The following is a 72,089-nucleotide window of genomic DNA, read 5'->3' on the forward strand; positions in this document are numbered from 1 at the left end:
TCGCAGCAGTGTATCTTAAGGAGGTAGTTGCTAGGCACGGAGTGCCAACTTCTATCATCTCGGATCGAGATCCGCGTTTTACTTCTGAACTATGGCAGTCTATGCATAAATTGTTCGGTTCGAAACTCGACATGAGCACTGCTTACCACCCACAGACGGATGGTCAGAGTGAGCGCACCATTCAGACGCTTGAAGACATGTTGCGGGCATGTGTGATCGATTTTGGGAAAGGGTGGGAGAAACACTTGCCGTTAATAGAGTTCTCCTACAACAACAGCTACCACACAAGTATTCAGGCAGCCCCGTTCGAGGCGTTGTATGGGCGGAAATGTCGTTCTCCTCTCTGTTGGGCAGAAGTAGGTGACAGTCAACTCACAGGTCCTGAATTCATTCTGGAAGCTTCACAAAATATAGCTCGGATAAGGGATCGAATGGCAGCAGCGCGTGATCGCCAGAAGAGTTATGCTAACAAGCGTAGAAAGCCTTTGGAGTTCGAAGTTAATGATCGGGTTATGTTGAAAGTTTCACCGTGGAAGGGCGTTGTACGCTTCGGGAAGCGTGGCAAGCTTAATCCACGTTACGTTGGGCCATTCAAAATTCTAGAGCGAATCGGTAAGGTCGCTTACAGACTCGAGTTACCTGCGGAATTAGGTAATGTTCACGATGTGTTTCACGTTTCTCAACTAAAGAAGTGTCTGGTTGATGAGACGCTAGTTGTGCCATTCCAAGAGCTCAAGTTCGATGACAAGCTCCAATTTGTTGAAGAGCCTATTGAAATCATGGATCAGGAAGTCAAGGTGCGTAAACACAGTCGAATTCCGATTGTTAGGGTCCGTTGGAATTCAAGGCGTGGACCGGAGTTCACGTGGGAACGCGAGGATCAGATGAAACTAAAGTACCCTCACCTCTTTCCCAAAGACAAGGCAGAGTCAAGCAAAACTAGTGAATCTCGGGACGAGATTCCTCTTCAAGTTGGGGATGATGTGACACCTGAGCAAAATCTGCAACAATCTTGATTTCTCGCTTCACTCCCCTGTGGTTACTTGTCAAATTTCGGGACGAAATTTCTTTCAAGTTGGGGATGATGTGACAACTTGAAGTTTCAAGGTTAGTATATCTTCGGTTTTGTAACTTCTCCGTTCTTGTTCTGATTTATCTATTCGATCCGTGACTTTGTTAAACGTGCTAACATATTTAGTAGTTGTGCATTGTGTGTGTGTTTGTTTGATTAAGAAACGGCACGCGTAGCATACTTGAGCGAACTCGACCCAAGCATAACGTGTAACGCCAATCAATAACTGTTGGACTAGGCCCAAATACTAATCCATATTTCTGTGTCAACCGGCCCAAATCATTGTTTTATTTAGTAAGCATGACCGGCCCACTTAGCTAGATTTTGGCCTTATAATGCAATTGTACGTATCTATTCTTTTGTCTCACGATTGCAACACAACAACCCTAATCCCCTACGTACGACGACAGTGAGATAACCCCCCCCCCCCTCTTCGAAGCAGTTGGCTATCGGATCAGAATTTGTGTAAAACGTTTGTGTTTTTGCTAAATGGTTACTCATTGATCCTGTTGTTATGATTCGGCTTAGTGTGCATGATTACTATTTGTGGCCATAGGTAATTTATGATAACTAGCTTATGGAATATGGTAAACTGTTAGTGTGCACGTTGTTAGATGTGATGCGATAGACGATTTGTTGATTGAATGGTGTGTGATAATCCTGTTACGATGTGCATGTTAAGGGTATTAAATCCTAATTTCTTGTGTGAACTATACGTATATTAAGATTGATGTAAATAAAGAGTGATTCTTTATGATACTTGATTGGTGGGAAACAGAGGGTAAGAAAATCAATAAACGTGGGCGGTATGTATTGGTCTTGCTTAGAATGTGAACTAGGAATAAAAAAAAAAAAAAAGAAAAGCGAGTAGATGTTGCAGGTAAGGTTGTGATTTGGTAGGATTAACAGGTGTTGGGTTGGGCCGCACAAAATGAAATTCCCACATGTCAATTAGTCTATTAATTTGGGCCACACACATTATTATTATGTAAATTGGGCTGCTTCACATAAGAAGGAAATGATCTAACTGTTGGGGTTCGGAAAGAACATAACTGGGCCGAGAACGAAAGCAGTGAACACACCTGGGTCACGGGCCAGGATAGGTTGGGCTGAATGTGATAGACCGAACATGTGCATAGGTACGGGTTACACATGTTATACGCTTGGGTTTGGGTAATTGTAACAGATCGAACATGTGGTGTTGAGAACCACTTGATGTTGGGCCGGCATGGCAGTGGGCCGCCCCACAAGAAGGATGGATCCAATTAAGAGTGGACCGAATTGCCTTGTGAGCTCACAATAGTAATATGATGGTTATAGGGTGAAAGGTGAACTAAATCATGTATGCTATGAAAATGGTTATATGAGTTGGATGTGAGTAGTTGAAATGTGTTGAGGAATGTTTGTGATATAATGTGTGTAGCAGTATAATGACATGAATTGATGAATGTTTTTCGCGAGACATGAACACTATTGATTGACTGATATCACTTGCACAATCTGTTTAATACTGATGCACCGTTTGTTGAATATACGTGAAACAATACGCACTAAGCTTGTATGCGAACTGACTGTTATGTGCAACTATCAATAGGATCCGATTGATCATTTCTGTTAAACGAGTACTTAACCTACCGAGCAAATCTAAGGTGAGTTCACTACATTCGAGCATGCGTCCCAGTGGTTGGGGACAGTCAGTGGGTATCCCATGGGGGGGATAAGTCTTTGGGTAAAAACGGGTATATTGGTTAATATTCTCACCTATCATCTTTTGTAAGTCCCTCATCGGGTATTAGTTAGTAGCGCTACTTAGGTTTGGCACCCTCACCCCGTGCCTGTAGAGGACGGAGGTGAACTAATGACCCAGTCTGGCCCAGTACTAGATAGGAGTACGTGGGAAGGGCAGTCCGTGAGCCGTCCGTGTTTGGAAATGAGATATTAACAATATTACTTGCATTGGGTATTAAACTGTTTTACATACACCGGGTAACAAACGTTTTCTAAAACTGTGAACTCGCCAGCTTTGTGTGATACGTGTGTTACATGCTCGCAGGTCCTTAGGTACTTTGAAAGCAGGAACTTGCTGGCTGGAGGGCGCGAGTGGTCATGGTTGCTCGAGGGATATATTATCAGACTTTTATTTACTATGTTTGTTTGGATAACGTTTATATTACGCTACATTAACGCTTCCGCTAAACGTATGGTTTTGAATAACGTATGTTGGGATTTTAGTATCTTTAAATAACGAAGTTTTATTTCAAACTTGTGATTCAATGTAATTGGTGGCTCATTGCTAGTCGTCACACGCCTAACAGGGACACTCCCTAGGTGGTAATTTTGGGGGTGTGACACAGTCGTTGGAGTTCTGTCTCGGGGGGAGGGTATAGCTAATGTAAATTTGGGTTATTATACTAACGCGTGTGCATTGTTTAAATTAATAGATTATAACCAGGAAGTCACAAGGAAATACCTAAATTAGCAATGTGAGTAATTCCTCTTTTCACAAAATGTTTTCACAAAACCTCAAATGTTTTAAATCACAATTCAGTGATTGGGTATTTGTATTCTACAATTATCGTCGGTATCTTGGGGTTTTGTATACATAACCTGTTACTACACTGTGAGTAGTAACAATACCACAAGTCAGGATTGACAGTACCGTGGGTGGTAATTAAAGTAGATATAAACAAATGTAATTGTTGGATTGCCCTCAATGCTATAAAATGATAAAACCTCTTTTGATTAACCTGGGATTTACTCGCCAGTATTTCTTACTGATAAAATGTTTTTAAACGCGTTTCAGGTAACAAAATGTGAGCGCCAAATAGAAGCCAGCTGGAGAGCACTGAAGGCTTGGAAAAGTGGCTATAAAAGTTACCGAAATAAAGAAGAAGTTTTATTTAAATAAATTAGGGTTTATCCCTAAAAACATGTTTGTAATGGAAACTTGGGTTTTTTTCCCATGTATTTATTATTATAAAAATGTAGTGTTTTACTCTGATAAAATATTTCCTAACTACGGTCCTGATGAAATTTCCGCTGCTAAATAAATACCGATACCACCAGCTCTGCGAGCTCGCGGCCGCTCACCTCCTGGGGCAGGGGTCGGCGGTTGCGACCACCTTGGTGTTGTGCGATGAAGAAGGAAGAAGAGGATGGGACAATTATATGGCAAAAGAACAGATTGAACAGATTAATTAAACATCGCTATTGTTGAATCGTTGGGGATGCGTCGATGATATGCAAAAACAAAAAACGAAACTTCATTAACAAAAATCCTAAAGAACGCAATAACATATAATAGATTAACAATATCGTTTCAAATAGTTTAGCACTATGTGATGGATAAAATCAAATCAATGAAAACATTTGATAAAAACAAACCTTAGTCTGAACAAATCAATGTAATAAATATGAGGGTCAAAAGCCCTAACTGAAAGTAATTTGTAAAAAAAATGAAATCTAAATAAAAATAAATCCTAATCAAATTGATGTTGAGCAGTTCATAGTCTAGGATGTTATTTACGGGTCAAAAAGATTAGTAATAGGTTTAGAATGAGATATTTATAAGTGAAACGGGTCTGCAAAGTGATATACAGAAACTTACTTGCTACAAACATCCCATTTTCCGTACTCCAACCAAACGCGCATGCAGCGCTCTAGGACATCGTGTCGGTTAAGATAGTTAACGGTTTCATCTTCCACACAAACATCGACCCTCTCGGTTACTTGCTGCAAACACAACATAACATCAAGACTTTTATAATGCTCTATATGGGTGTCTACATTTTTTAAGAATCAAGTGGCCATTTTTCTATGAAAAAAAAAACATTTTTTTAATTGTGTTATTGATATTTGTTAGTAAACAATATGTACCTGAGGAACAATGATCTTGGACTGTGAGAGCACCGACAGAATACAAACATCAAGAGTGACATCATATTTGTCCACGAATCTACTGGTTTCGCGGCTTACTTCACTACAAACTTTTGCGCATATTGGAGAGACCGAATCTCTATAATATTCACTCACATAGCGCAAATAATTACATGCAGAAGTGAGCAATTTGTATGTCGAATCCGATATAAGACCATGAGACCAAAAAAACTTGGCCCGCGAGTTTAAATCAGTTGCATACTCCAAAATTGGATTTCCTAACTGCATTTTGACATTAAGAAAGAAAAATATAACATGCATTAGAATTAGGGCCAACCCAAGCCCAAGTATTTTGAGGCTTGGGCTTTAGGCCTCCAACTTGAAAAAAAATTATATATGACATTTGGGTTGGGCTGAACTTATCTTTACACATATAAAAAATATATAAAATTACAAAAAATTAAGTTAAATTCGCCAACAATAAACCTTTTAGTTTATTTTGCCGGTCCCAAGCCCGGGTAAAAGAGGTTTTTTTCTCAAATAGTGTTTTTTTTTTTTTTTGGAAAAAGACCTTGAGTTTTTGAATTTGCTTTACGCCACCAAAATGGTTGAGCCGGCCGAATGAGTAGACTTTGTAAAGTCAACCTCAGTACATTGTGGTTGTATAATTAACATGAGTATCCTGATCATACTCCAAAACTGGATTTCTTAGCTGCATTTTGACATTAACACAGAAAAACAAAGTGAATTTGACTTTATAAAGTCAAATATTGTACTTTAAGTTGTAACACAATTTAATTAGGCTGATTAATTCTATAAAGTTTGAAGTACAAATTGAGCAATATTTATAAATTAAAAAGGCCAAACCTTTCATTTTAATGGAATAAAGAAAATTGCGGCCTTTTTGTTCTTCCTATTATTACTCAACAATAATTTATTTTTTATAAAAGGAATTAGTAGGTTGTATGCTTAAAAACATTCTACACGAGACTTTCAACCCATAGAATCAACATACATGTCTACAAGTAAATGATATCCAACCTTTTACCCAACCTGACCCCAAACCCTTTGTGCCAACTGCTAATGGTTCTAATAAACAAACATGTTGCCTGGCCATGGTAAAATAAGGCTACCTACCAGATTATTTATTGTATATTTGAAATTTATATAAGATAACACGAAGCAGTTCACTAACGATGAAGATGCGTTCTTGTAAAATTTTAAAGAAATTAATTAATAAATTAATAGAAAAAAGCACATATGTTGCATCAACCATCAGATTACTTCCAACTACTTACATGAAAATAAAATTAAATAATCATAAAGCCGTAAAATTTGATGGTCATTTGCGATTTAATTCAGTCAATAGAGATTCACATCAAAACCAGTGCCGAATATTCCATAAATATAGTAAATTATACATTAACACATCCTTAAACATAACAAACCATGGGTCAACAAACCTGTTCTCTTGAAAATCTATTTGTTTAAAAACCACTAACTAAAATCAACTGAATAGAAATAAAGCCATATTAGTGATTTTGATTACAAGTCAATCTGTGAAACCAGTTAAAAGCAAGAATAGATTTCAGTAATTTGACCTTCCAAAAACCAAAAAATTCGTCATTTGGAAAGACTGCTCGTTTTGCCAGCAACATGAAACAATTTGAATACATTGTTGGTTTCAGAAGCGTTATGAGCACTCTCACTTTTCACACTCACAAGAACAAAAGTATCAAACACAAAGAAACTGGCAGAACTCTCATCATTCTCATTCATCACCAAAGACACTATTTAAAAGGGAAATACAGACATACGACTCGAACATGCGGAGAAACTGAAAACAACTAACAGTAAACAAACAAATGAAAAACAAGACTCACTCACGTGCATAAACCCATGCAAACATCCCCATGTATACCATATTTGAATTATCTCAACATACATACATACAAGTTACGACCGTATAATGGCATCAAAATTACCTTTATTTGTGCCTTTTGTTTTCCCTTCTTTCTTGTGGATCCGATCAAGAACCGACATCACGAAAGATTTTCTGAAAGCCGCCACCAACTGCAACAAAAACATTGATTCGATTAATTAACATATTAATAGATACAATTAGTACCAAAACGACAATCCAAACATCCTCACAGTAGAAGCAAAGAACATATCTATATTAACATTAATCAATAAAATACATAAATCGAAACAATATAGCAATATTGGTGTATTATATTCGTAAACGAAAGTCATATTAAGCTAATCCATTTAATCTCGAAAGTCAAATTATCTCATGTTGACTTTTAACGACTGAAGCAACATCAAAATTCATTCAAAGTCACACAATACAACCACCTGGTACCTCCTTTAATGGGTGTGATTGTTGGGAGACTAACCCACAACCGTCGAAGATAAGGACATCAACTTGAAACGTAAATGTTTTATAATAAATTCTCAGGTCTTACCATATACCAACCAGTGGCGGACCCAGGAATTTTTTCATGGAGGTGCGGAAATTTTTTTAAAATTTTAGGCGTCTAGATATATACATAAAAATACCGGTTCGGGTCGGGTCATGTAAAAAAAGAACATCAAACTTAAATTTATATAATCATCAAAAACACGTCAAACATTGTTACAAACATATTTAAAAAGTCGCCCTACGGGTTTTCATTTTTTAAAATCTATCCAAAACATTATCTAGAGGTACTTTCTTAAAGATTTTATTTAATCAACAATCGGAAGATGATCCAAAATAAACATTTTATTATTAAATATTAAATTTAACATTTAATAATGAAATCAAGTTGAACATATAAATCAACAGCAACCTTTTTCTAATATTTAATCAACAATCCAGTAACTTCTTTATAATATTTAATAATAAAATGAACCCTATAAATCTATTTTCCTAATTTCCTACAATTGCCATTTGCCGTAACTTTACAACAGCAACCTTATCAACATTCAACAACCCTATCAAAAACCTTATCAAAACTCTTCAAAAATAAAATCAAGGAGTGGTACCTGGTCAGTTAGTTGCACTCTGTCTACGGCGACTCGGCGAGATTTGTGGCTGATCGATCGAAGCCTGTCTGCAGGTTGATCCTTCTTCTATTTCTTGGTCGCTGCAGCAGAGAGGGGAGGGCGGGAGAGATGAAAGGTCGATTGGCCGATTGGGTTTATTTGGGTAATTGGGTTATGTTTTGTTAATTGATTTTGTTATTTGGGTTGGGTTTTACCATAAACTTATTCAATTGGACTTGATGTTGGGTTATAGGAATACAAGTTTTATTTAAAGAGATTAGTGGGCTAACTTGTTTACATAATTGGGTCGGGTTTAAATCCGTGTTCACAATTTTTTTATATAAATTCCTAACATTTTTTCTGAGGGGTGCGGTCAGAATTTTCCAAGGGGTGCGGTCGAAATTTTCCAAGGGGTGCAGTCGGGATTTTTTCGCGAAAAATAACACTAAATTTTTTTCCCAGGGGTGCGGCCGCCCACCCACGGGCTAAGGTAGGTCCGCCCCTGATACCAACACATGTCTTTATTTATAAGTAACTTACTGTGGGTTCTTTCTTTTGGGATTTATTCTCCTCATCTTCAACAACTGCTGGTGTTTTTGTTTCACCATCAACTGCTGGTGTGCTGGTGTTGGTGAAGAAGAGAGGTTGGGTTTCTTGAAGGAACCATCTTTTTGCACCAGTTGAAAGAATTGCTTCAAACCTTAAAATCAGATCTCATGAATCTAACTCTAGAATAATGAAGATCATAAAACCTTAAAACACATATGTAGGGTTTGGATTTACCTTTATCAGATCCTCAGAAAACCGATTAGAGTTTTCGACAAACCTACGAGTATCATACTATAACCAATTGAAAGAAGTTGAAGGTTACCTAAAATCGAGTTCGATTGCAAGTTACCTTGAAGCCGTCTTCAATTGATAATAGGATTTATCTTTATCAATCGTGTTTAATGTTGTTTCATCATCAATCAGCAGCAAGATTGTTTCATCAGAGGCGTCTCTATTAGGGTTTCAAAGAGAATATGGAAATGTGAAGAAAGAATGTGTGAATAAAACAAATAAACAGGTCTGATCTGGGGAAATATTGAATTTGAATTTTGAATGAGAAAAGTTGTTTGAGGAAAGGTGGAATGACAAAGAGAGGTTCTGAGTTTGAATCAGATGAGCTGAATTGAGAAGGGTTTGACTTTAGGTTTTCTAAAAAAAATAAAAATCTGAGAAAATGACAAACAGGATTAAAAAAAAGAAAAAATATGAGAAAATGACACATAGGAGAGCGATAAGGGGGTGGCTTGTGGTGTTGACAACTCAGCACATTCACATTTGATTTATTATATTAGAAAGATTAAGAACCGAAATTAAAGTTGCACCATTACTCCCAATTGAGCGATAATGTCTTTGCTCGATTCTTAAACCATAAATATCCACGGGATCTCACCCCATCCAAAATGTCTCCAATAGTCAACCTCTTAGATTTGAATACAACTTCGTTCCTATTTTTCCAGATTATCGAGCAAGATAACAGAATTATCGACTTGACAACATCTCTTTTAACCTCTGATCCGCCTAAGGTTCTGTGAACATTGAGCAGGTCTTGCAAGGCAAAAGCGTATATTTGGGGAATATGACACTAGATGGAGATCATTTGCCATAGAACACTCGTTACATAACAAGAAATCATAAGGTGTTCTAATGACTCGTCTGCCTCACCACATAATGGACATGTCAGTGAATTAACCTGAATGGACCGTTTTATCAGTTCTATTTTGGTTGGGAGTCTGTTACGAGGGAGGCGCTAGCAAAAAAATATTTATTTTCTTTGGCAGCCACTTATTCCAAGAGAAAAGATAATCATCTGGAGGTTCACTCGGGGGAGCCCTGAGATGTCTGAGCAATTTCACTGAGTAGGGGCCATCTTTACTCGCCTGCCAAGTCCAAACATCCATGTTTCCATTAAGACTAAAGGAACCGATTAAACTAATGCAATCTTACAATTCAGACAATTCGCTTTGCGTGGAGGGCAACCTGCTCCAAGACCAACGAATGGACCCAGAACTGTTGAAAGCTGACAACCGATCACTCACCAGACATAGTTTTGATTGTTCCATCGTAGGAAATAAATCTTTTAGACATGCTGAACCAGTCCAAAAATAAACCTAGAATCAAACTGAAGTGCTGTCTCCTGGCACACCTTTTATTATATTACTGAGAAAAATATTCCGGATTTTAGCTCGCATTGAATTATGTTAATATTGTTCCATACTCCAGTTCGACCAACTTTCTGGGCTTAGTAACCTTAAGCATGCCCCTGCTCCATCCTCGTTGGATGCGCCGTCTGTGTACAACAGCCACGACTCTTCAGGATATTGCTTTTCTGCTTTCTCCATTGTTTTGCATTCTCGATCCTTGTCGTCAGGTACTTCTGTAAGAAAGTCGGCTAGTACCTGTCCTTTAATTGTCGGTCTTGGTTTGAAAACCACATTAGGACCTCCTAGTTCGATGGCCCACTTCGCCAGCCTGCCTGAAATTTCTGGTCTAGCTAGGATATTGCCAATATTGTAGTTCGTCAAAACGTGGATGACATGATTGGCAAAATATCTACGTAGTCTTCTGGATGCATGGATAAGTGCTAGAACTAGCTTTTCCATGATAGAATATCTGGTTTCTGGATCGTTCAAAGTGCGATTGACGTAGTATACTGGTGTCTGCACACCTTGTCGATCAACCAAAACAATTGCCCCAACCGCCTCCTCTGATGCTGACAAATACATGACCAACGGCTCATCTTTTATTGGGGCTGTTAATGTGGGCAAGCGTATCAAGCAGTCCTTCATTTCTCTGAATGCAAGTTCTGCTTCCGGAGTCCACAAGAATTGATTTTTCTTCACACAGTTACGGAGAGTTTTGGTAAACGGGAATTGTTTCTTCTCTGACCCCCTTGAATCATATGTGTTTCCAGCTTTCGAAGTTTCTTGTTATCTGGACCCTCCTCTCTTCTTTGGATCTGACAATTATCTCTTTTCCCCTTTGATCAGATGGGTGAGTTTGCCACTTTTCAACGCCCGTTCTATCTCTTGTCTTAAACTAATATAGTCATCTGTCAGATGACCTGTATCTTTGTGAAATTCACAGAAAAGGATTGGGTCTTGCCCACTTTTGTTGCGCATCTGTAACGGGGCTTTGAATTGATGGTTTTCAGTTAACAAGACTTCAGAAGGGGTTTTGTGAGAGGTGTCCATTGTTTTTCTTTGTTTTCTTTCTTAACCTCTTTGCGATAGCTGATTTGGTTGATAGTCGCGCGCTCGTCTTCAGCTGGTGGGCTTCCACCTCGTACTACCGGGAAAACAACTTTCCTCTCGCGCCAGGAGTCATCCTGGGCGTGCTTGTTATATTTTTTTCTGGGTCTTCTCTAACCCCCTTGAATCATATGTGTTTCCAGCATTCGAAGTTTCTTATTGTTTGGACCCTCCTCTCTTCTTTGGATCTGACGATTATCTCTTTTCCCCCTTTTATCAGATGTGTGAGTTTGCCACTTTTCAACGCCCGTTCTATCTCTTGTCTTAAACTAATACAGTCATCTGTCAGATGACCTATATCTTTGTGAAATTCACAGAAAAGGTTTGGGTCTTGCCCACTTTTGTTGCGCATCTGTAACGGGGCTTTGAATTGATGGTTTTCAGTTAACAAGACTTCAGAAGGGGTTTTTGTGAGAGGTGTCCATTGTTTTTTTTTTGTTTTTTTTTTCTTTCTTAACCTCTTTGCGATAGCTGATTTGGTTGATAGTCGCGCGCTCGTCTTCAGCTGGTGGGCTTCCACCTCGTACTACCGGGAAAATGACTTGCCTCTCACGCCGGGAGTCATCCTGGGCGTGCTTGTTGTAATTTTTTCTGGGTCTTCTCTGATCCCCTTGAATCATATGTGTTTACAGCTTTCGAAGTTTGTTGTTATCTGGACCCTCCTCTCTTCTTTGGATCTGATGATTATCTCTTTCCCCCTTTGATCAGATGGGTGAGTTTACCACTTTTCAACGCCCGTTCTATCTCTTGCCTTAAACTAATACAGTCATCTGTCAGATGACCTGTATCTTTGTGAAATTCACAGAAAAGGTTTGGGTCTTGCCCACTTTTGTTGTGCATCTGTAATGGGGCTTTGAATTGATGGTTTTCAGTTAACAAGACTTCAGAAGGGGTTTTTGTGAGAGGTGTCCATTGTTTTTTTTTTCTTTCTTAACCTCTTTGCGATAGCTGATTTGGTTGATAGTCGCGCGCTCATCTTCAGCTGGTGGGCTTCTTTCCTTATAGCCAGATGCCTTCCAGGGTTGACCCTTCCCCTTCTTATTGCGTCTATAGTTGGCATGCTGGCTATAACTATACTAACGGCTGTCATCGCAGGTCAGCTGTTTGTCGGTTCTAGCAATGGTTTTCGCTGCTTCGATGAAGGTATCCCAGTCTTTGGGACCTCCATCTCTGCCCTTGACTCTCTTGATTAATTCGTCACACTTGACAACTCACATGAAATGTGCGCGCATCATTCTTTCCCCAACATCTCCTATTTCCAAACATTCTTTGTTGTATCTAGTGATAAAGTCTTCGATGCTTTCGTGATCTTTTCTCCAGATATTTAAATAATCCGCAGGGTCTCTGGTATGTCTGCACTGTTGGGAGAAGTGTGCCAGAAACTTGTTTTGAAAGTCCATCCAATACTTGATCCTTCCCTCTGGCAAGCTATCAAACCATGCGCGTGCTGCGCCGACGAAGGTTTGTACAAAAAAATGGCACTAAGTTGGCAATGACCAACCACCTACTACTCCTGCGCCCGTGAAGACTTGAAGGTGATCATCGGGATCTGTAAGGCCATTATACTTACCTACATTGTGTGGCAGCTTTGTCTTGTCTAGTGGGGCCACGACAATTTCTCTGATGAACTTCCATTTCTCAGCTATGCCCTCTAGACGATAACTTAGAGTGAAGTCATGTTCACCGCTTGGAATGTATCTCGCACGTGCACGGGGCCTGTATGCTTCGTGGTTCGGTGGTAGTCTTCTAAAAATGGAGCTTTCTTCTTGCTTATAAGTTGAGTCATCTTCTTCATTGTGACTCTCCCATTCGTTATTGATGTTGCGTGGGCCTAAGCGAGTGTGTAGCGGATGTTTCCTCTGTTGGTAAGTGTACTGCTCATAATTGCTTTCTGTCTCACCATAGGTGTCGTGTGTGTCGTGCACGCTTTGTCTCCTGATGGTGGATGATTTTTCATGTTGCTGGTTCCGCGCATGCGCCTGTTCTGGAATTTGGGTGTTTGGTGGCCTTTGAGATGGAGTAACAAAAGAGGATGGAGCAGCTTGTGCCTGGAGCAATGCTTGTTGTGCGCTCAACTGCGCATAGACCATGTTTAGTGATGTTGTCTGTTTGGCGTACCAGGAAGCCAGAGTTTCTCCTTCAGGTAGCCCTAATATAGCTGAGAAGTTTAGCTAAGCCTGAGCCGATGGTGCTGAAGGACCTGCACCATGGTTTGGCGTTTGAACTCCTGGAGTTGTTTGGTTGGTGACTCTAGGGGCTGTTTGGTTGATAGCTCCAGATGTAGCTTGGTTGATAACTCTGAAAGAACTTCCAAAGAAATCAGGAATTTCATTGTTCCCTGGTTCTTCTCTAACGGTCCCGTTCCTTTGGTGCCCTTGGACGTGAACGGTGCCCATCGGCAACACAAAAGAAGAGCTTTCTCCGTCTACGTGAAGAGAAAGGTTTTGTTCAGCCATTCAGAGAGTGTTTTTGAAAGAGAAAAGAGATGAAAATGGTTGCAAAAGATGCGGTGGGCGCCAATGATGAAACACTGGTTAACACTAGGCTAACCAGCTGAGTCGTCTTGTGAATAAGGGTTCAATCTTTTCCTCCACTCGCTAACTGCTGGATTCCTGCAAAACAGAACACCGGTGACTCGCCACAAGGAGGGGAATAGGGGGGGTTCTCCTTGTGACCACCCTCCAGCGTGAGATAAGTACTGTTCTGAGTAGAATAGTGTGTGTTGTAGGTGAAATAGGGAGAAAGAGGGAGAAGTGGATGGCGTGACGCGTCTCTATTCGTCCAGTTAGGAGAATTCTAACAGTGGTTGTCAGCCTGTCCTAGGAATATCTTGCAGGTCCAGCTGGCGTCCATCTATTGGTGACACGTGTTGTTCTTCTTGTCTGGGAGAGCATCTTTGGTGTCACCTGCGATTCCTTCCAGAAGCTTCTAGATGTGATTTGCTGATGTAGACGCCATGCTGGGTAAAAGTGGTGTGGTCCCTGCCATATGTGCATGGACTTGGGACCATACCTCTTCACCACTCAAATAAGAGCAAGTGGTTGGAGAACTAATCTACCAGTGCGCTTTGATTGAGTTGTTCACAAAGATTCCTAATTCGTGGTCGCGTTTCAATGAACCATTCGGGATATTTCCATCAAGTTTTGTTTTAATGAACCATCCGTGAAGATTTCTAGTAATCTTGTTAAGAGTTAAATCGCATCCCACTAAGCAAACTTTTTGCTTGCTCCTTATAATCATCTCATAACAACTAGAACTCTTTGTACGTGCACGGTCGATGTTGGTGTCTGCAGCCACGACCTGGTAGTTTGCCTAATGATTTAGCGTGTTGGTTCTATCTCTAGTGATAGGCTGCTTGGTGGTGAGGAGAAAGTGTTGATTATTTCACCTTCGTAATATTCTCCGCATAATTGTTTCCTTAACTTTCTATATACACGCATTCAATGCGTGGAACTTTTGAGTTCGGTAGTTAGCAATTAAGCACACATTTGTTGTATTGGAATTATTGAGAGAAAATACCTAGGATTTACCCTAAATGATTAAATAATACTTTTTTTTGAACGGCCAACAAAAATTATTTCATTCCAACTAGCAAGATGCTAGACACCACATTTACAAGTTACATCACCAAATACATCAATATAATAGCACCACCAAGACTTACAGATCTACATTACCAAGTTAAAACTACACCCCTCACCCCAAGACCAATGAGAGGACTTCGACCGATTCTTAACCCAGTGATATGACATCGATTTTGATTCTTCCACTACCTTCGATACACTCGGATTAGCTTCTCCAAATAAAACTTCATTTCTCATCTTCCATAGACTCCAAATAACAACATGAGAGATAGCACCGAATACTTTCTTTTTCTTTTTACTACCTGGAAGAAACATATGAGCATCTAGAATATCCCTAAGGCTGAAAGCAATCACAGGAGGGGATTTGCACCATTGCGCCATAACCAACCAAACCGATTGAGCGAATTGGCATGATACAAACAGGTGCTCACTGGTCTCTTCGTAATCGCCACAGAGAACGCAACTGGTGTCACCGATATTCACACTCCTAGCCGTCAACGCCACCCTTGTCGGTAGCCGCTCCAAAAGTGCTCTCCAAGGGACAATTCCAACTTTTTTAGGGACATAACTATTCCAAACGAACTGATACTCCGGGACAGCCCTTCCAATCAATTCCGCTATTCGTTTAATACTAGCCACGGTGAAGTTTTCAGAATTATCATGCCCCCAAACCCACCTATCCGGGCCATGATATGGGCTGTAATCACATAACATGAGATAAAGGGCCATTAGTTCATTCATTTCTCCTTCGGCTGAGACAGGACGCTTCCAGCTCCAATGCAGATAGACACAATCAGGCCCCCATGATACTCGATCCGAGACATGACAAAGTTTATCGATTTCAAGAGCGAAAAGAAGCAGAAACTCACAGAATTATGGCTTATTCCCAACCCAAAAATCCAGCCAGAATGACGTCTTCGAACTACATCCGATTTTACACCAAATTGAATCTGAAAGGTAAATACCGACTCGATCCAGATGTGTTTGAATGCCAACTATCTGTTTCCAAGGGCCGGCCACAGACACCTTTGCCGGGATTGATGACCAAGAACTATTATTATGATAAACCGCCCACACTACCCTCCTTCATAAACCTTCTTTATCCGTTTTAAACCTCCACCACCACTTCGACAACATAGCAAGATTAGCGTCCCGTAAAGATCCAAATCCTAGGCCGCCATATTTAGTAGGAGCGATAACTTTTTCCCATGCCAACCAACTCATGGGAGAATTGTCATCCGACCCGCCCCAAAAGAAAACTCTCCGCAACTGTTCTAAAATATCAATAACTTTTGTCGTAGCTTTATACAAGGAGAAAAAATACGTAGGTAACGCGTTCAAGACCGACTTGAGCAATGTGATTCTACCACCATATGAAAGATTTCTGGCTTTCCAAAGTGATAGCCGATTTTTAAAAACATATATGATCGGTTTCCAATTACGAATAAGGTTCATATTGGCCCCCACCACCAAACCCAAGTGCTTAAAAGGAAAAGTACCTTTTTTACAACCCATTGAGTCCGCCATTTGTTGCACCTCAAGCTCATCTATGCCAACCCCGAACAAGGAACACTTGGCGAGATTCACTTTCAAACCCGAAACCAAATGGAAACATCTCAATAATCTACGGAGATTTAGTACATTTTCACTCGACCATTCGCCTAGGAAAACCACATCGTCCGCATAAATTAGATGCGACAAAACCGGCCCATTAGACGTGCACCCCAAACCATTGAAAATACCTTCTGTCACGGCTTTCTTCATGATACCCGTAAGGGCCTCCATGGCTAAAACAAACAAGAACGGTGATAACGGGTCACCTTGGCGCAACCCACGGGAACACTCGAACTCCATGGTCGGTGACCCATTCACCGACACCGAAGCCCTAGAAGAAACAAGAGTCGCCATAATCCAACCTCTCCAACGTGCCGGAAAATTCATTTGAGACATAATCGAGTCCAAATAATTCCAATTTAGGGAATCATACGCTTTGTTTATATCTACCTTAAAGATCATTCCAGATTTCTTCGCTTTCTTCAACCAAGCTATAACTTCATTGAGGATTAAAGGTCCATCCGAAATATTTCTCCCAGCTAAGAAGGCTGATTGTCCTCTGACACAAGCCTCCCTATCACCTTTTTAAGCCGATTAACCAAAACCTTCGAGATTGCTTTATTCACTACTCCAATCAGACTAATAGGGCGAAAATTCGAAGGAGACAATGGGTCTTTAATTTTCGGGATAAGTGCAATAAATGATGACGAACAACACTTATTAATAGACCCATTAACATAAAATTCGTGGAATAACCTAATAAAATCACCATGTAAGAGATCCCAATTCTTCTTGATGAATTTAAAATTGAACCCATCCGGGCCTGGCGCCCGATCGCCTACACAACCCCAAATTGCTTCCTTAATTTCGGTTACTGAGAAAGGTTCCACTAGCATATCTGCTTCTGCTATCGAAACTGTTGCTAGATTCTGGCCAATAAAGCTAGGCCGAGAACTCATAGGCTCCACAAATTGTTTTGAGAAAAAATAAAAGAAAGCTTCTTTTATTATCACCGGGTTCGAATTCCACACACCATCAATCAGGAGACCATTGATACGATTATTACTTATATTTGAATTAATGGTATTGTGGAAGAAAGTAGAATTCTCATCACCATCAAGGGCCCACCTAGCTCTAGATTTCTGCCTTGCATCCAACTGTTTCCTTCGGTCCACATCCAAAACAATACTCATACATTCGGCTCTTTCATGAAGCTCTTCTTCCTCCAAAGCTCTTTCCTAAGCTAGCCGCTCCAGCATATTAATCCGTTTTTTGGTATCCAAATAAGCGTTGTCTGAATTCGCCCGGACGAATTTGAGCCATGCCTTGATTTGGTTTTTCAACCATCTTAGTTTAACTGATAGGGCCATATCCGCAGGCCCATTAAATACAAAGTTAGTGCACAAATGCTTTACGATCTCCATAAAATAAAACCTGGAATTTCCATCCATGAATTATAGCATCTGAACGGGATATGACCAAAGTCCGATGGAATAGTGGACAGAAGAATGGGCCTATGATCAGATACATCCCGATTAAGTGCTAAAACTGTCGCCATCGACCATCTTTCCAGGAACCCTAAACAAACCAGAAACCGATCCAACTTGCTTAATTTGTCCCCACGGTCCGAAATATACGTATATCTACCACCTCCCATTTGATACTCGCTCAGGCCCGTGGCCAAAATAAACTGATTAAAGGCCTCCGCATTAGACGCAATGAATTCAGAATTGAATCGCTCCATTTCATCTCTAACTTCATTAAAATCCCCCATGAAGACCCATAACCCTTGCAGAGAATTCTTTATAGTCACCAACCTATCCCAAATAGACCTTTTCACAGTGGCATCACTGGAAGCATAAACGTTCACCAAGTTGATACGAGTGCCAATCTGATTCAATGAGCCAGATAGAGCCAAAAAATAATGGTCCTTAATGACATTATCACAAGTAAAAATACCCGGGTTCCATAGACAAGCTAGACCCCCGGATCTGCCCTCTGCACTAACAACTTCCAGTTGATAAGCTGCTCTGCCCCGGTAACCGTTGAATATAAAATTAGACATATCGCCCAATTTTGTTTCTTGAATAGCAAGAAAATGAACTCCATAAGAAGTAATAATCCCCCTGATCCGATCGACTTTACGGGAATCCCGTACTCCCCTTAAATTTACTGATAAGATATTCATTGAAAACCAGTAAATGCACCTTCACTAATAATCAGTGATTCAGTTGCTTCTTCAAAACCTTGCAAATTAATGCCCACCTTCGACCCTATCACCGATGTTGCTTGGACTTCATCCCTAACAGAAAGGTTATCAGGATTGCTCTCCCTTGGATCCAGACAAAATTCCCCACCCGCAGTCGGGTCCCCTGTCGGTACTTCCTGATTCGAGTCATCGGATTGATGAGTTGTCTGATAATCGCCGCCAATAGGTTCACCATTCCTTGATCCAGTCTCCGATGTAGAGTGATTAAGGTCAATAGAGTTGTCTCCTGGGTTTGGATTTTGGTAAAATCCTCTAGCAGGTGGGCCCTACATTGAACCTGATGAGGGTGGGCTTCTATTAGCCCGGTTTCTCTTGCGAAGCCCAACAGTTGGAGTTGGGCCCTCCTGGTTTGAAGAATTTATATTTCCTACTCTTATATCAATCGTATGTTGGGGTCCACTATCCATCACATTAGCCGCCATATTAAATGCCTCATATCCGCCTTTATTATTATTATTATTATTATTATTATTATTATTATTATTATTATTATTATTATTATTATTATTATTATTATTATTATTATTATGGTCCATTGGGAAGTGTGAATTCCCATGCAGTACATGCACCGTCTCTTCATTGTCCAACGTACCTTTTGGCTGTGATTTTTCATTACCTGGTTCCAAGTTTGACATCGACGGTGAGCAGACAAAAACCTCCGGTACCGGAACTTCGGTGGCCGGTGATCTTATTTCACCTTCCTCTTCCTCATCAACCATATTCTGATCATCATTGGAGCAAGCGTTAGATCTAACTGGTGATGCATGACCCAAGTCCAAACCTTCCGAAGAATTATAATCATACAATTCAGGTTTCCACGCGGCTACCTCCTCAACCACCCATGCTACTAACCTTCTATTCTCCCAGTTCAATACCACAGTCTCCTCAATTCTCTTACCGAGGGGAACCAAAACCAAAACAGAACATTCTGAATTATCCGAATTCTGCCATGAAAAAGACGACTCCTGCACAACCCTGCCAAACAGTCCCCCAATTTGGTCAAAAACAGTGTTGTCCCTGAGCTGAATCGGCACACCTGAAATACGTAATGACACAATTCTTTCATTCGATATTTCCTCCCCTTTCCAAACATTGTATCGGCTGAAAACACCGGTCAAAACCTCTGTGAAATTGGTCATGACATCCTTAACCCTCCCAGGATCTCCAAGGGTTAATAACACGCTCAGGCCACCCACATAAGATAAACCGAAATTTCTCAACCCACTACTGCTGAGAATACTATTCAGATTGTTGAGGGTATAAAGATCCTTTACAACATCATAGATAGACCGATTAAAACAGTGCAAAGGATATGTGGAGCCTTTAGTGTTGATCGATAATACTTTAGCTCCAGAATAGGACTGTTGACCCTCCCTCTGAAAAAAGCTAGCATAAGATTTACCCGGCTGAACCTCTGCCCTACTGGAAGGTGCACCACCATTAACCCGGGGTTCCATATAAGATGATTCCTTAGGTTTCCAAATTTTTTCCCCTATAATTTTTGACGTGTAGATGAACTTTTTATGATTTTTATCGTATTTCGCCAAAGACACCGACACTTTTGCTTCAAATATCTTCACCTTATTCATGACTTCCAAGGTAGTTTCCACATTCTCGACACCCACATATCTAACGAACCCAAAACAGTTACCTCTTTTATCCTTTTTACGGGCTACATAAGCATCGGAAACATAACCAAACGGCTGAAAAGCCCTCCATAATATCATCTTGGTCGACCGGTCCGGCAAGTTTTGGACAATGAAAGTCATCTCTACTCCATTGCCACGGCTCTTCCTGTTCTTTTGATATTGCACCTCCGTCCAGGGACCATCACCACCATACTCTTCGCCTCCCCATCCGGTATCATATTCCATGAGACAGAAGGACCTGAGAGACCGATAGACTAGCCCCGACAGCGAATGGGAAATAGGAAAGAAGTGTTAGGGATAGGGTTCAAGCCAAAAAAGGCGACCACACACGCTAACACCGGCTTACCCACTCCGTCGAGCCAACCGGCAGTTAGAATATCAAAAGACAGTGAACGAAAAGGAGATAAACGACGGAAAGGAGAGGCAACCCCAGTTAGCGAATGGGAATGGGAGATAGGAGAGTAGAGATAGGGATAGAGGTCAAGCCAGTGAAGCGACCTTGCACTCTATCTCCGGCTGACCTACACCGTCGAGCCAACCGGCGGAATCCAAAAGGACATGGGAGGATGATTAAATAATACTAATTTAATAATTGCCGAATTACTAAGAATAACTAGATCCAATAGGAGATTAAGGTTTCTTACTCTAGTTTGGGAATACCTATAGTTTATGATCACTCTCTATAATCAAAAGTTAACTAATTACAAGACAAAATACGACACAATTAATATACATACATTACTGTGAAAACCAAACATGTTTGGTAAAATTCCTAATGGATAATGTATTAGTTTAATTATCAATTATTTATATATGAGTATCTACAAAAAGATGTTATGGGAAATAATTTGAATAGATTACAAATAAAAAATTCAGATTTTATTTAACTATTCAAATTTCATTATGCAAATTAAATAAAATGGATTTTGCAAATAATTGTTAAAGTTTTATAAAAATTTGATTAATCTAATTAAACAATTTCCATAATTTTATGTTATATTTTATAAATTAATACAAAGTTAAATATATAAAAGTTAAGAAAAGAGTTAATTACATAGTTAGTCCCTGTGTTTGCACAATATAACATACTTAGGTTACAATAGTTTAAAATAACCTTCTAGGGTATTAACTTTTCATTTGTAACATTTGGAGGTATTAACTTCTAGGGTATTAACATAGTTAGTCTCTGTGATTTGCACAAAATAACATACTTAGGTACTAATAGTTTAACAAACAATTAATGTTAATACCTCCAAACTTTACAAAATGAAAAGTTAATACCAAAAAGATGATTTTAAACTATTTGTACCTAAGACCATGCATAGTCGTTGGGGGTGAATAATGCCCCACCCTTGGGCGTTTTGCGCCATGTGGCAGCCCAGTCAGCAATGGGGCGTTTTTCTAAAATGAGTGTAATGGGGATATGGACATTATGTGAAAAGGGGTGTAAAGAATTAAAAAAAATAAAAAAAACCATGAAAAAATTGATTGGTTAAAGAAGAAAAGGGTTAGATGTGATTGGCCATCAAATGAGGCTTGGGCGTGCTTTTAAAAACGCATGGGAACCAAAAACCACAAAACACGCCAATGGGGGCGGCCTTGCCGGCGTTTTGGGGCGTGGAAGAGGGCAAAAACGCCCACAAAACTGTCCACTACGTATGGTCTAAGTATGTTACTTTGTGCAAACCATAGAGACTAACTATGTAATTAACTCTTTACAAAATGACGTATGTTTCATAAACCATAGATTAATTTATAAAAATAATTACACTTAAATAAACGATTTAATTTTATAAAAATCTGGATTTATTTTCTGACCAAATTATATTTACAAATAATATCAGAATTAAGAAAAATATTTTTTAATAAAATTTATAGACTATTTGATGGGATAAACAGAATATTAATTATATTTGACATCTAATAGGTTTTGAACCTAATTCCCAAACAGAAAACCTATGAACCCTAATTTGATGTTTGATCAAATTGAATAAATTGTGCACGTGTTAACACAATGTTGTTCCAAGACACTGGTTCAACAAGTATAACTAGGGTTTGTGTATTTGAATAATCGTATTCAGTAGTAATCATAATCATAGTTTGTCAAATTCTTGTTCTTTTACAATTATCGTTCTTGAGTACCAACAATTTAATATAGTATAAGCATTATATATGTAAAGTTTCGATCTTACTAACATGTTATTGAAATAAGGGGAATGCATAGTTTCATATTAGTGCATAGGCAATACCCAGTAGACTTATACCATCTTTTACATAAACAAAAATGCATTTATATCACTTGGTTGTGCTCATTAGGTAGTCATTCTTAGAGTTTAACTTGAGTCAACTGATGTATATCATATGGGTAAACATCCGTGGGTAAAAGGGCTTTATACGATCTTGTTGCTATGGCAATATTATTAGGTTCAGTGGGGTGGACTGAATCAAAGTAAGTAGACGATGTCCGAGTAGGGCAAGGAGTTGAGTTCGGAATGCAATGCGAATCATCTTTTACTGGACAACAAGGCCGAGCTTGATATTTCTTATAATCAGGTAATTTCTTTTTCTTAGTCGGGATTGGCAAGGAGGGAGACGTCACAGGGGCACCTACACATAAGTAAAGAGGCAAAATGAGTTTGTAGCCAAAACATAGTTGCTTTTCAATCTTGTGAGTGTCATAACTTTATTGCGATATAATGATGTTTATTATAACATAGCAATGCATTATTGAAAGGAAAACAAGAAAAAAACTAAATCATTTAATAATATTACAAATGGTTCTTTTTTAAATTTTTTTACTTTTTATGTACAACTTTGTATGCTACGTACATAAAAACCATTACACTAGTTTATTTATGTATTTTTAAATTTTAAACGTTTACCTATGTATATACATATATGTGTGTATAGTTGAGCGTTCAAGTGAGAATAAATTCTTGGTAATGTTAAAAGACGAGAAGTTTCAACCAATAAAAATGCTTCATTTTTCTTTATTTAATATTTGTGTTTAATGTTATTGTAAGAGTATATTGGTAAATTTACACAGATCATTAATCTGTAGTCTTTCCCAACACCATCTCTTAGGCGTTACCAAAGTAGTGTTGATGGAGATATTAACTGTTACACATTTTTTGGAGTTTTTTTTCAAAGTAATGTTGATGGAGAAAGTATTTACCATTTTGGTGTTCCTTAAAAACTATTTACCAAAATAGTGTTTTTTCATCTATTTTGTATTTACCTTTTCTTTTAACTAAAATATTAGACTTTTTTTTTCAATCAATCCATTTCCTTTTTGTCTTGTTTTTATTTTGTTTTTATTCGTTCAATCTAGATTTTTTATCAATCAATCCATTATAGTGTTTTTACTAACTCGTTTTAATTCTCTTTTTTAGTCAAACCCATGTCAAAGACGAACTACAAAAAACATCACAATAAGTTTAAACAAATAAGAAATATAAAATTACTAATAAACCATTAAAACTTGACTCGCTATCGGTTTCAATATCACATAAAAAAAAATGAAAAAAACAAATAAAGTTGGTCGTTATCGGTCTTAATATCATATACAAGTGAAAATAAAAATGTGAGATAAAAGTGAACCGCTATCGGTCTTAATATCAAACAAAATAAAAGTTTTAATCTGGTTCATATTATAAACATGTTTGTTGAGTGAGGACGATCCTTTTTGTCTCGTTTTGAATATAAGGTAATACTAGATATATTCATTTGGTTTCGTTATGCAAATAAAACAATCCCAATTATGAAAGTTTTAATTTATTATAAAAAAGCTATGTAATCCCATGGTATTATCTTTGAATTTGATTTGTTGATCCATCGTAAGATTATGAAATTGCAAACAAAGTCAACATTAAAACCACGTAATCTTTCTGCTCCATATATTACAGATTAATTTAAAGATGTCAAACTTTCTATTCGATAAAAAAATAAGATATAACAAACAAACACAAGGGTAAACCAAGAAAATGCAATTCTGATTCAAATAGAAACTTCAGTTTAATCCGATCTTTTTATATATTTAATTGATAAATAAAAAGTAATTTTGATAAATAGTAAATAGATTTTACTCCTTTCTTTATGCATATTATTTAATAAGTAGAAAGTAATTTTGATAAAAAGTTTTGGTAAATAATAAGTAAATACAAAATACATGAAAAACACTATTTTGATAAATAATTTTTAAGGAACACCAAAATGGTAAATATTTTCTGCACCAACATTAGTTTGGAAAAAAAAAAACTTCATTTTTTTTGAAGGGGTGTTGTAATGCTATAATGTTGATGTGGCGAAAAATGTCTCTTATGGGGCATTAACCATTACGTAAGGTCTAACAGCTAATTACATTTTGTAGTTTTCCTCTTTAATAGCTAATTACATTAAATTTGTAACTTATATTTAAAATACATTTAAAAAAAAACTAATTTAGAGTGTATGATAAATTACAATGTGTGTAATATAAATTACAAGGTGCGTAGGATAAATTTCGACATGTTTGGTATACAATTTGATAATGTGTAGGATATATGTAGAACAAGTTTTATGTGTAGGATAAAATGAAATTGACAAATTAATTAATGAGAGAATAATTAATGTAAAAAGATGTGACAACTCGGAGTTTCAAAGTTAGTACCTTCGGTCCACGTTCTTGTTCTAACCTATCTATCCGACCCGTGACTCTGTTAAACGTGCTATGTAATTAGTAGTTGTGTGGTGTGTGTGTCACGGGCTAGTCTTTATGTCGTACTTACGATTGGGCCGTAACGAATAATTGGACCCCAATATGTGTATGTTTGTTTGATTACGAAATCCATTGGCATAATTGATTTAACTCGGCCCAAACATGACATGTAACATCAAACGAATAACCTTTGGTCTTGGCCCAAATATTGATTCACATTGCTGTGTAGTCTCGGCCCTAAAACACTGTTTTGTTAGTAGCAATAACCGGCCCAAAACGCCCAAAACATTGTTGTTTTTCTTAGCATAAACAATTGGCCCAAATCACACTTTACTTAGCAAATCATAACCGGCCCACTTGCTTAGGTATTGACTTTATAATCTAAGTATACGTACCCACTTTTCTTATCTCATATTTGCAACAAGAAACCTCCACCCCCTCTATTTGTGGTGCGACGAAGGAAGATCAGAACCCCCTTCTCTCTCGTAACCTAGCTTCTCTCTCTCTCTCGTTCTACTGGGAACTCGACGGCAGCCATAACTTTTTCCCTCTTCGAAGCATCGTTCTACTGGATCGAGTTGTGGTTAGTGAATTCTTATTCGTGTTGAATCTCACTCGTTTAATCTTGTTCATATGTGAGTCTTATACGCATGCTAGATAACAAACTGGTTGTGATTGTCTCATGAAAATTGGATGTTGTCTTGATGAGGATTATGTTAAGGGCTGATTAATATGCTAGTGATTGTATTGTATATACATGATTAGGGATTAACGTGTTATATGTGACTTCTTGGGTAATTAATGAGTAATATACTGCATGTGATTTCTGAATATATGTAATGATGAATCTGTGAATGAATATGATGAATGCTTCGTGTGGAATATGGTCAAACAGTTCAACTACCTTGGGTAATTAGTTAGAGTGTGGCTCAAATTAATTCATAGAAAAATTGGATAACAGGGATCTAGATAGTGACCGTTAATTACATTAAGTCATTTGCTGTTAAACAAGAGTGGGATTAATGGGTCTGTAGGTTGTTGAACGCATGATTTGTATGTGATTATTCGATTGAACATGATTTCGTTAATTTAGAAGTATTGCTTTATATTTCTGTTATCAACTAATAAAATCGTATGATCGATGTATCTGATGGGGCGGGTTTCGCATTTGGGTTGTCCGACGTTTGGTTAATCGGCTCGGTTTTTATCATATGAAGAAAGGATAAATGGGAGGTTAAACGCATGTATGATCGTTTTGAATAATAAAAAAATAACAGAAGTGATTAACTGCTGGAACGTTAATAATTATTTGATCCTCTTTGACAAACGACATAAATAGCATGAAATTATTATATTGCTTTGGGAGATATCTTGTTAACTGATTTGCACTAGGAATTAAGTAAATGAGACAGTAGTGGGCCGCATTCAAGGAAAAATGAATTGCATAGAACACACAGTTTTGGATTGCACAAGCACTTGGGTTTGTGGTTCACCTTGGGCCGAACACATTGGGTCGGGTAAGATATTGGGCCACATTATATCAGGCCCAAAAATATGTAGTCACACATCGGCCCACGTGTGAATCGCACATCGGGGTGCATGACGGTTGGAATGTTATGTCATACGCGTATATAAACGTACATGTTAGTAGCGAATTATTGAATGTAAACTCGTGATAGGAACCTGTGAATGTACTAAACATCTTATATGATTTACTAGATGAGGTGCATGGTGTGCAAGGTATCAAGTATGTGATTATAGAACGTATGTTATTGTTAGATTTCATGAACGACTGTTACGACTCGTGTGATGATGTATGTATGCCGCTTATGCAATGTGTGTGTGAGATATGTGATTTTGTGTATTAGAACTGATTGTTATTAAAACCATACTAGGATTGGATTGATCAAACAGTGAACACTTACTTTAATCTTACCGAGCAAACCAAAGGTGAGTTCATTGCATTTTCTCAAGCATGCGTCCCGGTGGTTTGGGACAACTGGTAAACATTTGGAAGGGAAACATTGGGTAAACTACTTAATCGGTTTTGGTTATTGCCTGGAGGGCAATGGGGGTAATTAGTTGATAGCGCTATTAGGTGGGAAACCTCACACCGGGCCGTAAGGACGGGCGTGAACTACTTATCTGGGTATGGCTATGGTTGTTAGAGGCACACTCCTCGGATACATATGGGCACTCTCCCTAGGGTATCTAACGAAGGCAACATAGCAAACGGTCGTTAAGGGGTACCCACTCCCCGGATACACATGGGCACACTCCCTAGGGTATCTAACATGAGCAACATCGTAACGCAACGTTGAATCGCATTAACATACATCTGGTAACTCAACACGTTAACAAAACCTTGAACTCACCAGCGTAGTCTGACACACTTGTTTGCATGCTTGTAGGTCGTTAACGTTTGGAACATGGACTTGCTATCTGGGAGTGCTGGAGTGGTCATGGATCGAGACTCTTGGATTCACTTATAAACAATGCATTGATTTTGATTATTATTATGAAACGATTACATGCTTCCGCTACACAACTTTTGAGAATTGATATCATGTAGACATCTTATTTGGTAATTAATGTTATGACTTACCTAAATATTTATCATTGGTTCAATGTGATTGGTGGCTCGAACTCTGATGCGTAACACGCCTCGCGGGGTTTCCGCAGGTGGAATTTGGGGGTGTTACAGTTGGTATCAGAGCCATTGGTTATAGTGAACTAGGTTTTAAAACGTTTTGTAAAACCAGACTATAACCGAACAACTTCGAAAATCGATCATGACACTCAGCTCCAGATTGCAAGGTTCGTCTCTCTCCCACTTTATACATTACTTGCTTAGCAGTCACACACTCACACCGTACATGAACTGAAACATTTAACACCATAGTGGCTCGATAGTGTGACACTACTCTTCGACTCATGTAAACCATAGAACTGTGATATCATCTGTTGTGTTGTTTGGACGGGGGAAACTTCGAGCGCAAGCTAAGAGGCACTGAGATAAGCATGCAAATTGCCTTATTATTTTGGGTGCACACTTAATAATAACGCAGGGTGCATGCAAATCCCAGTGAGGCTTAATGAGCGTGAGAAGGGTTCTGCCCTATTGTGTGTAAACTTGGTAGTTTGTAGATTTCAATGTGATACTCGACTTTTACCTCATTTCGACCCATAAGATTGTTCCCTTCTCTTATATAGAACCATGAGGGACAACGGAGGACGGGGGTATAAGTTAATCAACTCCCGGATAAACATGATGACATAAACAATAATCTTACTCCTTGTATCGCTAGAATTGCTATTGCATAACAGTTTTCCTCTCTAAGCTAGTCTATCCCCTAGCCCTTGTCTTGGCCGACGCTTACCGTTTAAGGTGACAGTTAGTTACTGTTCTTGATATAGATAAACCTATCATTCCATTATCATGGTCACACTACATTCTCGATTGTCTACGCATAAACTCCTATAACATTGTACTCTAGTTAAAAAAAATAACCTGATAAACTCTTCTTTTGATACGCAGTGATCACTTCTTGTACTCTGAGGATGGTTGTGTATTATTTTATGACCATATCATTTCGAAAATATTTTCGTGTCCTTGTAATGAAACCTTTTGGTGACGTACTTGATGTTCCTAATGCACACGCCTTAGTTCAACCCTTCAAAGTTGGCTTCATACATGTTCGACCAATTACACACTCAATTTCGTACATAGATTTTAGTGAACCATTCTTATTCGCATACGGCAGGCTTGACGACTGTGGAGAACGCTCCGATTAAACCGGATCACTATGAATTCGACCAACCGTTACTCTTCAACATAATTCTTCTTGCGCCAACACCCTCAAAGTAACGCTCCCATCGACCAGTACATCACTTTATTTCCATTTATACTTCTCGTTTGCGACCAGCTACATCCTCATCATCGGATTTGCTACTTTACTCATGATTCTAAAACAATTAGATGGAACAGATTGATGATAACCGCGTTTTGGTATATTCTTCGCGTTTTATCTTGTTGTGCTAAAATGAATACCATAGTTCCTGCATAACCCTGTTATACGCTAATCCTCGCTTGGCTAAATCACTCTCTACGAACGTCACTCGAGGAATGAGTCATACTTAAGATCATCAAGTGCAAGAACATACAATAAAATTTTTACTTACGTAAGGTATGCCAAGGTCAAAATTCCTTCTTGTGTGAAAGCACCATACTCATGTATAGCTTCATCGACCTCTTTGTTCCATGCTTGTCTCCCTTTGATCGAAGGCTGGTCATCTACTACAACCAACTGCGACCAAAATATCACGATCAATATCAACTGAAAATCTCTTTTCCCTCTGAACGAACGAGTCAAGATGATACCAGTCTGAAATAGGGATTAATGCCTAACTTGAGTTCTCATTCAATCGATTGATTGAATTGCTTGAATCACCTGTTCCAAGAAATTATGTTTTCCTTCTCGAATTCTTACATACGATGGCATCACCTTTGATCTTCGATAGGGGTGACTGCACCCGTTCTGATCGCCGGTAGCGATACCATATATAAACATATATCTCTTACACTCACTTTATCACATTCACATACTTTGCTTCGAGTAAATCTTGGTGGTGCACCCAACACACGTGATTTTAAAGTTGAGCATTTTAGCCTGTAACAAACTACCTTAACACATTTCCAGTTCGGTTTATTTCGTCGACCCTTCGTTTATGATGTACGACATTCGCCTCAATTCTGGTAAGATCTAGATATACATTAGATACACTTGCTTCGTGAAGTGTTGGCTACTTAATATACAACATCCATGATAACTAAACACTGCCTTTTTGCAAGTCCCCAAATTCGAAGGCGTATAGCTCACCCAAGTTATATTTAGTGCAACAACCCCCCCCCCCCCCCCCGGTCGCACATGTTAAATGCATCAGGCAATGCCATACAGATGTATGACACACTCGTATTTCAACTTTTGTGAGCATCTCTTGAGCTTAGCATAACTTGTCACAACATTCTTCATTATCAAGCTCCTGTTAACTCAACTTGTGTTTCTACTTAAGAGCAAGACATTTTTAGTTTAACACGGTTAACACAAACTCTGTTACCTCAAACACTCATTCATGCATAACACTCACGTAACGGTAATTCGGGGAATTACGGAATTACACATGGGTTGTACTCGAACGTTGATGAACAATTAGAACACTATTCCTGAACAAATAAAGAAATATAACTTATGTGAATTTATATGTTATCTGACCATATATGCTATGTGACTTATATATTATTTAGTGAACTTTCGTGAAACCGTATTTAACTACGTGTTTAGTGAATTATCGACAAACTCATAATTGGAGTTTAGAGTATAATATGGCCTAAATTTCGAGGACGAAATTTCTGTAACATGGGGAGGATGTGACACCCGAGCAAAATCCGCAATAATCCTAATTTCCTCACTTCACTCCTCTGTGCGTACTTGTCAAATTTCGGGACGAAATTTCTTTCAAGTTGGGGATGATGTGACAACTCGGAGTTTCAAAGTTAGTACCTTCGGTCCACGTTCTTGTTCTAACCTATCTATCCGACCCGTGACTCTGTTAAACGTGCTATGTAATTAGTAGTTGTGTGGTGTGTGTGTCACGGGCTAGTCTTTATGTCGTACTTACGATTGGGCCGTAACGAATAATTGGACCCCAATATGTGTATGTTTGTTTGATTACGAAATCCATTGGCATAATTGATTTAACTCGGCCCAAACATGACATGTAACATCAAACGAATAACCTTTGGTCTTGGCCCAAATATTGATTCACATTGCTGTGTAGTCTCGGCCCTAAAACACTGTTTTGTTAGTAGCAATAACCGGCCCAAAACGCCCAAAACATTGTTGTTTTTCTTAGCATAAACAATTGGCCCAAATCACACTTTACTTAGCAAATCATAACCGGCCCACTTGCTTAGGTATTGACTTTATAATCTAAGTATACGTACCCACTTTTCTTATCTCATATTTGCAACAAGAAACCTCCACCCCCTCTATTTGTGGTGCGACGAAGGAAGATCAGAACCCCCTTCTCTCTCGTAACCTAGCTTCTCTCTCTCTCTCTCGTTCTACTGGGAACTCGACGGCAGCCATAACTTTTTCCCTCTTCGAAGCATCGTTCTACTGGATCGAGTTGTGGTTAGTGAATTCTTATTCGTGTTGAATCTCACTCGTTTAATCTTGTTCATATGTGAGTCTTATACGCATGCTAGATAACAAACTGGTTGTGATTGTCTCATGAAAATTGGATGTTGTTTTGATGAGGATTATGTTGAGGGCTGATTAATATGCTAGTGATTGTATTGTATATACATGATTAGGGATTAACGTGTTATATGTGACTTCTTGGGTAATTAATGAGTAATATACTGCATGTGATTTCTGAATATATGTAATGATGAATCTGTGAATGAATATGATGAATGCTTCGTGTGGAATATGGTCAAACAGTTCAACTACCTTGGGTAATTAGTTAGAGTGTGGCTCAAATTAATTCATAGAAAAATTGGATAACAGGGATCTAGATAGTGACCGTTAATTACATTAAGTCATTTGCTGTTAAACAAGAGTGGGATTAATGGGTCTGTAGGTTGTTGAACGCATGATTTGTATGTGATTATTCGATTGAACATGATTTCGTTAATTTAGAAGTATTGCTTTATATTTCTGTTATCAACTAATAAAATCGTATGATCGATGTATCTGATGGGGCGGGTTTCGCATTTGGGTTGTCCGACGTTTGGTTAATCGGCTCGGTTTTTATCATATGAAGAAAGGATAAATGGGAGGTTAAACGCATGTATGATCGTTTTGAATAATAAAAAAATAACAGAAGTGATTAACTGCTGGAACGTTAATAATTATTTGATCCTCTTTGACAAACGACATAAATAGCATGAAATTATTATATTGCTTTGGGAGATATCTTGTTAACTGATTTGCACTAGGAATTAAGTAAATGAGACAGTAGTGGGCCGCATTCAAGGAAAAATGAATTGCATAGAACACACAGTTTTGGATTGCACAAGCACTTGGGTTTGTGGTTCACCTTGGGCCGAACACATTGGGTCGGGTAAGATATTGGGCCACATTATATCAGGCCCAAAAATATGTAGTCACACATCGGCCCACGTGTGAATCGCACATCGGGGTGCATGACGGTTGGAATGTTATGTCATACGCGTATATAAACGTACATGTTAGTAGCGAATTATTGAATGTAAACTCGTGATAGGAACCTGTGAATGTACTAAACATCTTATATGATTTACTAGATGAGGTGCATGGTGTGCAAGGTATCAAGTATGTGATTATAGAACGTATGTTATTGTTAGATTTCATGAACGACTGTTACGACTCATGTGATGATGTATGTATGCCGCTTATGCAATGTGTGTGTGAGATATGTGATTTTGTGTATTAGAACTGATTGTTATTAAAACCATACTAGGATTGGATTGATCAAACAGTGAACACTTACTTTAATCTTACCGAGCAAACCAAAGGTGAGTTCATGGCATTTTCTCAAGCATGCGTCCCGGTGGTTTGGGACAACTGGTAAACATTTGGAAGGGAAACATTGGGTAAACAACTTAATCGGTTTTGGTTATTGCCTGGAGGGCAATGGGGGTAATTAGTTGATAGCGCTATTAGGTGGGAAACCTCACACCGGGCCGTAAGGACGGGCGTGAACTAATTATCTGGGTATGGCTATGGTTGTTAGAGGCACACTCCTCGGATACATATGGGCACTCTCCCTAGGGTATCTAACGAAGGCAACATAGCAAACGGTCGTTAAGGGGTACCCACTCCCCGGATACACATGGGCACACTCCCTATGGTATCTAACATGAGCAACATCGTAACGCAACGTTGAATCGCATTAACATACATCTGGTAACTCAACACGTTAACAAAACCTTGAACTCACCAGCGTAGTCTGACACACTTGTTTGCATGCTTGTAGGTCGTTAACGTTTGGAACATGGACTTGCTATCTGGGAGTGCTGGAGTGGTCATGGATCGAGACTCTTGGATTCACTTATAAACAATGCATTGATTTTGATTATTATTATGAAACGATTACATGCTTCCGCTACACAACTTTTGAGAATTGATATCATGTAGACATCTTATTTGGTAATTAATGTTATGACTTACCTAAATATTTATCATTGGTTCAATGTGATTGGTGGCTCGAACTCTGATGCGTAACACGCCTCGCGGGGTTTCCGCAGGTGGAATTTGGGGGTGTTACAAAAGATATAAACTATCTAACGTAAAAAGTATAAGGGGGGTAGGGGTGCTCCACTGGTGATGGAGTTCCATCACTCACAACATCAAATCAAGTTCAACCATGTCATCGAGTTTTATTTCATCACTAGTGATGGATTTTAGTAGAAATGTCCATCACTCACCACACAAACATCTACCATTGAAAAACAATCGAACATGTGCAGCACCACAAATATCTTCACGCATAATCATGGCAACACGTTACCACATCCACGCGTGAACTTTGGGGACCGGCGGTGGTGTATAACGGCATTCAACGCGTGATCATTTCTTCACCACGAGACGCCCCGGGTGACCTAAACTATTTAATATTTTACCATTATACCATTACCTATTATTTTTACTTAAATTGATTTTATTCTCATTTAATCTCTGCCTATGTTATGTTATATGTATATATAAAAAGATTATTTTAGAAGAGATAAATAATCATTGAATTCTATGTAAACTAAATAAGTTGGCCTTACTGGCCTAAGCTATAATGGGCTCCCTACTCGCCCCTTGCCCCTTTGTATTGGCTAAAATTTTTTAAACTTAATAATTTCAATGGGGTGTACTTCAAATGCTAGATATAGGTTCTTTTATGGGTGTGTTAGACTACTCGGTGTTGAGGAGGCAAGTCTTTGGAGGATGTCTCTTCACGTCATCACCACGTCAACATCCAAGGAGGATGCGCCTTCAAGGATTGACAAGGGAAATGGAGGATGGATCTCACCCCATTTATTTAATTTTTCTTCCCCCTTTTGTGAAATCCAACTCTACAACATCCACCGCCTTTGCTCTTGCTCCCCCGTTTATTTAATTTTTCTTCCCCTGCCCTTGTTCCCCTTTTCTGCCCTTGCTCCCCCTTTTTCTTCCTCCAACTCCATCGCAGCCGCCACCACCAGAAAATCCAACTCGCCGCCATCACCACCACCACCGGAAAATCCAACTCGTCGGCATTACCTGTTACTCATCCGCTCACCTTCACTTTCTTGTTCTAAAACCATTCTCTCACACCTAAACAAAGGGAAATGGAGGATGGATCTCACCCCATTTATTTAATTTTTCTTCCCCCTTTTGTGAAATCCAACTCTACAACATCCACCGCCTTTGCTCTTGTTCCCCCGTTTATTTAATTTTTCTTCCCCTGCCCTTGCTCCCCTTTTCTGCCCTTGCTCCCCCTTTTTCTTCCTCCAACTCCACCGCAGCCGCCACCACCAGAAAATCCAACTCGCCGCCATCACCACCACCACCGGAAAATCCAACTCGTCGGCATCACCTGTTACTCATCCCCTCACCTTCATTTTCTTTTTCTAAAACCATTCTCTCACACCTAATTTTTACAGGTTTTAGAGAGAGAACCACCTAATTTTTTTAAAACTAGCCGTTGAACAGCTAAAATTGATGAGGTGGAGTGCCAGCTGGAACGGCTGGGAGAAGACGCTAAGGACGACGAAGTCCCTGTGGAAATGGTGTTGGGGTCCGCCGATGGGGCTAGACGGTCCAGGGACGTCCCCCGTACCGAGTAGCCTTAGTGACAACACTACTTTAAACATAGACCCGCTCATGAGTACAACCATGGCATGAAAAACACAAACTCTTAAATATATACCATGACCTTTTATAGTTTACCTTCTTTTTTCTGCAAAATGCTTGTTGCGTTGATGAAAGTGAATCTAGCATCTGGTTTAAGTTTGTTGAGTCCATCAACAAGAGTTTTTAGCCTATAGTTGAATGTATATTCGGCATCACTGAAGATATCTGCGCATGGTTTTCCTTTATATCCCCAATTTTTAACAATAAACGGAGTGCAACCCAATTGACCTAGACCGAACAAAGCAACCTTCCTACCTCCCAAGTTATACAAAGCCTGTCATACACCAAAAGTTAAAAAAAAAAAAAACTACAAAAGTATACGTAATAGCTAGTGAACGAAGATATGAGTAACAAGGTGTGTGTACCTTTAGTTGCCGATAATATTGTATAATAAGGATAGTTGCGTAATTTTGCGTTGAATATAACAGTGATGAGTTGTAGGTACCACCAGTTGACCATATCCAAGAAAAGTAGTTGTGGATGTAATCGTTCATGCCGATGTTTACAACATAAATGCATTCTTTAAGAAATGTTGTGTTCTTTCGTATGCGTGAAATGCGTGAAACTGTTGAATTGTGATGAACTATTTGTTGGTGAAAGCTAAATCGGTCACCCTGTGATGAAAATCACAATATAACATAAACTTGTTGTCTATTTGCTAATCAAAACTTCAAAATTGAATGTAACATATTCTATCGTTAAATAAAATCCGATGAATGGAACACTAATCACGAAGATTATTATAACATGTTAACATGACCATTAACTATTATAATATCTTAACATGACCAATTACTATTATGATATGCATATCATGTTTCTAATTTTTGGCCTATTTGAAAGAAGGTTAGTTAGGGTATACATGGATCTATAAATTCGTCATTCAATTCTTTGATGAAATTTTAAGAACATGTGATGAAAATGTTGATCCAAGGATTAGAGTAAAACTTGTGAAACAAATTAAACTAGATAGAGCATGCACTTTTGTCTAACTACCTGAAACATTTATCCCAATATCAACCTAAGTTAAGAGTCGACGAATCTAAGTTCGAGGAAATGAAATATCAAGCAACAAAGCTCATGAATAGTAAACGCCAAATGCTATATGTTGATCTTTTGAAAAGAATTACAATATCTAAACAAAGTCTTACAAAAAACTTTTTTTTTATGAGGTAGTGTAACTAGATACCCTAAGCCCTAAAACTAACCACCAAACCCTACTACTACACTCTAATGCCGTAGTGGTGATCTACCTCCCATGAGTGAAATTTGTACATGTTCTTTATTATTTTAAGACAAGGCTAGTGTGTGCATACATATAAAGCGGGAACTGCTTAAACAAATTTTAACTAAATTCATTCCAGCGACGATAAAACTGGCTCAGCGAACAATATAATGACACTTCCTTGTGCGTCTCCAACTACATTATACTTTTTCTTACAAGTAGTTTGTAGTTTTTTCCAAGATCTCTTTGGATTGCTTATTTGTAGATGTTTTTAATGTTCTTGATCTTCTTTTCTATAATTGATATAAGACTATGTGAAATGGATTACTAAAAATTGCAAAAGTAACTGTCACATAGGCACAAGCGTGTAGCGGGTTAACCACAGACACAATAACTTTTATTGCTTTCTATTTTTTTTATAAAAACGGGAAGGAGGCTTTGATAAGATAGATTGTGATTAACTTGGGCTCCACACCCCAAGCCCTCGTGCTTGGTAAGATAAACGATACCCAATGTAGTGACAAATGGTGATTACATTATGAATTCCAGTTCTGTCCAGAATACCAGCTCCACCACTAGCGTAGTTTACGCCTTTGCTGATCTGGTCATCGGTTGCGGTAGCATACGTTGGAATGAATTCATCAAAGCCAAGATTTTGACCTAAAATCACACAAACGGTATGTTAAGCTGAATGATATAGATGTCCATATTAATAGGTGAAGATAAAAATGGCAATAGTAATCACATGTGAGTTAATGTTAATCGGATGTATAAATACATATACAAAAAAAATATTAACTAAAATGTTAATTGGATGGCATCAAGGGTAAGTTTTCCTACAAAGTCTCCTAAATCTAAGAAGTGTGCGAAGACAGAATTAATCGCAAAATATAACACAATGTCCAGAAAAAAAATACACAATGAGTCACAAAAAAAAAAAAAAAAAAAAAAAAAAACACAATGATGCAAATATAGAAAAGACACGCTGCTAAATAAAAAGACACAATGATAAAACAAAAATTCTAAAATCTACAGTGGAAACCTAAAATTTCATATCTTAGAGTTCGATGAGACGGTTCTGATGCGGCTCTGAATGAGGTCAATCGAAGTGCATTTGATACCTTTTTTACAATTTGTTATTTTTAGAAAACTTTATATATTTGATGTAACCGATGATATTAAAATAAGTTTCAACCATATACAAATTCGATAACCCTAGTTGGATACAGAGTGTTAATTTACCAAAGGCGAGAAGATAAAACTAATAAAATTATCAATTCACCTTTATTTATTTATTTATTTATTTATTTATTTATTTTTGTAAAATACCAATTTAATTAGGGCCTTACATCAAAGTTAATGGAAGGTTTGGTAATGGTATGTTTACATGGTTCAATTTTTATCATTAACTATAACCATAATTGCTAACTTTGGTTATGAAATTTCTTTACTATAACTATAATCATAACCATAACCATAACCATAACCAAACATTAGCTACGGTTAATTGGTTATGAAGTCAGTTATGGTTCGGTTTCATTATTTTTGGTTAATTAACCAAGAAAGGTTTAAAATAAAAAGGGGTGTTATTAGGGGCGTGCACTGTCAGGACTTAGCTTGGGTCTTTTTTATAAAACAACCAAGACCATACTTTTTGATTAAACTACCGATGTGGAATTCCCTTTAATAAGTTAAAATCTCAACAAAAAATTACCATCATAATACCTTTGTTCTTCATTAAAATAAAAGAGCATCTACAACAAGATTATTCTGTTATTTACATGGTTCATGTAAAACATAAATCTACTATATAGACTTATAATTACATTTTCGGTTCGGTTTTGGTGATTTCGGTTAACCAAAGCATCATAACCGTAATCATAACTGATTATTCAGTTATATAAAAATTTCATAACCATAACCATCGGTGGTCATCGGTTATTCGTGGTTCGGTTATGTCAGTTATGGTTTGGTTATCGGTTATGACGGTTATTTTGCTCACTTACTTATTCCCTATTTTTTATGATGACGTGCGAGGATTTGGGCCCAATTCTCTTAGTGGACTGAGTCGAGTTGGGCCAGGGAAGAGTCTATAGGTTGGGTCATGAGATAGGGTCGAAGTCACATTTAGGAGACCATGTCTACGGCGACAAAAAGTTGATCGAGAGGAGGGAACCAGATTCAAGGGTTGAGTATTAGTTCTATCTTTTAATTATTTGCATTATTATTTTAGTATTTATAAATAGTTTATTTTGATTTTCCTAGAATTGTGATTCATCGTTATTTAAGTGGGAATCAAGATTATGATTATTTTCTGGAACATGATTATTGTTTGATACTGAAAACTACAGGTCAAATCATCTGACATTGGAGCTTTCCGTTAACATCGTTTGTCTATCGTTTGTCCGTTCTTGATTACCATTTATTTGTACTTCCCTTTGCATCATGTCGTATAATAAATGAGCTGTTAAAAATATGTAGGGCCCAACAGGATATGGAGGTCCCCTGGGCCCTAATGCCTCATGGCTTGAGTCGGGAAAATGCCAGAAAAGAAAGGTAATAGTGAGATTCATACGAAGGTCTCTAGAGGAACATAACTTGTAGTTAAAAGCAGCATATGCCTAATATAGGGTATGTTTGGCAAAAGTAGCTGTTGGCTGGAAGCTGGTAGCTAGTGGCTGGAAGGTGATAGCTAATAGTTGTAGCTTTTTAGATATATTTGGTATTTGGCAGAGTAGCTGGAGCTTTTAATAAAATGTATAAAATGATCAAAATGCGCATAGCTAAAAATTTAAAAATTTGTGCATTAAAAATTTCATTATTTTTAGAGGTTAAAATAGTCATTTTTTCCCTAAAAGCTTGTAGCTCCTTCTAAAAGATACTAGTATGAGCGTTCAACCAAAAGCTTCAAGCTCCTAACCTAAAAGCTTCAAGCTCCTTCAACCAAACAAGACTTTTTATTAAGCAAAAGCTTTTTCTTAAAAGCTTAAAGCTAGAAGCTCCTAAAAGCTCCATTCCAAACATACCCATAGTCATTATTTATTCACAAAAGAAGAAGCATCTCACATACATTTAACAAAGGTTTGTGTTACTTTTTTTAAATGAGCTCCAAAAAAATTGAGGCCCAAAACACTAGCTTTAGGCCTTTACCTTGTTACACTAACACATATGGGCCGGCCCTACCGTCTTATGTATTTCACGTATTAGGTTGCATAAGTATTTGTACGTAATGGTTTAAAGATATGTGAAGGAGAAAAAAGAAGAGACGCTTATGTCAGCGGATTATTTATATATAATAATACCTTTCAAACAACATTTTTTATATTGTTGATAAAAGGTTAAGGCGTTTTGTTTTCTTTTCAAAACGTTCACTAAAAACACATATACAGTGCCATTTTCCGTATATTAGTGATACTTAATGATTAACGTAAAAGCAAGTAAAGCCAAAAGAGACAACATACCGATAATATCAGCAGCGGTTCGACCATTAGTGAACCTGCCTGTGTGACCTTTAGGAAAATCGATTCCATATGGTGGATAATTTGCTTTCCACTTAGTATCAAGTTGATTGTTATTACCAGTATCAAAAAGAGAGTCTCCAAATATAAAGTAACATGGGACTTGTGGTTTACCGGATACAACAAAATTTGGAAAGTGCAGAACCATTATTAAACAAGTGAAATAGATTAATAAGCCAAAATGGCTACCCATATTTGTTTGTGTATAGAGAATGGTTTATTGATTGATTATGAATGGGAATTTTCACAAACTTTAAAAAGACAATGAGATGTTGGCAAGAGTGTTACGCAAAATGATAGAAAACTAGTAGAATTGTTTCGGTGTAGCAAGAAACACGTATATAATACAAAGTAAAAAAATGTTTATATTAGTTGTCTCATACACGTGTTTTAAATTGATGAAAAAAACCATAAAATCGAATACTGATGTTCGACTGATATCATTGTAGTTTATTATAGTACCGGTACATAATATAGTTTATACCTGAACATTAACAAAACAAAAAAATATTCAGTACGAGAAACCGAAAATAAGTAAAACCAAAAATTGTACCAATTATGGCAATAAGTACAGGTGTGAAAAAATACGTAAAGTACTGAAACCGATCAAAATATTTTAATTTTGAATATAACTTAGTTTAAATTCTTTACCCAAAAAACTTAGTTTAAATTCAATAAAATTAATATTACCATTTTGAGAAAAAAACATAAATGTGTACTAAGAGTAAGCTACGAAAAAAATATCAAAAAATAATATCGATACTAATGTTGTTTAGTTGGTATTGAAATGGTCCGGTATGTTACCGGTAATCAATATAATTTACCATACAAAAGATCTTTTATTTTGAATAAATTATGTTTGCAATTTAATCAATATAGATTGATGAATAAAATAAAATATGGTTGCGTATTCATTTTTCTTAAAATTTAATGAACCTCCAAGATATGAAAGAAAAACCGAATTATATGATAAATAAAATATTATTAAATAAACAATTTGGTTATCGCATGTAACAAACAATTAGTAGAATTTCCTCTGTGTTGTCGCAAAATTCAGTCTATTCAAGTCAGTGTGGTATTGGTATGGTATCATCACTCTATATAGCAACCTAAACGGAAACAAAAAATAGAGTTGTGATATGACTAAAGATATCGACATGTGTTTTAGATAAAAATGAATATTAGTGTGTTTCTAATAATACAGATACTATACTGGTACGAGTTTTATTTAGCCGGGATCGGATTGTTTTGTCATGATAGTATGTTACCAGCCCTCGTTATAGCCTACGCTACAAAAAAAGTTATAATTTAAATACGAATCTGCTTTCAACATTATTTGGCCGGTCACTACGAGACAGGAACTCGGTTGGTTATGTTACCTGCGCTGGTTGTAACAACCGAAAGAGAAGGTAAAGAAAAATAAAGTCGACTGAAAAAAACAATACCTATAATATCGATACTTGTACGGATGTTATTTGACTAAGATCGGTTCGTTCATGACATTACACGTACGACACCATCACTCGTATAGCTTATGATACCAAAAAGAGAAATTGGCCTGTAATAATCCAACCTAGACCTTATTGGTGTAAAACTTGCCTCGAAACGGTGCTCCAAACGATGAAAACGACGCTTCAATTCGGGTGTTTAAATTTCCAATTAACCAAAATCAAGTCAGTTGGAGCACCATTTCGAAGTAAGTTTTACATCAATGGACTCCTATCATCGTTTTGATCAAAAACCATAAAAAATATGTTTGTAATTTGGAAAAATCTTAACTCCGTTAAGATTTTTTAACGAGGGACCATTGTAGGGAAAATAGGTGAAAGGTGAGACTGGTGGGGGGAATATTCTGAGATGGGATTACTAATGACCAACAAGGTCTAGGTGTAATTATCACATGACAATTCCCCTACCAAAAAATACTATATAGAATTAGACACGACGCAACACATACTCGAAGTTGTATAGATATTGTGTATTAGAAGTTACAGGAGAAAAATCAAAATATGTTTAGACACTTCAGTGTGTGTATATAGATATATATTACACGGGTTTGATAAATGAAATATATATCAATAATAGAAAATTATTTTCTATTGTATGGTTGAATCAACCCATGTATTATACTAATAGAATAAAACATAATATAATTTATTAACATATATAATTATCAAGATATGTGTTTTTTTAAATGAACATTGACATGATAGTTATAATTTATGTAAAAGTTATTTTTTTTAAACATTATTTTAGTCAACTGTGTATTAACTTTGAGTTTTTAGTACCACATATTTTTTTGTTATTTAACATAATATATTTTTACCGTTCTTACCATTCAGTCACATTAAATGTTTGAAATTTAAAAAAAAAATCACTCATGAAAACGATATCATCATTATTTTTCGTTTTTTAAATATATACTTAACATAATTTTGAACTTAGTGAAACTTTTAAATAAAAAATATATGTTTATTTAAAAAACCGATTAATTAATTTCATATTAAAATCATCTGAATAATGATATAATAACTATATATATAAAAATAAGTATCTATAATTTAGTATGAGACAAAGACAAAAAAAAAAAAAACCAAAAAATAGATGAGTCCAATGAATGATATGTGTCCCCATGGTTTTCTTTTATTATATAATATAAATTAAAATATAAATATTTTTAGATATAAATGTGGCTTATTGAATTGTTTTAACATTCGTAATAACCATTATATAGTATAAATTCAAAATTTTAAACAAAGAAAGGTTTAAACCTATAAATCTTATTAATTTCAATGAGCTAATTAAAATAATTTAACTAGTTGCAATTAGAAAAGGAAACTATTGGCCAGAAAAAATTATTCCATATATAAATTAGCAAGTTATATGTGCATCATAACTTGTACATTGTGCTTTAGGTATTTTAAAAAAAAAAAGTTGATTTTTTTACTTTTAACCTGAAGGTTTTTACCTTTTGCAATTTTAACCCTACATAATTTGCTTTTTTAACTTTAACCCAAAACTTTTCATTATTTGCAAAATATTATTCCATATATAAATTAGCAAGTTATATGTGCATCATAACTTGTACATTCTGCTTTAGGTATTTTAATAAAAAAGTTGATTTTTTTACTTTTAACCTGAAGGTTTTTACCTTTTGCAATTTTAACCCTACATAATTTGCTTTTTTAACTTTAACCCAAAACTTTTCATTATTTGCAATTTAACTTCACAACTTTTGTCACTTATACTTTTCATCTTTCGCGAATTTTCTTTTTACGTATAGTTCTAAATTTTTCGAGTTAATACGACGTAACGTGCATGTGTGATTCAACGTTTAATACCTCTATTTTTTCATGTTTGACAGGTTCGTCGCAACACGCATATCCTAGGTCGAGTTAGTGTTGGTGGTCGATAACGGTTGTGTGACATTAGTACTATTTGACACCGTTTTACGCCCCGCCGCAACGCGGGGTGTGCTTTGGGGGGTTTTCAAAGAAAAAATGGTTATGCATATGGTTGTTGTAACGTTGGCTTTGCGGGTTTTCTAAAAAAAATTGGATATAAAAATAAAAGTTAAATGTCTAGCCGGTGGTTTGTTATTTTTGCAGACTTGGGTCTAAGGGTTTAATAATTACAGAATTGGTTTTAATGGTTGTAATTTTTGCAATTGTGTGTATGTTAAGTTTCTCAATTGAGAGTGTGTGAAATGTCTATTTTGCCCATGAGTATAAAAATAAATAAAACCAAATAAAAATAAGTGGTCGTCACACCCACATCCCACCCTTGTTCTTCTTCCTCACTCCACCCTTTTAAACCCAAACACCCCGTGCATCACCATCACCAACCACCTCAAGGATAGTAAATTTGCCTGGCCCCACGTCGCACCTCAAGAAAGATCGTGTTACATTTTGACCGAGTTTTTTCCTCAGCTTTTCTGGTCAGATTCACAGGTTAACTTGAGTTTTGGTTGGTAAATGAAACATGTATTTAGTCGCTACTGAAGGTTAACTGCTCGTTGTTGTTTACTTAGTTGAATTTTCTCATCATCCACTATTAGGTTTGCTTAGGTTACTAAAGAGAAAACAATGAAATTCCCTCCCAATCCAAACTCACTCCACAAAATTTATTATCTTCCTACTCCAGCCAAATTCCCGACAAAACTAAATCAGAGTTCAAATTCTAATTAAAGAATCAAATCGAGTTCCGATTCCAAACATAGATTCTTATATATGTATATGTTCGCAATAGCAGGTTCTAACTCCCAAAACCAAAATCGAGTTCGAAAGTTGCTGGTAGGTTCCAAATTTGATATTGTTGTCAACAGGCCGATTCAAGCGATACCAAAAATCAAAATTGTTGGATGTTTGTTGGTGGTTGGTGCCATTAATTATGGTATCTTGATTATTGTAAGAACAGTGTGTTCCAAAACCAACAATGAATAAGGTTTTGATACTCATTTAGCGAAATTTGTAAAGTTTACGTTTTTCACTTTTTATTTAATAAAACTTTGACTCGTCATTTCGCCTACTTAACGTGATCTTCAGAGGGTGTTATAACAATGGATTAACACCTTCATTATTATGATCACGTAGCCATGTTCAATTTGAACTTTGGCCTGATCGAAAAGGTCATAACCGAAAGTCAAATCAAAAGTCGATTTGCTTGACTTTCGGCTAATAACTAGCTTAACAAAATGAAATAGACTAGAGAAAGCACCTACTAGTGTTGAAGAACACTTAAGGTACTCAGAAGGAGCCTTTCAATACTGGAAGCAAGCTCCATAAGAAGGTTTAAAGGTGAGAAAGAATGGTGTGAGTAAAATGTGAATAAGGAAGGCCTATTTATACCAATTCTTACGTTGTGAAATTGTGCCAAGTGTCCCTAGAGTGCTTAAGAAGATGATTAGTGTCTGTATATGTGCCACAATGTGGTGAAGTGTGGCAAAATTATGTGAAAGGTGGCAAGTTTATGTGAAAGATGGCAAGATATGCAGCGGGCTGCTGCTAGCTCCAACTCTGTTGTTAGTGTACCCCTTATGGACTATAACGGGTATGGCTTACGGTCCATAAGGGACCTCAGGTGTGCAGAAAATATTGAACATCCTTACGGACCATAAGAGTATGTTCTTGCGGTCCGTAAGGGACCTCATAAATTTATAAAATTTGCCTTTTAGGCATATTTAGCCCCTCAACTTTAAATTTATAATATTTTTATGATTTTTAATCCTTACTTTCAACATTATGAATTATGTGAAAGATTTTGTTAGGAAACTTTATTTTTAAGTATTGAAGAAAATCTCAATCAACTGGATCTCTGAAGAAGATAACAGTCCTGAAGATCACAGCAAGAAGAAGAAGATCGGATAGGACAACTGAAATGCAAAGTATCCACTTCAAAGAATCACAAGTTGATCAAGAGTTGATTTGGATTATCAGAGAAGGTCATTTCTGATGGATCTGATGATATTTCTGATGAAATATCATCAGTTTCTATCATCAGTTTCTGACGATTCTGATCATCAGACTTACTTTCTGATGATTTGTTCACCAAAATTTCTGATGAAGTGGTTTATCACAAATTCTGATGAAAGCCCCACTTGTCTAAAAATCACAACTCTATCCTGCCACCAATGACCGAAACATGACATTATTGGTTATCATGATTACAAATGCAACTTGAACGATGGATTCAATGAATATGTCAAATTGCTACTTTACGCAGGACTTATTGCATGAATAAAGAATTGTTTATTCATGTCCACAGCCGTCTATAAATAGAAGGCTCGAGAGGCAGAAGATACTTGAGTTTGAAGCTTAGCATTCATATACAAACACCCAAACTCCACTGCTCTTCTCACCCACAAAAATCAAGATTCATTTGTATTAGATAATAATCTTACAATCACCTTGTTTAACTTAAATTTAATATTAAAAAGTAAAGAAAAAAACAAAAACAAATATGGAAACAATTAAATTGTATTTAATACTTCAATTTAATATTAAAAAGTAAAGGAAAAAACAAAAACAAATATTGAAACAATTAAATTGTATTTAATCAATATTTTAGACGGGAAAAGAAAAAAAAAGATGAGGTTAATGAATAACACGTGTTCATTAAAGGTTTGAGTGTGGAATCTAAAGATTGTGGGTAACTAGAGAGCTATACATTTAACATTTAAAATATTTTTTAATTTTATTTTTAATTTCTAAACGTTTACATATAAATGCATGTAAATGTCTTTTTTTATAAAACTTAACTGTACAACTACTATTCTATAGCAAAAGTGGTGAAACTTTATATTTGGGTTAATTACAACTCGCTATTTGGGTATTTGCCACCGGAAATTTGGTCCCAATCGATTGATCTATGAGCAGTGTTTTGACCCGGACTGGACTGGCCGGTCGGACCGGGAACCGGAGAGTGAGTCGGTTCGGGTCATGGTAGCGGGGCCGGAAATGCATTGAACCGGTGTTGAACAGGCCGGTCGGACCGGTTTTTGGAAGGGTTGGACCTGTTTTTTATATATTTTTCAGATTTAACCCTATTAATTTTTATAATATTTACGATACCTTCCCGTTCTTACGTTCGTTCGGACCGCTCAGACCATTGAACCGGTAAGAAGACTAATTCGACATCCGGTCCGGTTCTAAAAACATTGTGTACGATTGAATTTGCAGTCAAAGCCTCTATGGGTAATCTCACTTTTGTGAGCAAGGATTATTTTGTGAACGAATGCATGACCACTTTGTTTTGTTTTTTTTTTTTTTTTAACGGCCAACAAACTCAATCCCGAGCACTCTCGGGACACCCACTGGACAAACGGAGTATTCTGAGAGTAACCCGAATCCACCACCAATTCCGGGGAAAACCCGGTAACCCACCCGTCCGTAGGCACGACGGTGAAATTACCGGTAAAATCCGTTTGGCTCAAGGATCCAACCCAGGTTACCCTGGGTCTCCTATCATTGCCCACCAATGCCTCACTCTGCACCAAGTGAGAGTCGAACATGCATCTCTCAAGAGAAATGCAAGCCCTCCACCACTTGATCTAGCGATCATTGACACATAACCACTTTGTTAATTATCTTTTTCTTTTACAATTGTAATTATGATTTTACTAAGATTTTAATAATTTTATCTGCGACGTAAAGATTTAATTTTCTTCGCTCTTTACGTAAGAAACTTGAAACAACTACGTTTAAATATTGGTAAATTCACATCATGGATTATTGTTAAGGCCACATGGTGTGGTCTACCAAATCAGACAAAATAGCGTCTTATAGCGTCCCACTCCTATTTTCTAGGCGTCAAGGGGGGGGGGGGGGGGGGGGGACGTTGTGGAGGGAGCTTCCAGTAACAAACGCTAATGGAGTGTGCAGGTAAGACCCAATGATTTCAACCAATCAGGATTTTTCCTCTTTAATTTCCCTTTTTGTATTTTGTTTAATAGCGAGCTTTAAAAGGGCATTATCCAACATCGTGCAAATTAACGATAACGCCCCTCGCTTATGTGATGCATACGTGGCTCTGACATGACACTATAAAACTCTTAAGAGCTTTATACCACACGACTCAGCCTAATAATATTTTTGTAGCTAAATTACTTTTTATCAAATTATATTGAAAAAAAGTATTCATGAATTTTTTTAATATAAATTGAAATATATTGTTTTAGTGGGTGGAGATACAATAGGAAGTTTATTTGGCTAGGAAGGATAGGAAGTGATCTTGACCATCCATTAAGTTAATCAAGGGCTAAGATTAAATCAGAGAAATTGAAAGGAAAAAAAGAGGCGCGTGAGTTTGTTCAAGGGCATTCTAGTCAATCCAAGCCAATAGTTTCTCTCTCCTCCAATTCCCCCCCATTTTTTAAACGTAAATAACTCTTTCATACGACATTATTTTTTTATAAAAAATGCCCCAAAAAAACGAGCGTTTGTTTATCTTTAAAACAAGTATACTATTGCTATATTAAAAAAAAATTAAAACCCAGTTGCGTAAAACACAATAAAAACCCACCAGTTACGTAAAACGCAATGGAAAAAAAACCTAAAAAATGACATTTTTCTAAAACGCAATGCACAAAAAACACAAAGAAATGACTTATTTGTAAAACGCAATGGCCAGAAAACACACAGAAATGTCTTATTTGTAAAACGCAATGGCCAGAAAACACATAAAAATGTGTTTTACCTAAAACGCAAAGCACCAAAAACACAAAGAAATGACTTATTTGTAAAACGCAATCGCCAGAATACACTTAAAATGTCTGTTTCCTAAAACGCAATGGTCAGAATACACTTAAAATGTCTGTTTCCTAAAACGCAATGCACCAAAAACACAAAGAAATGTCTTATATGTAAAACGTAATGGCCAGAAAACACTTAAAAATGACTCATTCTAAAACGCAATTAACTGAAAACACCTAAAAAATGTGTTTTACCTAAAACGCAATGACTAAAAACACTTAAAAATGTGTTTTTTTCTAAAACGCAATAGCCAGAAACCACATAAAACTCTCTTATCTCTTATTGTTGTGAACTGTCTGAATTGTCTACGAATTACTGTCTACGAATTGCTGTGAACTGGCTGCAGCTCAACCCCAGCCAGGGGCTCTGCCCCTTGGACCCCGCCAGGGGCTGCCGCCCCTAGGACCCCGCTACCGGGGGCTGCCGCCCCCGGACCCCCGCAAAGATCGTAAAACGCAATGACTAAATCAAAAACCCAGATCGTGAAAATGAAATTAAAGTGGATCGAAGCCGATTTCTTCATCAATTGACGAAATTTGAATGATAGAAACACTTATCAACGCTCGAATCGAACGAATCGAGTGATTATCTCCAAAATCACCGGAAAAAACGAGTTTTTTTTATGAAATTAAACTGGGTTTTCTTCAAAAAAAGCTGAAGAACACGTTGATCGGGTTCTGAATCATTGATTGGTGATGAAAATCGCACTATAATGTAGTGATTATTGAGATAGAAAGTGAAGAAATAGTTGAAGATGGTGGGTTTTGAAAATGGTGGGTTTTTTAATTTACTGGGTTTTGAAAAAGGAAGAAGAAGGAGTTGGATTGACTAAAATACCCTTTCTCTTTATTTTAAAATTTGTCACATGTCATAATCCTATGGCTTCATATCATTCCTAGCGAAAATTAACTTCCTATTTGATCTTTTCCCTTGTTTAGCTAAATATAAAGTGAAATACATGATATATATATATATATATATATATATATATATTCTAAATATAAAATCAGTTATTTTTTTCACTAAATTCATTTTTATGAATAAGAAATAAATGGTTATAAGGTAACAGGGTATTGTTCTTTTTTGAAGTTGGTTTGAGTTTGTTTGATAGAACTTTGACTTGCCATATAACCGAAATCTATTTGATACGTGATAAATATCTCTACAGATTTAGTTAATGAATATGACACATACCCAATCATTCTGTTTATGTTGGTAAACATCGACCTTTTCAATAGCTTTTCACATGAGAGATTAGTGGTTCAATTTTTAGTGTTATTAACAAATATCAATTTTCAATCAAGTTTTTGGTGGGTCGTGGTTTATTTTTGATTGATCACTTGATGAATACTACAAGAACCTAATCATTCTTGTTAAACGAATTATTCCTGGTACTTCATTTAGTCATCTTACTGGTATACTCTAAAATCTTTTTCGGACACCCTTTTCACTCTATTTCTTTGTATATTCAGTCTTTCAAAAAAAATATTATTTTTTAACCCATATGGTTTAACAAAAATCATCACTTCAGTCCTAAATTTATTTTTCTTTTTGGTCCGTGGAACATTGTATTTGACAATTTTTTTTGTTTGCTTCCTTTCCCACTCTCTCTCTCTCTCTCTCTCTCTCTCTGTATATGTAATGTATATATAAGGAGTTATGTTTATTATTTATTTAACCCATGTGGTTTAACAAAAATCATCGCTTCAATACTAAAGGTTTTTTTTTTGTTTCTTGTCCGTAGACCGTTGTGTTTACACATTTTTTGTTCCTTTTCCCACTCTATCTCTCTATATATAAGAAGATATGTTTATTATTTTTTTACTCATTTGGTTTAACAAAAATCATCACTTTAATCTAAAAGTTTTTTTATCCATGGAACATTGTGGTTTACAATACTTTTTTTTCCTTTTTGTCCATGGGAGATTGTGGTTTATAATTAAAAATTATTTTTTTGTGTTATTTTAGTTGAACTCACTTACACCATTAGAAAGTTTTGTTTATCTTAAATTTAAAGCTAATTCAGCTTAGGTACAATCTATAAACACAAAGGGTGGTAAATATTTTTTTAGTATATTTGTTTAAATAAAAAGTACAGTTAAAACCTAGCTCTTTTACCTCTATTATTCTCTCACACCTCTTAGCTCTTTGTATTCTTTCACACTATATAGTAGAATACAGTAAAAATTCTATAAAATAATATTTGATAAATAAATAACCTCGATAAAATTAATAATTTGTCAAGTCTTGGGACTAGTATAAATTTGGAACCCAATCTATAAAGTAATAAGACAATATTTTTTTTTTTTGAAATCCCAATGTACATATATCGGTCCCAACGAAACAATAAATTAACAATTACTAAAGTATTTTACAAATTCTAAGATTGTCCAGTAAAAAATAAATCTATAGACACTTGTTTTTTTTTTGTTGAATTTCAAATCTATATTGAGTTCATATTTAAATCTCCTCATTGCACAGTTGGGGCATTGCTAGACATGGAAAAGATACGTGCATTGAAACTTGTTTTTATAATTTATTTTTTGATACTATGAACTAACTTTTTATATTAAATGAATATTGAATTTTAATAATGCCAACTATTCGGCGTTGGCTGCCAACAGTCTCAACTTAAAAATAATCACTGGCAGTCCCAACTATTAACATATTGGCATCCAATGGACCCTGACTAACAGAACCCTGACGCCGTTAGTCTCCGGTCACCCGAAAAACATTTTTGGCCGGAAAACTCAACCTTTTAGTCCGAAACCTCTTTGTAACCTTACTACAGACCTTTAGAACCTTTTTCTAGTAAAAGTTCAAAACTCATTTTTCGCCGAAAAACTTCTTTTTCCCTGGAAAAATTTCACTTTTTGGCTGGAAAACTCAACATTTTCGTACCAAACCTCTTTGTAACCTTAGATAGGACCTTTAGGAACCTTTTCCTGGAAAAAACGTTTTTCCGGCGACCGGAGACTAACGGCGTTAGGAATCTGTTAGTCAGGTTCCATTGGAGGCCAATATGTTAATAGTTGGGACTGCCAGTGGTAATTATTTAAGTTAAGACTGTTGACGGCCAACGACGAACAGTTGAGATTATTAAAATCCAATATCCCTATATTAAAAAACAAAGAACTTAATAAATTCAACTAATTTGTGAATATACATTGGATCTGGAAATTTAAATACGTAAAACCTCTTTAAACTAATAATGTCACACCCCCAAAATCCACCATGCGGAGTACCACCGCTTGGAGGCGTGACGTGACCAGGATCGAGACATCAATCATACTGAACAATGTATTTAAGTAAATCAAGCCAACCACAATACGATTGGTGACCAAAAGCTAGTTAACCAAGTTTTAATTTAGACAGCGGAAGCATAAACATAAAGTTCAAAACATAAGTTCGCAGTTCATAAGTTTAAAGTCCGACACATAGGTTTAATAAGTTCATAATGATTTAAATATTAAACACTGGACATAACTGTCCGCACACCACAACGACTCCATCCTCGTGCAAGCTCCAAGCAGTTAGCGACCTGTAAGGCATGTAACAACGAGTCAACAACAAAGTTGAGTGAGTTTACGTTTGGTTGTTTAGTTTGTAAGTTGTTTTCCGAAAACGTGGTTTGTCTTTCGTTGGCGTAATTGTCGTGTGGGTTACCCCTTAGTTGAAAGAAGGTTTTAACCAGTTCATTCTTTATTACCCATACCCTGTTCATGATTAGTGGGGGCTTCCCATGTGAACTACTAGACTGTACCATATCGACTACTACGCAAGTAAGTTGTGCCCTACATCCGTGTCTATCATCACCGATGGTTTGCCATAGTCCATTAGTACATGCCCGTCCGACTGGCACGGTGTGAGGTTTGTTAAACCTAATAGCGCTATTAACTAATGACCCGCTCGCCATTGGCCTCGGCGATTAAGTCGATATTAAACGAGGGACATATGATAGAGTTTTGTCTAGTAAGTTTTAAGGTTGTTGTCCTACCCAAGGAGGACGAACGTACGTAGTTCTACCCAAGGAGAATACGCAGGAATAATATTGGCATCCTACCCAAGGAGGATGGCCGTACATATCCTACCCAATGAGGATATGTAGATTCAGTTTTAAATTCTTTAACCCATTCCCAAACCACCGGGAATCTCATGCCTTAGAAAGTGTGTGAACTCATCTTGGTTTGCTCGGTTAGATTCTCAAATATAGCTAACAGTCAAGGTCGGTCAATCACGTCCTAATATGATTACCAGTTAGTCATTTAGTGGTTTTCAAATAGAGCACAAAGTTCCTACACGTATCTATCACATAACATGCATCACTTTAATGGTTTATGCCCATATAAGCCTCCCATCAATTCCCCACTCATAAACAAACATACGACATTGCACGTAACACTTTTATTAACACATAACATGTTAGATCATTCACAGATAGCATACTCGACATTTAGACGCGCAAATTACAACTTATGTCGTTTCAGCTTAAATATTCAAAAGCGGGCTGTTTTCGGGGATTTTAATAAAATAGTTAACTTGTTCCAAAAATTCCCAAATTTTTACAGAAAGCCTTAAACGATCCAAATATTATTGTGTAGAATTCTCGGGATCCAATTCATCACCAATATCTTGTAAAAATTCATTTTCCGGACTGCAGTCAGATTTATCTTTTTCTGACTGCAGTCTACGGAATAATTCATTAAAAATTCATTGTAAGTCGGATTGACGAAATTCCAGTGGGACAATTAGTACGACATCAGTGTCCATCTACTGTACAGATTTCATAGGCTGATTCGACACAGAACTCAAGTTATGACTGAATACATATCGCCCATTTTCTGCAGTAAAAATGCAGCTCTAGCTGCTGTTACGAAATGACACTTTAAAAATAGTAAACGGAGTCCAAAAATTATGATTCCGGTGCCATTAGAACCGTATTTCCTAATATCACATTTTAGACTTAAAATATCAGTTTTTCGTTGAGTTTATGACATGATTACAGCCAACTGAAGTTGGCTGTAAAGCTTGGACAGATTCTGTTTTCAGTCTTTAACTTCCTAGTTCGTGTTCGATTGATTCCGTTAGCATGTTTTAGTGATTATAACAACATCAAACATCAATATTAACCAGAAAAACATCAGATAATCAACCAAGAATCATAACAACACAAGATGTACATGATTTACACACATAATTTCTCTTTATCCACACTTTAACACATTAGATTCAAGACTTGTTCATGAGCTTTAAGGTTTCTTAACTTTTTATCATTCTAACGTCTATTAACCACTTAAATAACATAAAGAATGAACGGATCTAAGTTCTTACCACTAGCTCAAGGCTAGGGAAGTTCGAGTGTAGAAAAGTGATGGTTAATAGCGAATGGAGAAGGTCCTTCCACTTCCGAGAGCACTGAGCTTCGTTGTTGGGCCTCTTACACCTTTGTATGTATGAGAAATGATTGAACAAGAGCTTGATGATGGTGGTAGTATGGTGGAAGATGGCTGCCGAACTCAAGGAGGAGAGAAGAAGAGAAGTTTTGAAAGTGTGTTGTGTTGAGAATGGTGGTTATGTTCTAAAGGCTAGTGCTTATATCCTCCAACACAATTTAGTCCCATGGATAATATGTTCCTTAGAGTACATACATATCCTAATTAAAAATCAAAGAAATCCCACCATTTAGGCATGTGGTCGATTAGGCTAGGAGGGGGGTGTCTAGTTGGGTTTCAACTAATTGGTTAAGGGTCTTGGTTAGAATTCAAGAGTTTAGTTGGTGATTATATGTGTGGTGTAATATATAGTGTGTTAGGGTGTTCGGGGACCCTAACTAGCTTAGAAAAATAAAAACAATGTATTTGACAATATTTTTGTGTTCCGGGTAAAGTCCGGTTGTTCGGTTCGGTGTTGTTTCGTTAAAGTGCTTAATTAATCCGTACCGTGTCATATATATATATATATATATATATATATATATATTTGTAACGTTTTTAATTTTGAACATTCTGGAAATCACACAGGACTTTTTAGTAACTTTTCTGTACATTACTAGTAGGTTAACAAGTACATGTAAGTATAACACAGTAATCAGATAGCAGTTAAGTAATTCCACACAGTCGTCAAGCACTTTAATTATCATTAATAAATTGTACGGAATACATGTGAATTTGAGGGTTGTCACAAATAAATTATTAATTATTGATATAATAATATCTCGCTAAATCGACCAGTCCTAACATCTATACTATATTATAAAGCATGAGTGAGAGGTATTTTAAAATACCCAAAAAAATAAGAACTTTCCCTCTCTTTATTTATAGAAAGACCCCTAAAACGATAGTAGTTTGGTCTTTTAAACACTATTTATTCTTTAGCCCCTAATCTTATTACATTTAAATCCCTGAGGTTTTAACAAAATTATAGATAATTAAGTACAATACCCCTCCACAACAAACTTATAATTTTTTTACGTATTCTTAACATATCTTGTAAACTGTACAGTTTAAAAAAAATCCAAAGATAGCATGACGACCTACATATTTTTGTCAACGTTTCGGTAGTTGTCTTATTCAATATCGACGCACAAATTAAAAGGTACAAGTCGATAATGTTTTAATGTACAAGTGATTAAAGAAGAAAATAACAACTAATATTTTCAAAATAAATAACGTTAAAATCTTTTACGTACAAAATAAAGATAATATTACTTTTATAAGGTCAGTTTTGTTATATCGCAACAATGAATAACTATTTTCTTTTATTTACTTTTATGTGAATGTTAACTTATTTGATTTTTCGGATTCACTTGCATAATGAACATGCCAACTTAAATAACCGAGTTGTCGAACAAGCTTCTAAGGTATTGATTTTGCTAATTTTTAAGTATTATTTTTGCGTATATCTTTTATATTAACATGTTCGTTATGTTATTATATATGTGTTTCATTGTAGGGTGATGGTGATAAAAATGTTGATATTATTTCTTATGGTGCAATGTTTAGTCCATAAAAGTCTAATCTTCAATGTGAATTTAGTGAAGATATAATTTTAAGGTGTATTTAATCTTTTTTTAACTTTTGTATTCATTTTTTGTCCTTCTTAAGGATCGGAAGTTTGAGACTCAAAGAAAGAGATTCAAGAGACTCTCTGAATGGAAATGGAGTGATGTTATTAATTTAGACGATTATGAGGACAATGACAAAGAAGAGGAATGAGAAGATACTGTTGATTCAAGCACAAACCAGAAAACTCGAACAAAAATATATCGAGTGTCAATTTAGAAGTGGTATAAATTTTATGCAGTCTAATATGAGACCTATCAAGTGTTTGTATGTTTTTTTTTTCATTTTCAGTTGTTATGTTTGATCTAAACGTATGAATAAAGTTTCTTTTATATTTGAATTTATTTTTTATGTTAATATAATGCAGTTATTGACCATATTAATACATTTCAAAATAAAGTTAGTATCCTAAATTTACAAGTCAACTGAACTTATATAAGTTAATATCCTAAATTGGTAATAAATAGATATTACATTTAGATATATAGTCAAGCTGAAATAATAAAAATTTGCAGTTATTCTTGGAAATTAATCTAATAATTTGTATTTCTCAATTAAAAAAAATAAAGTAATAAACTTTAAAGCTAAACTAAAACACTAAACTAACTATGATATAAAGTTAATAAAGATATAAACTCCTAACATCCTGTTTTTTTATAAAAATTGTTTTTAAAATTTTAAAAAAATCTAAATCTTTTATATATATATATATATATATATATATATATATATATATATATAAACGAGATTTAACAATTAAAGTTAAAGGTCTAAAACATATTTACGAGTCAACTACTATTTTTTTTTTATAAAAACAAAAATTTTAAACTTAAAGTTTATTGGATGAGTATCATATGGATATTTAAAAAAAAAGTTATGAACTTTAGAGAATTAAATTATAAACTTTATCATTTAACCAAGAAAATAAACTTACTTTATAACTATAACAACTTATTATTTATTTTTTGTCATTTGATTATTAATTTGTATTAAAAACGAAACTTTACATGTGTAAAACATTTTTTACTTTATTTATAAACAAAATATTTTGTAACAACACTACTAAAAAACTGTCTTGTTTCCGACCAAGGTTTTTGTCGGAAAACTGTCGGAAAACGGCGTTTTTCGACCAATTTCCGACAGAAATACGTTTGTCGGAAAAAACCCTTGTAGGAAAATATTTCCGACAAGTATCCGACTAAATTGGCGACAAATTTCCGACAAAAAAAGAAGTTACTATTTCCGACAAAGTCCCGACCACAATTATCCTTCAACTTTCCGACCGCTGTTTTCCTACTATTTTCCGACCAAAAGGTTCCTACAGCTTTCAAACCACCGTGTACCTACTATTTTCCGACCACCATTTTCCTACTATTTTCCGACCAAAAGGTTCCTACAGCTTTCCGACCACCGTGAACCCATGCATGGCATGGAGGAACAACCTTTGGCAGGTCGGACACTGGAGAGCTGAAGGAAGAGAATTTTCAAGTTGAACCCATGCAGGGCATAGAGGAACAACCTTTGGCAGGTCGGACGATATCCGCTACTTCATGGAACGAATGTGGATCCCTCTATACGGCAACTGTACGAAACTTGTATTAAGCAAGCACCCCAGCATCGTTATTCTAGTCGTCTAGATTCTTGATAAGGGATATTAGGATCTATGAGTTTTGCACTGGTGACCGGGCATGAAGGCCCACCTAGCTATGTATGTGAATGATGTTGGATTTGTGGGAAAGTCAAGGGGAAGAATCAGTAACCAGAAACACACGTATGGAAATGAGAACAGACCGTCATGGATTCTGTCACTAGTCTACTTACAACTCGAAACGGAAATAATATCACCTGGGTGATCGTTGATTGTCTCACGTTACTAGCACACTTTCTTTCAATCAAGGAAACTGACAAGTCTTCACAGCTGTGAATATTCCTCTGAGAAAGGCGGCTTTTAGGCACGAGGTGCCAGCTCCTGTTGCCTTTGATTTTGAACTATACCTGGTTTATAACCGGCAATACACAACACCCTTGGATCACGTCTAGGCATGAGCGTTGTTTATCACGGTAGGACAACCGGACCGAGTACCGAACCATCCTGACACATGAAGACATGCCGCGAGCATGTGCGTGATTGACTTTCGTAAACATTTGGAAGGACACTTCATCTTTGGGTGAGTTCTAATGCAGCCGTCACCGTTCTACTATGCATACAGCTCCGTTTGAGGCATTACATGGATGATAACGCCAACCTTCTTTGTTGGGCTAAGGAGGGTGACAACCTAATCTGTAACCCCGTCAAAATCGACCCGTCTTAAAATACGGATCCTAAACTTTAAACCTCGGAAATCATCGCGAAATAAATAAATCATTGAAGGATATCGTTAATTTAATCCGTTTATAATAAAAATGGTTATTTATTTCGTTTTATTTAACTAATTACAATTAGTAAATCTTATAATCTAAAAGTTTTATTCTTTTATAAAAATAATAATCCAGTTAGTCTCGTTAGATTTCAAGTTAGATTGAGGTTATGTAAGTAACCTAGTTAGTTAAAACTAGTTAGTCCCGTTAACATAAGTTAAGGGGCTAAGTTGTAACATTTTAAAACTTTTAACTAGTTAGATTTAAATTAATATATGTTTTTTATTTTAAATTTAAATTAGTTATCATAGTTAGAAACTCAGTTAGCACAGTTAGTTCAGTTAATGAAACTTCAAGGACTAAACTGCAATTAATGAAACTTAAAAAGAATGAAAAACAGCAAAAAGGGCATCCGCCCGGATTTGAACTCGGATCACTCGATTCACACACACGCGTACTAACCAACCGGGCTACCGTCGTCGCTGTAAACTTTCCTCATTTATTAAATTATATACGCGAATTAGTAGGGTTCATTTAAACTAAGTTTGCCGCCCAAGAAAAACGAGAAACAGCAACAACTTTCCTTTTTTCTTTAATTCGCTGATTGTTCGGGATTTGATACGAACGCGTTTCCCTTTTTACAAATTAATCAAAGATCGTTTCAAGTTTAAGATATTTGCAAAGACCCTATATAAACCGAACCTCATCACTGCTTTACCCGTACACACCTTCACAACACGTCTCGAACATCTTACACTTCGTCGGAGAACACGAAACGACTCGCCGGAAGAACTTGAAGCTCGCCGGAGCAAGAGGGATCGCCAGAAAATACATAACCGTGTCGGAGAAGACGACCGGAGTCACGACGGAACTTGCGAATCATTGCGTTTCGGTATACACTTTCTTATCATTCCCGGTTTATATTTTTCTTGTTCCGTTTGTCCTTTTCTTTCATTTAACCTTTTGATGAACACTTCTCTATATATGTCATGACATATACCAGTTGATGTTCGGATCTATTCTCAACTGTGTATCAATCAAAAGTATATACATATGACAGTTAAGTATTGAAACATCGAAGTTGAACTGCTGTCGATGTTTTTTATTTAAAACAATAGATATAATTAATACTTTTTAAATGTTATCATGTTTTTTTTTTTAAATCATTCGGTCATAATTAAAAAAAGGCTTAACGTTTCAAAACATTCTGATCATATTAACAAAGTGTAAATCTTATCAAATCAGTTAAGGATTAAACTCATCTTTTTATAATAAAAAGAATATATATATATATATTAAAAAGAGAATTTGTTTTTAAAGTTTAATAATTAACATTGAGTTATATCGTAAACCATAAATATTAGGGTTATATTAACCTACAACTTTTAACAAGATTATTATCATTTAGGATAATCGTATCCCGTTCGATCTCTTGGATTTCTCCATCTTTACTCGTGCGTCATCACAAGAAAATGCAACGCAACTAAGGTGAGTATACTCGATCCCATTTTCGTTTTAAACACTTTGGGTGCGACATGTATTCCATATTTAAATTACACAACACTTGAAACTTGTTATATTCACACTCTATCCACATTTAAACACGAAACATTTTGCTGCTTGTTAATCTCATATGCTATGCAAGTTGAACGTATTTGAACAAGTTGATCGTATTGAACAAGTTGATCGTATTGAACAAGTTGATCGTATTGAACAAGTTGATCGTATTGAACAAGTTGATCGTATATAACAAGTTGATCGTATCTAACAAGTTGATCGTATTGAACAAGTTGAACGTGTTAACCTCCCGCTAGTCTATTGGGAAAGGCAAAGTAGTAACTTGGATCATGTTATTCATGTTGGATATGAGCACTTAAACTTTCTATTCTACTTTATGCTATGTCTTAAACTTGTATACTCGCCAACTTTTTGTTGATGTTATTTTAATACATGTTGCAGGTTGATAGACGAAGTGATCAAGAAAACAAGCTAGGATGAACCTATAAACCCATCTAGAATAAACAATGTTTTGAACTATTTTTGGTACAATGTTTGAATCTTGTATGACATTTTAGCATTTATGAAATTTGATTTAATCTATATTGTCACAATTAATGTTATGATGTTTTTGAGCGATTTGTTCGTCTCATCCCGATTTTTCCGCCATCGGTTGGGGTGTGACATAATCGCAGATACAGGATTTGTACTCGACGAAAGGGCTTTTTTTCGTCGCAAGGGCTTCCCGACGAAAGATAGGACTTTCGCCGTAGTGGGCTTCGGCCCATGAATTGTTTGTCGGCCCAGTTTTTCCCCTAAGCCTAACCGATCCCAGCCAAGCTCCCTCTTGTTTTGTATGCGTGAATGAATGGTAAGGGACACACAACCTCTTTGCAAAATATGTTACAAACCCTAGACCCTCACCAAACAAGTAGCGGCAGCCTCTTTCCCCTCGGAACTCTTCACCGGGCCGCACCATCATCATCTTTCTCATCCTAACACTCGTGTACACAAACTCTCGGTTAGTATACTGGTTTCGATTTGTGCTTTCTATTCGACTTCAGCCGTGTGTTTATTTGTAAATACATGAAAAATGTTATGATATATAGGATTGTTTATTGAGGTGTGCTAGTTGGAATAATCATGCAGACCGGTGTGAATTAGAAGCGGTCCGATGATCTGATGTGACGATGATTATGTGATAGTTGTAGTTAATGATTGAAAGATGATTAGGGTTGCATGTGGGTAAACAATATTCGTAGATGTGATTGGATATGATCAATTATTATTATAAGTGAATCCGCATGTATTAAATCAGATTAGAATGAGTGCATGAATTAGAATTGTATGGTGTTGAATTGGGTGGAATGAGCCTACTGTTCGATTATGATTGGTTGTATTATGAATGGTGAGGAAATTACTAGATATTGGGTAGGTGCTTGAACTTTGAAATATGTAATTGTTTAATCGATCATGGGCATGTGTGTGTATTGTGATATTCTTGGAACTATATGATCATGGTTGAGGTTAATTATTAGTAAGGCATGTGTTGATACCATTTTCATAATAATTCATGCTTGACAAGAATATACTGTTGCATTAATTTGAATGATCTCGGCCATGTACTTTTGTGATTGGTTAAATTGCATGAATAATTGTGGTTTTCATGTAACTTAAGATTATTGCTAGATCAGTCTGTGGACATTAGGTAGGCATGTTAATACCATATGGTGATGGAGGAACTAAGGATGCCCTACGATTTCTGTAGACTTGAATAGTTAATGGGTTTGGTTATAAATGTGTGTTAAACCAACTTGAATGGTTTAATATCTAAGTATTAATTGGAAAATTGTTACTGATTGAAATAAAAACCCATGATGAAATATGCAATTAAGGTTGCAAGGAAGGAAACAATTATGAGATTGGGGTGGGGCCCTATAGTCTTGGACGGTTACACGTTGACCAGAATGTGACTTGAGGACACACCATGGCCATAAAGAAAATAATATGTTCATATGTATATATACAATTTATGAAGAAAAATTAATTATGTATGCACCGCAAACAACCTAATACACTAACAGTGGGCCTAGGATTCCTTGGGTCGCACACTTCATGGCTGGACCAGTCGCACACTACTGCACCGTGCATTATTATTGGCCCGCACGATAAGAGTAAATTGTATAATGTAAGCACACCTTTGTTTGGGCCGCACCTCATGTTTGGGCTGTGTATTAAATCTGGGCCGAGACGAATTACGGATCACACGCATTAGGATTAATCACACACCTTTATGAATTTTGAGTTAACTATTCAGCGTGTTGTGAAACACAAATAGTGATGAGAACATGGTTATGACTCGAATACATGCTACATGTCATTATGGGTTGTTGTACTACACGATGTCTTGTATGTTTTGCATACTGGTGAATGTTTACTTGTATTTTGTGCACTATCTGATGAATACATGCGGAATGATAAGTGTTGGATTTGTATGCAAACTGACTATTATGTGCAATATCATAGGGTTTGGTTGACCACTTTTGTTAAATGGGTAAATTATTCTACCGAGCAAATCAAAGGTGAGTTCATTACTTTTGAGCATGCGTCCGGGTGGTTTGGGACAGTCAATGGTATCCCGGGGAGGGATAAATCTTTTAGGTAAAACTGGGATGTTGGATAATGTTCTCACTCTCTATCTCTTAAGTCCCATCTTTTGCAATCGTGGGTGGTAGCGGGGTATTACTTGGTAGCGCTACTTAGGTTTGGCACCCTCACCCCGTTCCTGAGGGAGGACGGGTGTGAACTAATGACCCAGTGCTTTGATAGGAGCACTGGGGAATGGGCAAAACATACATCAGGAGCCGTCTTGTTCAGTATCGAGATATTATCTACATTACTTTCGGATTTAAATTCAAGGGATTAACTAAACACTTGGTAACCAACGTTTTCGTAAAACTATGAACTCACCAGCCTTGTCCGATACTGTTGCATGCTCACAGGTTGATTGATGTCTTGGATTGGGGACTTGCTGTCTGGAGTGGCTGGAGTGGTCATAGGTCGATCTGATTTGGATACACGTGATGGGTTCACTGATTTCATACATTTGTTTTGAGAATATTTAAACTATGGTTTCGTTAATGCTTCCGCTGAACATGTTGGGTTTTGTTTAAACACATGATTGAGACTTTTTGTTAACAAATGTGGATTTCATTTACAAACCGGTACAGGTTCAACGTTATTGGTGGCTTGTTGTTGGTACGTCACACGCCTAGTAGGGGTATTCCCTAGGTGGTATTTTGGGGGTGTGACATTAGGGATGGCAAAAAAACCCAAGCCCGATGGATATACCCGAAACCCGAAACATACGGGTCGGGTATACCCGAAGCCCAATGGGTATGGGCCGGGTACGGGCTTAAAATAGAAAAAATTCGGGTATGGGTATGGGTACGGGTATGGGATTTAGTGATACCCGCCCGATACCCGACCCATTTACCCGAATAATACCCGAATTATAGATTTTCATATATATAAACTTAGTAAACGTACTTATTACCTCCTCTATAGTCATATGTGGCTATTTATTTGGCAAGTGTTTAGTTAACATATAACTTATTTTTAAGCATTTATATTGGATATGGAAGCTATCACCCTTTATTATGTGGATGTTTTATGCAAATAGGTGGTCCCGATACAATTATTTAATTAAGTAATCGTTTTAATTTAGTTTAGTATATGTGGTCTGGTTATGATATGTAAGTTATTAGTCATATTTTCATTTATTATAGTCATTAAAATAGTAAATTATATAAACATCAAAGTAAAAAATGCATATTTGTCCTAACATGTATTTTTAAGAAATTAACGGGTATACCCGATATATGTAAGTTATTAGTCATATTTTCATTTATTATAGTCATTAAAATAGTAAATTATATAAACATCAAAGTAAAAAATGCATATTTGTCCTAACATGTATTTTTAAGAAATTAACGGGTATACCCGATACCCGCGGGTATGCCCGATACCCGCGGGTATGCCCGATACCCGCGGGTATGCCCGATATCCGCGGGTATGCCCGATACCCGCGGGTATGCCCGATACCCAACGGGTAATTACGCGAAAAATACCCGACGGGTAATGGGCCAGGTATGGGCCAAAGAATTACAACCGGGTACGGGCCTGGGATTACCAATACCCGGCCCATTGCCATTCCTAAATTCGTGACATGGACCCTGTGGTTTATAGTTAGTTTCACCTTTGGGTACTAACGTTTTTAACAGGTTTGAGGTTTGTGATTATCAGTTTGTATCAAGTTTGGGTATTAACACTAACTTCTGTTAATTATTCTGTTAAATTTGAGTGGAATGACTAAAATACCCTTTTTAACTACAGGGACCATTTTTGTAATTACTCTAAATTAAGAGTATAAACCCCATCCCAGCCCAGTCCCCCTCACATCTGCACCACCATCCCCACGACTGCCCCCACCTAGTCGGAATCCTACAAGAGAATATTAATTGGAATTGGACTTAAATAGTTGGAACTTAACCGAACTTTTGTAATGTAGCAATTAACCGGGCAGGGGTCAAAACAAAAATAGAATTAACAAAGAAATAGCAGCAGTCCAGGAAAGCATTTAAAAAAATACAGCAGTTGCGGATCACATAACAGTTTTTGCAGACGGCAGTTTTGGAGAGTGCTCGATGAGGGGAGCAACTAACAGTTTAGTCGGGATAAAATGGGTTTTAGATTGATATGGGGTGGAGATAATGCTTATCGCTAGAGAGAATGAACCATATCCTTTAGATTGATATGGGATTCACACATAGAGCAAAAAAAATATTATGCATTCAAAATTAATAAATACTTTGTCAATAGTTCAAACGGAATACCAAAACATGAATACCAAAATTCAAAACCAATAAAGTTGAAAACCCATACGCCAAATGTTCAAAATTACCAATCGATGACACATGTGTATCAAACATATGCATATTTAACTTCCAATCATTTGTTTCACTACATCAAGCTCATCGTATTAATAAGTCATTATAAGTGGTTAAAAATTGAGAGGAATAATCACTATTTTTTTTTTTCAAATAACACAATGATGAACAATAAAGTAATTACTTTTACTAAACTACCGTGAAGAGCAATAAAGTAATTACTTTTACTAAACTACTAAACTAATTAATCAATAACAAATGAGCACCAAGAATAAGAAATTGTTGTATCAAAGACTATATATCACTTTTACTAACCTTTGCTACAAGAAATTGTTGTACGGAGAAGAAACTTGAACCACTTGATTCTGTGATTTAGAAAAAAAAAAAAAAACAATCACTCAATGATTACAAAAAAGCATAATATATTATGATATTTAGAAGAAATTAAAAAAAAAAAAAAAACTAACCCTTTGAGTCTTGAATCGTGCTATGAAGAAGAAAGGAACTGTGTTTTAATATAGGTCATGGTGAGGCAGTGCGATCTTATCTAGGATAAATGAAATCATATCAAATATTGATAAATTTGAAAAAGATTCAATGTAAATCAACTGAAAGCCACTACCAATTTTGAGATATCGCCTGACTGAAAAAAGCCACCGCCCGGAATGGTCTTCGCTCGGAAAAAAGCCATCACTTGAGTTCGCTTTTGATAAAAAAAAATCCCTCCTGCTCGCCTAGGTTGACATAAGGCATTTTTCTTGGGCTGGGCCTTGAAAATGCGCCTAGGCGCTCGCCCAGTGGGCTTTTGACAACACAGACACATATACAGTGAACACAACTAAAAAATAATCAAAAACCGAATCCATTTGCTTGCTGAGAAACATAAATAATGTATACACAAGTTGCCTACAATTCCTTTCATCTAAATGAAAGCGCTTATTCAATACGTTTGATCTACACAACTCTGCCGCCTCTAATCAACTTACCAAAATGCAAAATTATTCTCAGATCAAGTTTTTTTCTTATGTCTAAGGCATATAGCATTTCAAGACTCTAAGATCATAATCTAAGTAGCTAAAGGCTCAAGGCGCAAAGCGTGAGACTGTTGCCCATACTGGTATAGTTTTGTTTAGGCTGATTTTTGGCTAACCGTTTGAAACTAGTTTTGACCAGTTCAGGCAGGATTTCTCCCGTTCAGACATAGAGCGCAATATTACCGAAAAATAGTTGCAGAAAGATGAGTTCTAGCGAATCAAAGAACTAATGTTTGACACTTTTATGGGCTAAAAGCGATCTATCAATTTTTGCCTTTTTGGGGGAATCTAGTTTGGTTATTACGCCCATAGCTCCTGGTGTAGTGCATTTGCAGCAATTTTTGGTTTAACTGTCAAGTGCTTAGCCAATCCGCAAAGAGCCAACAACAAGGTCTGGTTTGGGAGCTTACAATTGAGCAATAACTCGGACAAATTTAAAAAAAAAATAGGATAATTCAATCCACTTCAGGAACCCTAAATTAACTTAATCAACCAGTTTCAACAATCTTAGACAATTCAAATAAGGCGATCAGTTTCAACAAACCCTAACTATTGAACTAATTTAACTACACAAGCCTTAACCATTCAAATATCCAAACTAACCTATCTATACTTGTTTGTCAATGACATCAAAAAACAAAACGTATACAATCAACCATCTTCCACGTATCATTATGCGAATTCAAACGTAAACAAAATCACAGAAAACAATATAACCATTTGAGATATAAAATTATAAACCCTAAATCCTGATTTAAAAGAAAAAAAAAGCAAACATCCAAACCTGTGAAGAACGACGGACGGAGGAGGACAGCTGGAAGACGGCCGGAGGAGAACGCTGAGGGAGGAGGAAGGTGAGGGTGGAGGCGTTGCAGGGGCGGACCTACCTCTATGGTAGGGGTAACCCCCGCTACCCCTTGGTCGGAAAAAATTTGGAAAAATTAGTGTAAATTTTGGAAAAATTTGACGTTTTTTCGCTTTCGTTACGGCTTATTTATAACACGTTACCCCTTGGTCGGAATCCTAGATCCGCCACTGAGGCGTTGTGCTGTTGTTCACTTGTTACTGCGAGTTGTTTATTGTTCTTCACTAAATAAATGGGTGTGGAGGCGCTGTTTTTGTTGCAACCTTAAATGGTGTAACAACTCTCACTAAAATTAATACTTATTATGATAATTATCCAATAAGGAAACCCTAATTGAGACACCCAAGTGATTCTGTATAAACCCTAAAATTTCCAGAACAATCGAAATCAGGATCAGGGCCCTAAAACTCAAGGGGGTAAACCCTAGTTAACGATCATCTAAATAACTCGTTGTTAAATTTTAATTTGAGAATTTTGTCAACTCAGCTAGGCTAGTCCCGAACGTGGCTACCCTATAGTAAATAGGTATCCCTTACGGACCGTAAGGGAATAGTCTTACGGTCCGTAAGCAGGTCCAAATTTCGTGTATAAATAGCAGACATTGGCACTTGATTTCTGGCTCTGAAACGACGAACAAAGTCGTTATACACACTGAGATAAGCTCTATTTACCACAATTAACACACACGGATCACTAATCGACGCCGCGAAACAGGGTAATAACTCGATCGCTATTACGATTCAACATCCGATCGATTATAACTATCCAACGATTGTCTGAGTGCTGCTCAAATTGAGTTATACTTTGTTATTCATCGTGATTTCGACTTGAATGTTTGAGTGCTGTCCGAACTCGGGCTATACTATGTCATTCGTTGTGAATCCGCTGAATTGTTAAGTATTGCACTTGTAAATCGTTGTGAGGGTTTTATCTCGTGATTATCGTTAAAGTTGAATTGAGTTAATACACTAATACGCGTTCCATTGTATCTAGAAATTAGAACTCGTAAGCAAGGAGCTGCTGGAGTACTTAATAGCTAAGTAAACTTAATAGTTAAATAAACTTAGCAGCTAGGTTAACTGAGTAGATTAATTAATCTATTAATTAAGTTCAGTATTAATTAAGTGGGATTAATTAAGCTAAACTAGATTAACTAAGCTAAGTACGATTAATTAAGTTAAGCAGGATTAATTAAGCTAAGCACGATTAATTAAGTTAAACAAGATTAATTAAGCTAAGCAAGATTAATTAAGCTAAGTAAGATCTACTAATCACCTAAATAGAAATATATATAAATATAAAATAGATAATATCAAAGGAAGGTGCTAGGAAGGTGTAAGAGGATAGATATCTGTGGATAGGAAGCTTCCTAGAAGATGTATAAGTAACTTCCTAGAAAAGCTATAGGAAACTTCCTAGAAGTTACATACTTCTTACCTACAAATAGAAAGCTTAGGAATTCATTTCCTTTGTTCATTTCTTCTATTCTTCTCTCTATACGTTGGTGTTCTAACCAATAATCACCAAAGCGATGTCCTGTCCGATCGATTCAGGAACCATCTAACGAATACCGAAGTGTTGTGCTTTGTGAATTTCGTTTAACGGAATCCAAAGTACTATACTTTGTGAGTTCATTAAATGGATACCAAAGTACTGTCTGAATAAGACTATACTTTGTGAAATTCGTTAAGGTTCGAATCTCGTGACTACCGTTAAGGTTTGATTTGGGTTTTACACAAATACGTATTCCATTCTGTTAAACTATGTGTTTAACTACCAAGAATACTCCCAACTACACACTTACAATCAAACAAACTATTAAATCATCAGAAGATCCAGAATAATAAAGTGCATGCTTAATTATCGGAAGAAGTAGAATCGGGAAACTTGTTAACTCAATCTTGCATGCTTATAAAGTGAGTTATTCTCTTTTTATCAATTGTTTTACAAAACTCCAAGTTATTTTCAAAGTTATAATTACAGGGATTAAGTCTTTGTAATCACCAAGTTACAGCCAGTATGTGGGGTTTTGTATACATTACTTGATAATCTTCACCATTGGACAACGAGTTAGCCAAGGGGTGATATGACCATAGTCACAGACACCATTGGACGAATGGGCCAATGGGTCGAGTGACAAATACTGTGGGTAGTTGGTTGATATCAGAAACATTGTAATCGCTCTTAATACTGTAATTTATAACCAATGTGTCATTTTTAGTAAACTGAATGATTCACTCAGTATTTCCCGCTGACAAAACCTTTTTAAAACGTGTTTCAGGTAATTACAGTAGATTGGAGTAAGGATTGGATCCGGCACTAAAAGACTTCAAGAAGTGGCTTATTTTATTAATTAAATCAAATTAAGAAATATTGTTTTTATTAAAAGCTACCTTTGTAAAAATGGAATTTATTCCATGTATTTAAATAAAATCCGGTGTTTCTAAACTCTGATATTTTTTTTTCCTAACTCACGGTCCGGATGAAATTTCCGCTGCAATGTTTTCAAAAATAACCACCGGTACCGCTTGACTGCTCGCGACTCCCGATTCCGTCCAGGGTGGGTCGGGGGACGTGACAGAAGGTGGTATCAGAGCCACTGCTTTAAGCCTGTAAGTGTTGTGATAATAATACTTAAGCTTAAATAAAAAGAGTTTGAAGATTGCTATTAACTGGTAGCACAACTGATAGCATTTAGACTTGAACATAAGAAAAGATGCCTTAGTATAAGCTAAGTCACTTGTTTAAGCAATTAGGTGTTGTAATAATACCTAAGTTTAAACGGAGAATTAGGAACTTAATATTATCCGATAGCACTCAGGATGATATTTAGACTTGAACGTAAGAATTTTGCCTTAAAATCAGCTTCATGATAAATTACTTATATAAGTATATTGTGATAAATATTGGTATGTCATAAGAATGACGATTAGCAGGTAATAGCACTTAATTGCTATTTATTCTTGTTTATCGATATTACCCGGTCTAGAATAAAATATGTTATGGAAATACAAATTTCCTTAATTCTGGATAAAAGCCCTATTAAAAGAGGCACTTTTAAAATCTTAAAAAGATACTATTTATGGGAAATAGAAAATTTTCTCCGGCAAAACTGAGTATAGAGTAGCAGACTCTCCAATTTGTCCTGATATACTGAGATTACCTCTCCGGCGTGAACCGGATAAGACGGGGTATATAGTATGTCAACAAGTGACAAGATTTCCCTAAATAATATCATGATCTGATATCTGACTTGTTTTTGAAAATATGAATCTGTTAAATACATTGACCTTATAGAAGGTATGTATATTACAGCATGTGAAATATATAATTATATAGATATGTATATCTATAAGAAATTCCAAAAGTCAGTTAGGAATAAAGCACAAGCATATGTGTCTAGATTTCTTTATTAGGAATCTCTTTTCCGATATCAAACATTATTTCGTTTGATCATTTGTCTCGTAGCTCGTGTGACAAAATAAATAATTGAAACCCTTTAAGTTGAAACACCATCCAAAAATATAAGAATTACCAATGCGTTATCATAAACTATTAACGCAAGTAAGAAACATCTAAGGTTGTGCTAATGCACCAGAAAACACATGAAACCTAAAATTTCACGTCCACAAGACATCAAAGTGTATCATATACAATTTCCAAGGCAAGACCCTTGAAAAATATAAATTAGGCACGATGACACCAACGCTAATTCCGTCAGTAGAAAAACTACTAATAAAAAAGAAGCACTTTGCCATATGATCCTACAACCAACATAAATCTCGCTGAGGTACGTTGTAACAAGATTTCACAATTATCGATGCACAGTCTAATCAGAGTCATAATTCTTATCACTGCAAAAGGAGTCATATACCTTTGCGAATTCCGTATTTTATTTTATTCGACATTTTCTAGTAATATCACTTAACACCGGTTATCACACGAAATTCCAGGTAAAGTTCTTATATTTCTTTCCTTGAAAATCTTGACTTCTGCATATAATGAATTGACTTTCGCGTTTCTACTTCCCCTAATGGTCATCATACCATGAGGATTTCTTTCATACTAACAAATATTGATCTATTTCATTTCTTGGTAAATCCACACTTTACACATGCACTATTTGTTGCGCATGTGGTTCGTTTGATTTATGAAAGCCACTGGAGGGCTTCATTCCAATTTATTATTTTATCAAAATTTCAAATATCGTGTCACTATACTTGATCTTTGCATTTATAAACCACGTTTATTGCAAAACGATGACTCTTTGATATCGAGTCAATAAGTTTCTTGAAAAAAACTCCATTTCCTTTGGCATACATGGTTTTTGTTATAACCATGTCCAAAATTTCTTATTGATACATGAACTCGTTTTGTTAACACCAAGTTCAATTGTTTGAACTTGCTCACATTACGTATTCAATTCAAAGTCCCATATGATGGATTTAAGCCATCATATTCAAAATAGTCCCAACAAGCACTTCAATTCTCTTGAACCATAACATGCTTGTTTAGTCTTCGAATTCATCAAATCATTTCTTTGATCACGATCACCTTGTGGTGACGTTTTCACAAAATCTGAAGCTTGCGCTAATCTCAGATTTAATTATTAATTTATTTAATTATTTGAATCCTCTTTATTAATTTATTCTATACAAGCAAATCTTAACACAAATCATAATGATACACAAATTTTCGATTCTTACAACATCAATCGAGCCTTTCGTGATATTTATCGGAATGTAAATTTAAAATATAAATTTTATTGATTATATATGAAAAACTTACAATATAGTATTTCTATATTTCAAATTCTTGTTAAAACCATTGATGTGAAGAATTTATATTTTTACGTACCAAATTATATTTAAAGTATACTCTCATTTAAGTTTATATTTAGTTATTTATTATTGGTAATTAATATTAGTTTTATTATTAGTAATAAAATATTAATAGTGATGGTGTAAGTATTATTTTAAAATACTAGGGTTATTATCAAGGACAGATATTGGATAACCTAGCCTTAGTTAGGCATGGACTGATCACCTATGCTTAAACAAGGCAGCACTAACCAATATCCAACCATGATAATAACTATTTAATGTATATAAATTAAGTCATCATACTTATTTAGTAAATTTCAATTATATATAAAAATATTTTTATATTAAATATAGAAATATATATACTTTGTACTATAAAGAGAAGACATATTTTCATAAAACAATTAAAGGGACGAATAAAATTATCTAAATAATTGTCTAAGTATTCATGAACAAGACATATTATAAATAAATGTTCATCTTGATTAATACTTCACAACTATTAAATACTTATAGAAATATTCTTTTATAATATATATATATATATATATTAAAATATCAAATGTTATTTACGCAAGCCAATATTTAAGTATGCTTGATATTAAAATAAACATTTATTATTTTACTTTTATGATTTAAAATACCCTATTATAAAATCTTATAGTTAAACATACTTGATTTTAAAAATGATAATCGTGAGTTCTACAATATTGGGTAAACCTATTTATAAAACATATATCATTATTTTGTCAAAATTACCACGGGTTTTGATATTTTACACCTACCTATATTTATTTATTATTCTACTTTATTGTAACATAAAAGGAAAAGATATTTAATAAATTAAAATATCACCTATTTTTAATCAAACATTTTGATTAAAATCATCTGAATACAATTATGTATAAAAAAAACACTAACTTTATTGTCTTTTCGTGTATTCCTACAAATCACCCATCCCAGCACATTGATTTTCTCATATCATAATTCAATATTTGACAAATCATTTTCATGTTTTCATTTCATTTTGAACCTGTCAATCTTAAGTCTTCCTTAGGTACCAATCAAGGTAAGTTTTCTTCTGACAAAAAATTTTTTTCTAAAAAAGTTCTTCACAGTCATTTTAAATATCTATTGATCATATATCTTTTGGCTTGAACATAATCACCTTGGAAACTATATCATTTCATCGGAATGTCTCATCTTTTGAAATATCTAGAGTCGTTTCCTTGAAACTCTCAATTAATTTCGAAAACGGTAAAATTTATAATTAAGTTCTTTCCATCATAATAATACCTTGCAGTATCCATATACATTTGTAGCATGTGCTAATAATAAACCATATTCATACGTCATTCGTTTGATTTGTCGTATTCTTAGTACAATTATGTACTCAGATTACGACACACTAAATTCTATTGTCCAGTACCATTTAAATAAACGATATTGATTTTCAAATAATCATTTACAAATCATTTTCCATACTTCCATTCACAAATAGATATTTATCAATTCGGGATCTCTCTCAATTGATCAAAGTAAGTTCATTTCGGAT

The 72,089-nt window shown here is 36.1% G+C and overlaps 3 protein-coding genes and 1 long non-coding RNA gene across 4 annotated transcripts; 1 reads left to right on the forward strand and 3 right to left on the reverse strand.

Moving 5' to 3' along the window:
* Positions 1-14,942: 14,942 nt before the first annotated feature.
* Positions 14,943-15,587, reverse strand: LOC110919854. The gene has a single exon (XM_022164101.1). The coding sequence runs from the start codon at positions 15,585-15,587 to the stop codon at positions 14,943-14,945; it is 645 nt and encodes a 214-aa protein (XP_022019793.1).
* Positions 15,588-17,823: 2,236 nt separating this feature from the next.
* LOC110919855 lies at positions 17,824-18,600 on the reverse strand. The gene has a single exon (XM_022164103.1). It carries the CDS (start codon positions 18,598-18,600, stop codon positions 17,824-17,826), a length of 777 nt encoding a protein of 258 aa, XP_022019795.1.
* A 16,380-nt stretch (positions 18,601-34,980) lies between these two features.
* Positions 34,981-39,893, reverse strand: LOC110917844 (GDSL esterase/lipase At1g29670). The gene is made up of 4 exons (XM_035985613.1): positions 39,642-39,893; positions 36,643-36,840; positions 35,321-35,520; positions 34,981-35,229 (listed from the first exon to the last, which is right to left on the reverse strand). Exons 1-4 carry the CDS (start codon positions 39,889-39,891, stop codon positions 34,981-34,983), a joined length of 897 nt encoding a protein of 298 aa, XP_035841506.1. The 5' UTR covers positions 39,892-39,893.
* Positions 39,894-58,088: 18,195 nt separating this feature from the next.
* LOC118488387 lies at positions 58,089-59,399 on the forward strand. Its single transcript, XR_004884468.1, has 3 exons — positions 58,089-58,258; positions 58,775-58,854; positions 59,326-59,399. It is a non-coding gene; the product is annotated as an uncharacterized LOC118488387 (long non-coding RNA).
* The last annotated feature ends 12,690 nt before the right edge of the window (positions 59,400-72,089 follow it).

The sequence above is a fragment of the Helianthus annuus genome, chromosome 16 (genome assembly GCF_002127325.2).
Source record: "Helianthus annuus cultivar XRQ/B chromosome 16, HanXRQr2.0-SUNRISE, whole genome shotgun sequence".
Taxonomy (NCBI): domain Eukaryota; kingdom Viridiplantae; phylum Streptophyta; class Magnoliopsida; order Asterales; family Asteraceae; genus Helianthus; species Helianthus annuus.

What these genes read in the sequence shown, in the direction of transcription:
- LOC110919855 (XM_022164103.1), bottom strand. Translation starts at nt 18,600, where the DNA reads ATGAATATCTTATCAGTAAATTTAAGGGGAGTACGGGATTCCCGTAAA.
- LOC110919854 (XM_022164101.1), bottom strand. Translation starts at nt 15,587, where the DNA reads ATGGCCCTTTATCTCATGTTATGTGATTACAGCCCATATCATGGCCCG.
- LOC110917844 (XM_035985613.1), bottom strand. Translation starts at nt 39,891, where the DNA reads ATGGGTAGCCATTTTGGCTTATTAATCTATTTCACTTGTTTAATAATG. An exon ending in AACCGCTGCTGATATTATCG is followed by an intron (nt 36,841 to 39,641) that starts GTATGTTGTCTC and finishes GTGTGATTTTAG; the next exon opens with GTCAAAATCTTGGCTTTGAT. An exon ending in AATATTATCGGCAACTAAAG is followed by an intron (nt 35,230 to 35,320) that starts GTACACACACCT and finishes GGTGTATGACAG; the next exon opens with GCTTTGTATAACTTGGGAGG.